This window comes from Mesoplodon mirus (genome assembly GCF_964341445.2).
Source record: "Mesoplodon mirus genome assembly, chromosome: 5".
Taxonomy (NCBI): domain Eukaryota; kingdom Metazoa; phylum Chordata; class Mammalia; order Artiodactyla; family Ziphiidae; genus Mesoplodon; species Mesoplodon mirus.
The window spans coordinates 167,538,235-167,610,323 of record NC_138980.1 but is presented as its reverse complement, the minus strand read 5'-3'; positions in this window follow the sequence as shown (position 1 = coordinate 167,610,323).

The window sequence follows — 72,089 nt, the reverse complement described above, 5'->3', positions numbered from 1 at the left end:
CATTTTAACAATATTAATTCTTCCAATCCAAGAACAGTGTATATCTTTCCATCTGTTCGTGTCATCTTCAGTTTTTTTCATCAGTGTCTTCTAGTTTTCAGAGTCAGGTCCTTTACCTCCTTCAGTAGGTTTATTTCTAATTATTTTATTCTTTTTGATGCAATGGTGAATGGAATTATTTCCTTAATTTCTTTTTCTGGTATTTCATTGTTAGTTTATAGAAATGCAACAGATTTCTGTGTATTAATTTTGTTTCCAGAAACACTACCAAAATCATTGATGAGTTCTAGTAGCTTTCTGGTAGCATCTTTAGGATTTTCTATGTATTAAATCATGTCATCTGCAAACAGTGACAGTTTTACTTCTTAATTTCCCATTTGGATCCCTTTTATTTCTTTTTCTTCTCTGATTGCTGTGGCCAGGACTTCCTAAACTATGTTGAATAAAAGTGGTGAGAACGGACATCCTTGTTTTGTTCCTGATCTTAGAGGAAATGCTTTCAGCTTTTCACCCTTGAGTATGATGTTAGGTGTGGGTTTGTCATATATGGCTTTTATTATGTTGAGGTATGTTCCCTCTATACCCACTTTGTGTGAATTTTTATCATAGATGGATGTTGAATTTTACCAAAAGTTTTTTTTCTACATCTATTGAGATGATCATATGGTTTTTATTCTTCAATTTGTTAATTGGTTTATCACATTGATTGATTTGCAGATATTGACAAATCTTTGCATCTCTGGGATAAATACCATTTGATCATGGTGTATGATCATTTTAATATATTGTTGTAGTTGGTTTGCTAATATTTTGTGGAGTATTTTTGCATTTATGTTCATCAGTGATGTTGCTCTGCATTAAAAAAAAAATTAAATTTGTATGGAAACACAAAAAACCTGAATAGCCAAAACAATATTAAGAAAGAAGTACTGAGCTGGAGGAATCATGCTCCCTGACTACAGGCTACACTACAAAGCTACAGTAATCAAAACAGTATGGTACTGGCACAAAAAGAGACATATAGATCAATGGAACAGGATAGAAAGCCCACAAATAAACCCATGCACTTAAGGTCACTTAATCTAAGACAAAGGAGGCAAGAATATACAATGGAGAAAAGACTGTCTCTTCAATAAGTGGTGCTGGAAAAACTGGTGAGCCACATGTAAAAGAATGAAATTAGAACATTCTCTAACACTGGGTGCAAAAATAAACTCAAAATGGATTAAAGACCTAAATGTAAGACTGGATACTATAAAACTTATAGAGGAAAACAGGCAGAACACTCTTTGATTACTTCCCAACAATATTTTTTTTGGATTCATCTCCCAGAGTAATGGAAATAAAAACAAAAATAAACAAATCAGACCTAATCAAACTTAAAAGCTTTTGCAAAGAAAAGGAAACCATAAACAAAACTCAAAGACAACCCATGGAATGGGAGAAAATATTTGCAAGTGATGCTACCAACAAGGGATTAGTTTCCAAAATATATAAACAGCTCAGACAGCTTACTATCAAAAAATCAAACAACCCAATCAAAAAGTGGGCAGGAGACTTAAATAGACATTTCTCCAAAGAGGACAAATAGATGGCCAACAGGCACATGAAAAGATTTTCAACATCACTAATTATTAGAGAAATGCAAATCAAAACTACAATGAGGTATCACCTCACATCAATCAGAATGGCCATCATTAAAAAGTCTACAAATAATAAATGCTGGAGAGGGTGTGGAGAAAAAGGAACCCCCCTACACTGTTGGTGGCATTGTAAATTGGTGCAGCCACTATGAAGAACTGTACAGAGGTTTCTTTAAAAACTAAAAATATAGTTACCATATGATCCTGTATTCCAACTCCTTGGCATATATCCAGGTAAAACCTCTAATTCAAAAAGATATATGCACCTCAATGTTCATGGCAGCATTATTTACAATAGCCAAGACATGGAAGCAACCTAAATATCTATCAACAGATGAGTGGATAAAGAAGATGTAGTAAATATATACAATGAAATATTACTCAGCCATAAAAAGAATGAAATAATGCCATTTGCAGCAACAAGGATGGACCTAGAGATTATCATATTAAGTTAAGTAAATCAGACAAATATCAGATGATATCACTTACAGGTTGAATCTTTAATAAAGTTATACAAATGAACCTATTTACAAAACAGAAATAGACTCACAGAGAAAGAAAAAAACTTATGGTTACCAAAGGGGATGGAGGGAGAGATAAATTAGGAGTTTGGGATTAACATATGTACAGCACTGTATAGAAAATAAACAACAAGGATCTACTGTGTAGCACAGGGAACTATAGTCAATATCTTTCAATAATCTATAATGGAAAATAATCTGAAAAAGAACATATATTAACTGAATCACTTTGCTGTACACATGTAACACAACATTGTAAATTAACTATACTTCAATTAAAAAATAAATAAAATAAAAAAGAAATTCACAACCAGAAATAGTCTGGTCTAACAGTAAAAGACAAAGAGGAGATGTTATAAGCTGGCAAAATGAAAAATCAGTATCTACAGAACAGCCTGCTAACTTCTCAATGGAATACAAAAGACCGTGTAATATTATCTTTGGATTGTTAAAAAAATACCCAGTATCAACCTAGAATTCTGTACCAGATAAATTATTTTTAAGACCATTAGCAAAATAAAAACATTTCTGGACAAAAGTAACAGAAAGAAGTAAGGTCTGAGAAGCAAAAGGGAATCGTGAGAAACAAGAAGCAACCATGTGGGTAAATCAAAACTGGTACTAAAAAAAATGTAGAAACAATAAATGACATGTTTTATTGGCATAATTCTAAACCTATATTTAACAGCAAATATACAAATAGTATTTTAGATAAGTTTGACCTCTCTTTTTCATTTGTTTCTAAACCTTTGTATTACAATTAAGGAAACACCTTATTATAGAAAAAAAGAAGTATTCTCTTCAACTGAAGCATTCTTTACAGTTTATACTAAAAGCCACATTTAAACTCAATAACAACCTATAAGAAAATCCTTAAAGGGTAGATAAGTCTTTAAACTGTATCCATTTTATTAACTGATAAATATAGCCTCAAAATAAAGACTCTTCAGTAAGGGGTTCAAAGGTATGTAGGTTAGACACAAGCAAACAAAAAACCTTTAGCTCTGCTATTTAAGATCTGAATGACACAATGATAGAAGGGGTCTGTCTCAACAAACTGATTCTAGATATCTTTTAAAGTCAAATTACTATCTCAAAATGGAAATAAAATCCTCATATTAGATACTAAAATAAGGGCTACATAGTTCTAACAGAAATGTTTTATTACTGTTCAGTTATACACAAATACTTGGTTATTTCTACAAAAATGATTTGTTCAACTATTAAGGTCAGAGTATCAAGGTTGCATTTTGTAGGCTACTAGCAAGGGTATGACACCATATCTTTCTGAGCCTAAATCTGTAGCTCAAAGACTAAGCCGAGAGACATTCTAACCAAGACTCAAAAGTGAACCAACCTGAACGATATGTGAATAGAGATAATATTTTTAATAAAATAGGAAGATGGTAGAGTTGACTAGAACTGACCACAAAACTTTCAACTTGATTTTTGTACTAGTCTGCAAGGTTATGTCTTTATAAATCTATCAAGCTCTTCTTATATAAAATGTTCCATATGAACATGGAATTATAACTTGCAAGTACTAAGTAAAATAATCTTGTTTGTTTTGTCCCCATCACTTCACAAATAATATTTAATTAAATTTGTTTTATAACTGAGGAAAGAAGGTAAAACCATGCCCTGTATGATGGAAATGGAATAAAGGGCCAAATGGAAGTAAAATTAGAATAAATAACTAAAGGGCTGAGATGTAAAAACAAAATTCTTTATAGCAGCACCCAACTTCCAGTAACAATTTTTGTTTGTTATCTATTGGTGTGTAACAGACTCATGCAAAATTTAGTTGCTAATAACAGGGGTTAGAAAACTATACCCTGAAGGCTAAATTAGGTGCAGCAACTGTTTTGGTTTAGCAGTGAGCCAAAAAAGGTGTCTGTATCCTTAAATGGTTATAAAACATTTTGTGATGTGAAAATCATATGAAATTAGAGGTCCTGTGTCTATTAATCAGGTTTTATTAGGACAGAGCCATGTTAATTTTTTACATATTGTCTATGGTTGCTTGTGTGTTACAGGAAGAATTGAGTAGCTGGGACAGAGAGTGTATGACCCACAAAGCCTAAAATATTTATTATCTGTCCTTTACAGAAAGTTTGCCTAAAACTGGTTTAAAAGAATATTAACTTATTAATTTTTGTGATCTGTGTGTTGACTGGGCTTAGTTCTGTGTGACACAGCTGAGGTCATCTACATGGTTACTAGATACTTGGCTGGTCCTAGAATATCCACAATAGTCTCTCAGACTCCACTGTTTCTCTATTTTCTCTCATAATTCAGTAGTATTCCTTAAGCATTTTTGAAGCATGAAGGCTGATTCCTAAAGGGGAACATTCCTAGAGAACACATTCCAATGTGTAAGTGCTTCTTATATATTTGTCTGCATATGCTAGCTAATTTCTCAGTGACCAAAACAGGAAAAATCGTCAAGTCCAGAGTCAACGTGGGAGATGACCCTAAAAAGACTGAATGCTGGGAAGTATGGTTTACTGAGGCAAGCAATGTCAGTCTCCAGTAATACTTAATTGCAATTTATTTGTGTTTTCATTATCCTTTCTTGTTACTTATAAATAGCAAGAATACTTAATGTATATTCAGTTTTTTAAATTCAATTTCAGGCTTTTCTTTTCTTTTTTTTTTTTTTAAGTCTGATTCAATGTTCTGTTGTTTCTACCATCTTTCACTTGTCTTATTTCATTGTGTGTTTTGTGATTTTTAACTGTGAGCTTATTTTCCACGGAACTTTTCCCACGGTGGGAATTCTTTTGGGCATGCAGAGTTCCCTCAGAGTGACTTGTATTTACTTTAGATTTCATTTAAAGCAAACAGGTCAACTGAACTCAGAATGTAGAACTACTAAAATTAGCTTATCATTATTAATTCCCCAGGAAGGGTTTTTCTTTCCACATAGCTCTTCATTTTGAGGCAGATATGTTTTCTTGACCTAGCATGGGGTGAGAGAAAGTGGCCTTATATTTAGTGTGCTCTTGTGACGAAGTTATAGTCATTTAAATTCACAACTGTATTCAGAAGTTCTACTAAAACGCTAACCACCTTGAGACAGTCCCATAAATATATAAAAAACAGAGCATAATTTATTCAGGTTGTGTTTTATAATGCCTTCAGGGCAAGTAGCTGGTTCCAATAAAATGCCATTTACCTCTCTTCTTTCTTGCTTTAAATCAGTTTTCCATCTCAGGATTTCTTGTTTTCTTGCCAGCTCATTGATGCTATAACAAAGCTGGTTTTCTCCTTTTGATTCTGTACAGTGTTTTAAGAATTTTTCAGCAGTAAGATAGTCATAGTATATAGTCCAGCCTTATGCTGGAGATAGAGGACAAGATTATTTCTTTTACAAATATTTCCAAACTAAATTTTAAGGGAAAAAAGATTAAGTATATATAAAAGAAGAAAGAACAAAATTTTTGTAGATCCTTTACATAGATTTGATCATTATGAAGATTTTATAATATTGATTCTTCCATTCACAGATTTTTTTGAGGTATTTTAAAGAAAATCCCTGGATTTATATCATTTTACCTCATTTATTTCTATAAGCATCTTTTAAAGCTATGGAGCTCTCCTTGCACCACTGAAATGTCCTTACCATAACTAACAATATTCAAATTAACTGCTTTGTATCATCTAATATCGTTTTCCTTTTCAAATTTCCCTCACTACCTAAAAAATGACTTTTTATAGCTTATTCAAATCAGAATCTATGTTCATATTTCTATATATTATGTCTCTTTTGTATCCTTTAATCTAGAAGTGTCTCCATTCTCTGTTTTTTTCCCCTTTTGTCATGTTGAAAATAGATTATTTTTTCTATAGAAAATCCAGTATATTTGTCCATGCATATTTTAAGCACTTCATTGCTGCTTTTGTCTTTCTCCAAATCTGTTTATTTAGAGGTCACCATGGACTACATTTTGCCAATCCAATGGCCATATCTGGATTTCCATCATGCTCAACCTCTCAGCAGCCAATGGGCATTTTTGCAGGGAGAGTGATCTGCAATTACTCCAGTAGAGGAAGTTAATATTGAATGAAGAGCATGAGGTGAGCATGAAGGCCAAAAGTTAGGCCACCAGGGAAGCCCAAGCATCACATTTAAAATAAAAATTAGGCTCCTTCTATTTTGCCAAGCCATGAAAAACCAGAAAAGCAGAGAAAAATAGTTTTACATATCTATCAAATTAAGATAAGTTTGTGACCAAGACAGTCTAAGACATTATCTGTTCAAGGTACGAAAGAATGGATTCTTGGCCTACGGATATATTTCAGTCCTATTGTGAAGAAGGAGGAGAAGAAAACAACATAAGTAACCTATTTAAGCCCAAGTGTTGCAACCACAAACTCATCAGTCTGACACTAGAAGTTATGATCATATGAACCCAACCGTCACCCTCCTGCTGCCTTCTGCTCTTCCTGATAAAGTGAAATGTCAAGGTCAGTTTCTTATTTTGGCTGCTATTATTGTTACTTCTCTTGCCAGTTAAGATTTACATCATAGGCTAATTGTCACCAAAGGGCCCATGAATCCTATTGTTATCCTTTAACTTGCATACCTTTCAAACTGGTTTATAAATGGTGAAAAGATAGGCTAGTGGCTCTCTCAGCCCTTTCCAGGTCTTACAGCTAAACTCTTTTTCCCATTCCCTCCTGGCATTCTTGAAGGGCTTTGTGACTACTTCTAGCCAATGGAACGTGAGTAGAAATTGTGTGGAACATGAGTAGAAATTGTGTATCACTTTCATCAAGGGGCAGTTTAAGAGAGGATGTGTCTTCATCACTGTGTGTCTCTGTCTCTGAATCTGTCTCTGACTCTTTTTCTCTCTCCCACTAGACAGTGCAGGGCTGACATCAAATCCTCTGATGAACATACAAGAGCCACAGACGGTATGGGTGGAGCTTAACCTGCATTCCTGAATGCCTCCTGGAAAGCTAATCCTCCCTGCCAACATCACTGGACTATGCTGGGATAGAATAACTGTCTAAACCACTGAGTTTTGAAGATTTATCTGCTAAACAATTAGAAATGTTACCCTACAGAATAAAAGCAATTTTCAAAATCATTTTTTCTGATAGTTTGTTGAATTTTTCTTGTATTTAACTGAAAATATTTAGCAGCATAAAATATGAATCAACTATTGCTTTCTGTTTTTCATTGACCAAGTTAATTATTTTCCTTGATTAGCCTTGTTTCTAAGGAGTGAGTGCATGAACAAAATGAAAATAATAAGCATTTATTTTCTGTAAACTTTTCAGAGATCAAATCAGTTTTCAAAGTTACTTTTCTTATTCTCCCATATGATTACAACAAAACTGTGAATTTACACCTTTTGAGCCAATAAATTCTGTACAAATTCTTCACCTTTAATTTAATGGAAGTAGGTAAAATACTGAGTTAAAAGTACTTGGAAGATAAATACAGTTTATGCTTTATATAAATTTTAAGACAGATGTGACCTATCTTGCTTCATGTTGCTATTTTAATTTTGTGATTAAAATGGTGACTTGAAAGTTCTTTAGTTTAGAAGGACACTATTTCTGCTAGGTAAAAATTAGCCTGTCTTATTTTTTGGCAACAAATTAACTTTTCAGTGTAAGAGGTGCTGGTAAGTTAATTTGCAAAATGTTTGTACTGCCCCAGAACAATATCAATTTATATTAAAAACCAACAGAAATATTATGTTTTCTCTGCTACCATAATAAAAATGATTTCAAGTAATTCCTTTTAAAATAAGCTTATTTTGGTATTCCATTTTTTTAAATTTTGGGTTTCTCCCCATTTCTTATTTTGATAAATAAACATACTTTGAAAATTAAAAAAGAACCTCATATGATGGATAATACTGGAGTTGTCAGAAGCATTAGTAACATGAGGTTTTTCTGTTATATGATTTTATTTGCTTAAAAATGTTAAAAATACAATATAATCTGTTTCAGAATTCTGTTAATATTGATACAATTTTCCTACAAAGTATAGGACGGGTGAAAATATAGTTGTCGTATTAATAGGTCTAAGGAAAAAATATATATGGTACATCTGCTATGACCTAAGCCCTATTATCTCAGTGTCCCAGTAACAGAGTACTGGGAAAGAGAGGAGAACAAGAGAATTTTGTTTGTGTCTTAGGGTTATTATCCAATTCTTTCCTATATAAATCCAATTTAGGATAAATTGTTAACTTGAAAATATGAGCAACTAACATTCCATGTAGACAGCTGTGAATTTCCATGGCTAGTGTTTCTCCCTCTCCTCACCAGCTATCATGGTCAATTTTGTGTGTCAACATGACTGGCCCATGGGGTGCCCAGATATTGCATCAGATATTTTTCTGGGTATGTCCCGGAAAGTGTTTTTGTATGAGATTAACTTTAGAATGGGGAGAGTGAGTAAAACAGATTGTTTTCCCCAATGTGGGTGTCTCTCTTCCAATCAACTGAAACAAAAAGAAAAATAAATAAAATAAAACTGACCCTCTCCCAAGCAGAAAGGAACATCTCTTGACTGGCTTCTCAGCTGGGGCATTGCTTTGCTTTTTTTTTTTTTTTAATTAAGACTGTATTATCATTATTTTTTTAACAGAAGTTTTAGGTTTAGAGAAAAATTGAGAAGAACACAGAGAGCTTTCCTATAAGCTCCTCTCCCCACATATGTTTAGTCTCCCATGTCATCAATATCTTCCAAGAGAATGGTACACTTTTTACCATTGATGAACTTACATTGACACATCATAATCATTCAAAGGGCATAGCTTATGTTACAGTTCACTCTTGGTGTTATACAATCAATGCATTTGGACAAATGTATAATGACATGTATCCATTATTATGGTATCATACAGAGTATTTTCACTGTCCTAAAGATCTTATCCACCTAATCATCCCTACTACCCCCAAAATACTGCCATCGCTGGCAACCCCTGATCTTTTTACTGTCTCCATAGTTTTGCCTTTTCCAGAAGGTCATATAGTTGGAAACATACAATGTGTAGCATTTTGGTTTGACTTCTTTCACTTGGAAATATGCATTTAAGGTTTCTGCATGTCTTTGCAAGGTTTGATAGTTCTACTTCAATAGTATGTTAGTTATTATGGATCTTTTGCCTCTCTGGATAAACTTTAGGATCACTTTGTTGCTATCCACAAAATGACTTGCTGGGATTTTGAGTAACACTGCATTGAATTTATTGACCAGTTGAGAAGAACTGACATCTTAACAATGTTGAATATTCCTGTCCATGAACATGGAATGTATCTCCATTTATTATTAGATTTTGTTCATCAGAGTTTTGTAGTTTTCTTCATGTAGATCTTGTACATATTTTTTAGATTTATACCTAGACATTTCATTTTACGGAGTGCCGATGTAAAAGATATTGTGTTTTTAATTTCAAATTCCACTTGGTCATTGTTGGTGTATGGAAAAACAACTGACTTTTGTATGTTAACTCTGTATACTGCTACCTTGCAATAATTTCATATAAGTTCCAGAAGCTTTTTGCCAATTACTTTGTATTTACTACTTAGATGGAAATGTCATCTAGGAACAAAGACAGTTTTATATTTTCCTTCTCAATCTATATACCTTTCTATATATTTTTCTTTTCTTTTTTATTACACTAATTAGAACTTTCAGAAGATATTAAAAAGGAGTGGTGAGAGGGGACACACCTGCCTTTTGCCTGATTTTAGTGGGAAAAATTAGTTTCTTATCAAGTGCAGTGTTAGCCGTAGGGCTTCTGTAAATATTCCTTATCAAGGTGATATAGTTCCCCTCTATTCCTAGTTTATTGAGAGCTTTCATCATGAATGGGTTTTGGCTTTTCTTAAATACGTTTTTTGCATCTATTTATATGGCCATGTGATTTTTTTTCTTTTTTATCCTTTTGATATGATGAATAACATTAATTTTCAAATGTTGAAGAAGCCTGGGAAAATCCCACATAGTCATGATATATTATATTGTTTTTATACATTGACAGATGTGAATTGTTAATATTTTGTTGAGAATTTTTTTGTGTATGTTAATAAGAGAGACTGATCTATAGTTTTCTTTCCTGGTAATGGCTTTGTCTGGTTTTGGTATTGGAGTAATGCTTGCCACCTAGAATGAGTTAAGAAGTATTCCTTCTGTTTCTATTTTCTGAAAGAGGTTGTAGATAACTGGCATAATTTATTTCTTAACTCTTTGGTAGAATTCACTAGTTAATCCATCTGGGCCTGGTACTTCCTGTTTTGGAAGTTTAGTATTGATTCCATTTTTTAAAACAGATATAGGTCCACTGAGATTGTCTGTTTCTTCTTGTGTGAATTTTGACAGATTGTATCTTTCAATGAATTGATTCATTTCATCCAGGTTATGAAATTTGGTAAGAAATACATTCAAATTTTGTCAGATGATTTTTTTCCTCTTTCCTTTTGAAGGATAATTTTGCAGCATAAAGAATTCTAGGTTGGTGGGTTTTTTGTTTTGTTTTGCTTTTCTCTCTCAAAACCTTAAAATATTTCACTCCTCTTCTTTTTTTGCATGGTTTGTGAAGAGAGAGCAAATCTAATTCTTATCTTTGTTCCTCTACTGGTAAGATATTTTTCTCCTCCAGGATTTTTTATTTCTTTATCTTTGATTTTCTGTATATGAATATATTTTGCCTAGGTGTAGTTTTGGGCATTTATCTTGGTTGATGTTCTCAAGGTTTCTTGAATCTATGGTTTGATGTCTGACACTAATTTGGAAAAATTCACAGTCATTATTGTTTAAAATATTTCTTCTGTTTTGTTCTCTCTTTATTTTCCTTCTGGTATTTCCATTATGCATACGTTACATCTTTTTTAGTTGTCCCAAGTCTTTGAACATTCTGTTCTGTTTTTTTTTTTTTTTTTTTTTCAGGATTTGCTCTCTTTGCTCTTTTGGTTTTTGAAGATTTTATTATATCCTCTATTTCAGAGAGTCTTTCCTTACCCATGTACAATCTACTAATAAACCTATCAAAGACATTCTGCACTTCTGTTACAGTATTTTTAATCTCTAACATTTCTTTTTTGGTTATTTCTTAGGATTTCCATGTCTCTGTTTACATTGCCCATCTGTTGTTGCATGTTTTCTGCTTTGTCCACAAGATCCTTTAGAATATTAATAATACTTGTTTTAAATTCTCGATATGATAATCCCAACATCCCAGGTTTGTATTGTTCTGACACTTGCTCTGACTCTTCAAATTGTGTTTTTATTTTTGCCTTTTGGAATACCTTGCAATTTTTTTCTTGATAGCAAGACGTGATTTACCCAGTAAAAAGATCTGCTGTAGATAGGCCTTTAGTAATGTGGTGTTGAGTGTGAAGAGAGGAGAGAATGTTTTATAGTGCTACAATAAGGCCTTTTAGTTAAAATTTGCCTCTATACTGTGAATTTCACAAGTGTTTCTCAGTATTTCTCACCCCCCTTAGGTGGATAGGATAACTAGAGCCAGCAGAAGTTGGATATTTTCCTTCCCCAGGTAAAGTAGGCTCTGATAATACCCCAGCAGATTTGACTCTGGTTAATTTGTTACCCCTGATGGCAGGTCTTACTAGGAAGTGCAGATTGTTCTGGCATATTTCAAAACTGTTCATTTCCTTCTCCTTCTGCTGGATGCACAAGGAAATCTTTCTTCAATAATTAGTGTAAATAGAGTTTCTCTCTCCTTATCTCTCTGTATATATATAGAAAGATATTTTATATATATATATATATATATATATATATATATATATATATTTATATATATATATATATATATATATATATATATATATATTTATATATATATATATATATATATTCCAGGATATTTGCTAGTTCTAAAAATGTTTTGCCAACAGAAATGTTATTACCTTATTTCAACATGTCTGATGTAACAGACTGAGAGATTAAATAACCTCTTCAAAATATATGACATCAACAATATATTATACCAAAAACCAGGAATATATCTAAAATGAAAGGAAAGCAAACCAGCAAACCTTTCTGAGAAGTTTGAAATTATTAGATAAGTTTGCAAAGTACTTAATTTCTTTCCTCATTCATTATAAATGTAGTACTTATAGCTTACAAATAGAAAAGCAGGAATTAACTATATTAAGTGCTATTGTAACAAGTTGTCTTAGATTTTGTTCTCCAGAAATCGACCTGAGACAATGACTCATGTAAAAGTTTACTTATATGGAAGAGTTGTCAGGAACTTAAAATTGACCAGGGAGATGGAAAGTGGGATTAGGAAGGGAGAAAACCAAGGAAGTCAAGCAAGTTCCCATCAAGACTTAGTCTGGCTCAATCTGATATAAGCAATTTGGAGAAAATGTTAATCATATCTTAATATTCTTCAATTGGGGAATATTTATTTCCCTGTGCAACTCATTCACTGGTTAAAGGCAAGGGTGGACAGGCAGAAGGGGCTCCGGTTTTCCCAGACTGAAGATCAAGAGGCTTGTAGCAGCCTGATGACAGCTCTTTAAAAAACAGAGGCAGGTGTTGGCTGTTGGGTGGGAAAGTCACCAGAAGTCAGCTGCTGACATACACAAACACGTGGAAATTAAGTATAAGGATGTAGGCAGAGCACTGACACAGCTGTTGCTCCAGCCAAGTGATTATTCAGTAATGCCTTTATATGAAGCACATGAGCTTATTCATGTCACTTCTCAGCCTCTTCACTTATGCTACCTTTCTCCTTCTCTGCTCGTGGATCACCGATCACTGAGGTCAGTTATCTGAGATGAAGGAGGGAATCTCTTCTGGTACATTTTAAATTCCACAAAGGTGCAAATCTCCTAAGGTAAGTGTAGGAGTTCTCCAGCCTTTGTGGCTCAAACTATATGAAATCAACAATATTCAAGTGTGCTACGCTCTTACATTGGTGACTCCCAAATGAATACCTTGGGTTATCCCTTCCCACATTGTCTCTGGGCTTGGTGAGGAAATTTGCTTTAGTCAATGGGCATCAGCATGTAAATGCACAGACACTTGATAATCATTTGCATATTTGGAGTTTGTCCTCTTAAAAGAATCCTTCTTGGTATCCTGCTGCAGGTTATAACAAATCACAGGACATTTTACTGGAGAGAAAGGGGCATATTGAGAGGCTTTGGAGGTTAAGACACTGTGTAAAGTAAGAGATCTCAAAGAGGAAAAACCACGTGTCTCAGCTGATTTCTCAACTGAATGCAACCATACACAAAACCTCAGCTAATAAGATGAGGAGTAGAATTGCCCAGATAATCATAAGAAATAACAAATCATTCTTACTGCCAGCTGCTAAATGTCAGTGTGTTTTGTTACACAGAAACATCTAATTAACACAGTTTTTGCTGTGTTAATAAATGGTAACTTCATATAATTCAAATTAAAAACACCAATAATAATAATAATCATACCAATTCCCATAGGCAGTACTACCAGTTATCTAGGCCTACTTTGGCTAATGCACCCTGTTATTGTCGTTCTGAGTTAATCCTTCAGTTAATTTATGCTGTGAGATAGGCTTTACTGCCTAATCACAGAGCTGAAGGAATTGAGCCTCAGAGAGGTCAAGTGGCCTGTCTAAGGCCATGTAGCAATTTGCAGTCATAATCTGAATCCACATTTGCCTGGATTCAGGATCTCCCTTTTCCGCTCTGCTGCACATTGCACTTTTACATAAGGGTCCTTCAACATGACAGCATAAATTGCCATCAGGACTGTCAATTTGCAAGAGCAAAGGTAATGGGCATGGGTTGTCTGCTCTGCAAATCTGTCATTGAAAATCCTTTACATCTAGGAAGGAAAAGAATAAACTAGTGAAAACGACCCTCGATTCCTTCCATACAAAAATGTTCTCCTCTTGAAGTTTAATAGTGAAACCAAGAAAACATTACATCTTGTGGTAATCTGAATAATTTCCATACTTATATTATTTCAACTTCAATTTTAATGATAAGGAAATACAAATTTAAAAACGTTCCTTATTAGAATGACAGTGTATCATGTTGCAGAGTTTAGGCTACAGAGTGAGAGTGCCTGAAGTAAATCCTGGTTATTTCTCTTACTAGCTCTGGGACCCTGAGCAAGTTATTTAACCCCTTTGAGTCCTCAGTTTCTTCCTCTGTTAAAACGATGATAGTGATACTATCTACCCCATTAATTCCATTAGTTGTGGGATTAAAACAATCACTATATAAGCAGTGTTAAGAATGGTGCCTAGGGCCTCCCTGGTGGCGCAGTGGTTGAGAGTCCGCCTGCCGATGCAGGGGATACGGGTTCCTGCCCCGGTCTGGGAGGATCCCATATGCCGCGGAGCGGCTGGGCCCGTGAGCCACGGCCGCTGGGCCTGCGCATCCGGAGCCTGTGCTCCGCAACGGGAGAGGCCACAACAGTGAGAGGCCCGCATACCGCAAAAAGAATAGAAAAAAAAAAAAAAAAAAAAAGAATGGTGCCTAGCCATAGGGCATACTCTGTGTTAGTTGTTATTACTGTTACTATTATTATTATTGTCATTATTTTCATTAATTTCCTTTTAGAACTCAAACTAACTTTACATTCATAGATACAAAACCACTCTTAAAAATTTTGTCGGAGGTTAGTTTCCAAACAACTATTTTGTACAATAAGTGTAACAGATTTGATGGACTAAAGAGCTTTTTCATTTAAAAAGGATAATTTTAATGTTCATTTAATTTTATTAATATAAATCAATGATGTATATTTTATGCATCTTTTATATTCTGAGTTCATCCTAGTCCTGGGCATAATGAGCAAATATATATATATATATATATATATATATATTTGGTCATCCCACGTGGTATGCAAGATTTTAGCTCCCCAACATCAAGGGATCAAACCCGTGCCCTCTGCAGTGGAAGAGCAGAGTCTTAACCACTGCACCACCAGAGAAGTCCCTTGGGCAAAAATATTTTTAAATAGAGAAGAAATAACACAACAAAAACAAAAAAAAAGTGAAAACAATAACAATAGAAACAAAAAGAAAAGACTACAGTTTTGATTTTGACATTGCACTATCTTCCATAATAAGGAGTCTTTCCTTATCTGTGTTTTCACAGACCCTTTGCTTTCCTTTAATATGGTATTTAGTGCATTTTACAGAGATTAATTTACATGTGGTTTTCTCCTTAACTTGACTCATTGTTCTTTGAATCCAGAGACTGCTTACTCAATATCATTAATTTTGTGCTGAGATGCGTGCTTGGCACTAAGTGTCAGTTCAGAAACAACTTGCTGGATGAATGAGCAAATAACCTATAAGCTGGATGATTCATTCCTCATTAAGCCTATGGTTCTTTTGGTTAATATTGATTTTATCTAATAAAACTTTCTCAAATTTTATGATATCAATGATTATTATAGGAGGTAATAAAAGACTAACTTACATGAAAGTATGCACACTAAATTCTAAGTATTTTCTTTCTTTGAATGACATCTGGAAAGAGTTTTCCTTAATTCCTTGGGAGCAAATGATGACAGACATCCAGGGCACTGTAATTATGAAATGTTCTCGAAGTTATTGACTCTCTAACACAGTTTTAACTTGAGGGAACACTCACCTAGCAATACAAGTCTTCAAAAACCATATGGACAATATTTTCCCAATTATATGTGGAAATTTTAATGAAGACATTTTAATGGATAGGCACTGAGACAAGGTAAAACAAAGTAACTGTCATGATTTTATTAATTTATTATCAGTAGTACTATTATTTTCTTTTTAATTGCAGTTTGGTTGTTGTATAATGTTGTGTTAGTTTCAGGTGTACAGCAAAGTGAATCAGTTATACATATAATTTATCTATTCTTTTTAGATTCTTTTTCCCATATAGGCCATTACAGAGTATTGAGTAGAGTTCCCTGTGCTCTATAGTAGGTTATTATTAGTTATCCATTTTATATATAGTACTGTGTATGTGTCAGTGCCAATCCCCCAATTTTTCCCTCCCTCCCCTTACCCCACTGGTAGCCATAAGTTTATTTTCTACATCTGTAATTCTATTTCTGTTTTGTAGATAAGTTCATTTGTAGCTTTTTTTCAGATTCCACATATTCTTGATCTAAGACACCTCCCTGATGTGATTGGTGAAGTCAAATACAGGTCTTATTCACTGTGTATTCCTCATATAATTTAGCTCTGTACATCTTCTCTCCTGCTTTATTTTTTTATTTCTTTTCAATGATCGAAACATAAAATTTCCTCTCTAATATAAGTTTAAGGCAGCTAAGACTGTCCGTCTGCCTCTGCGTATCAGAGATAATATGTTTATGTGATAATGAAAATGACCCTCAGTTTATGTGTTTGGCTTTCTGTAATTCTCTGAGCAACTCACACCTCAGAGTGATTTTGCTAGGATTGAATTGAGTTTAAATGTATAGAAAACATCTTGAGGACTTTTTTGCCCTAGTAAGTAGTTGGTCTAATGAAGATATATTAAATTGTCTCTTTCCCATTGTTGAAGGTAATTAAAAAAATAACTTCTCTTTAAAAATCTCAATATCAGAAAATCAATGAAATTTAAATTAGAAAAACGAATCTACTGTGGGTTCTAGTGGAGGAGACATGGCCTCAGGTCAGGAGCTGGTCCCCTTAACTAGCTGTGTGACCTTGTACACTTTAATTAGGCTTTGGGCTCTCAGCTGCCTTATAAGACACCTCCATTGCCTGAGAGCAAAGAACTGCATCTTACAACTGCAAGTTCACCTCCAGATTCAAATTCTAGTCATTTGAATTATACCAATGGGGTTAGTTAAAATAAGAATTATTCATAATTTACTCCATCACTGGTATATTTGCTATACTTCTCTCTCAGCTTGATTTCTCAAGAGATACTAAACAATTCTCAATAAATGTGAATTCTACACAACAATTTCTCCCTCTCAAAACCTTGGAGTTATTCTTGATTCCCCTCTTCATCTCCCACCCCATATCCAATTCAATAGGATATTCTGTCAACTTTGTCTTTAAAATATATTCTGAATCAGATCATCTCTTATCACCTGCACTGCCAACATCCTGTTCCACACTCCACTTTATTTGGCATCTAGTCTTATAGTAGTATCTTAAATGATCAGTTTACACCCACTATTGCCCCCTCCCAGTATATTCTCAACATAGCAATCGCAATGATTCTTTGGGAAACAAATTATATTTTGCCCCTCCTCTGCTCAATGCACTCCATTGCCTTCCCCTGTTCCTCAGAATAAAAGTCAAGGTCCATGCTTTGACTTCTAAATCCTGTGTGTCTTGGCATCCTCTAGCTCTGTGACCTTATCCCATAGCACTCTCACTTGTGCTCACTTGACTTCAGCCACACCAGGCTCCCTACTGGTCCTCAAACAGCCACAGTCTTATCTGAGGACCTTCACTCTTGCAGTCCTTTCTGTTGGTATCTTCAAAGCTCATTTTTCACCTTCTTAAGGTCTCTGCTCAAACATACTTAATCTGAGAAGATCCCTCTTACCACTTCATGTAAAATGTCCACCATTCTTTTATACTGAACACTGCTTTATTTTTTATTGCATGCACCACCTTACGTATTACACACACACACACACACACACACACACACACACACACACATTTTTTGTTTGTTTTCTGTCACAAACTCCCCCCTCTACTAGATTCTATATCCCTGCTAGCAATAAATTTATCTGTTTTGGTCTATATTATACTCAATGATTAAAACAGTGCTTGATGATCAGTTAATGGTGATAAATATGTTGCTGAAGAAAAAAAAATGAATAAAATGGTAAGGAGAGAAGAAAAGGAAAATGGGAAGGGAAACAAAAATGGAAATAGAAAGAGAACAGAAAGGAGTTAAGTAAGACACAGCTATTGAAAAGTTGTTTTAACAGATAGTGTTGGGAAATTCATATGCAAAAACATAAATTTGGCCCCCTACCATATATAAACATTAAATAAAAAACAGGTCAAATACATAAACATGAGTTAAAGCTATAAAAATCTTAAAAGAAAACAGGGTAAAAAAGTTTCTGGTGTTTCATTTGGCAATGCTTTCTTGGTTATAACACTAAAAACATAAGTAACACAAAAGAAAAGTTAGATTTCATAAAAGTTAAAATATTTTTGTGCTTCAAAATTTAAAATATACACTATTGGGCTTCCCTGGTGGCACAGTGGTTGAGAGTCCACCTGCCAATGCATGGGACACGGGTTCATGCACCGATCCGGGAGGATCCCACATGCCACGTAGCGGCTGGGCCCGTGAGCCATGGCCGTTGAGCCTGCGCGTCCAGAGCCTGTGCTCTGCAATGGGAGAGGCCGCAATGGTGAGAGGCCCACATACCACAAAGCAAACAAACAAACAAACAAACAAACAAAAACACTATCAACAGAGTGAAAATGTAACTCACAGAATGGGAAAAATATTAGCAAATCATACAATTAATAAGGGATTTATAACCAGGATATATGAAGAACTCTTTTAACTCAATAATAACAACCACAAAGAAAACCACACAAATCAATTAAAAAATGAAGAAAGAAATTGAATGGATAATTCTCTCAAGAAGATATAAAAATGGCAAATAAGCACATGAAATTATGTTCCATATCACTAAGCATTAGGGAAATGCAAATCAAAACCACAAAGCGATACTACATCATGTCCATAAGAATGGCTATATCATAAAGGAAAACAAAATAAAACAAAACCTAGAAAATCACAAGGTTGGTAAGGATGTGGACAAATTGGAATGCTTGTTCAGTGCTGGTGGGAGTAAAAATGGTGCAGCCACTATGGAAAACCATATGGCAATTCCCAAAAAAATTACCATATGATCCAGCACTTCCTCTTCTAAGTATCTAGGTATATATCCCAAAAAGTGAAGCCAGAAATTCAAAAAGATATTTGTACACCCATGTAGCATCATTATTAACAATATCCATAATGTAGAAGCAACCCAAGTGTATATCAATGGAAAGATGGATTAAAAAATGTGTTGAATACATAAAAGAGGATTTGACTCAGATTTTAAAAGGAAGGAAATTCTAACACATGCTACAAAATGGAGAAACCTTAAAACATTAGATAAGACAAATGGTGCTGAGGCACGATTTTCCCAAGATTACACACATAAGTTATGAAAGGCTGATTCCAACCTAGATGTACCTTGGCTACAAATTCCATGATCACTGATGCTTTCTTTGTCTGAAAAAAGCAAGGAAGTAAAGAAAGAAAAGAAAGTTCCTTTTTGTTGCTATCTAATGCATGCCAGGTCCTATGTGGTTTTAAAGTTACACAAGAAATATTATATTTTTCTTTAATTTTGAGCTGTTCTAAAATGCTATGTATTTTTTTACAATAAATTTGTAAAAATCAAGAGTCAGAGAAGTTGAAACTTGAGGGTATTGTACTTTTTATGTTAACATCAAAATAGCAACCATTAGCATAGTTTTATGAACATTTTATTTATAATAAAACACATATGATCTCAGATGTCAGAAGTTTTTCTTTAAAATGAAAAAAAAATATGTTTAATGAAAGTAATCAATATTCCAAAGCTTACTAAAAATGCAGATATATACTAGAGTTAGAATATAGAATTTTTATGTCCAAAAAATTGCCAACTGGATACAGAAAGCAGATATACCAAGGCTTAATGCTCTGTGAACCATTAAAATAAAAAAATCATTCATTGTTGAGAAATGTCACATATTGAAGTAACTAACAAATATTTATAATATTTAATTTTGTGTGTTGTACTTTGTCATCCTTATTATACTTTACTTTGTAATGATAACTTTTCCAATAAAATATAACATTTTATAAAAACTTCATTTAATTAAATAATATAATTATATTTGGCCAAATAGTATCCTTAATTTCTAGTGTGGTAATGATTTAAGAAATCCCAGTTTGAAGCCACAGAGAGCAAATGTGGCTCAGAAGACTGTAACGTGAGTCAAATTCAGACAGCCAAATAAATGTTAGAGGATAATTCACTTATTAGAAATTTCCTAATTCCACTGATTACTCCCAAGCCTTTATATTAATCAGTCCTACTCCAGAACTACACTTTCCCTAGCCACACTGGCACCATGCTTGACATGTTCAATTCCTTAATCATTTTTTCATCATCACTACCATTGTCATCGTCCTCAGCATCATAATTTTCAAAACAAACCACTCACTATGTGTCAGGAACTGTACTAAGTACTTCATATACTCCTATGAGAAGGAAATTATTCTTCCTTTTCTGCTGTCACAAAGAGCTTAAATGGCTTGTTTAAAATTAGGCAGGTGGTAAATAGTGAGAGTGACGTTGTCAATCCAATTCTCACTGACTTATTACAATGTTCTCATCAGAAGCTTCCATTCACTCATTCCTTGCTTATGGTGTCTGATCGAAGCACAGAACCAATTTACAACCTAGGCTATTGAAGCCATTTTTTTTCCTGCTTTTCTTATTTTGGGAAAAAAAAAAAGTGCCTTAACTTCTTTCTATGTTAAACACATCCCAGTGTCTAAATGACTGTACTCACAACTCAGAAAAGTTAATTTCTTGAAGTGAGTTCTTAGTCACCTTCATTTCACTTCCTTTGGGTCATTGGTGAACTTGACTTTTTCCTACATCTGCAGTTGCTTGCTTTTTACTGGTGTCTTTCTTAGTTCCTGAGGATGGTTAGTCTCTTGATTAATATCTCACTGTTGGCATTTCTTATTCAGCCAATTGCAAAGAATTTCCACCTATTCCACTAAAATAGCTTTAGAAGAATATCATAAAAATAATTTCCTTATTTTCAAGTCACATGGCCTATTTTTTTTTTTTTTTTTTTTTTTTTTTGCGGTGCGCGGGCCTCTCACTGTTGTGGCCTCTCCCGTTGCGGAGCACAGGCTCCGGACGCGCAGGCTCAGCGGCCATGGCTCACGGGCCCAGCCGCTCCGCGGCATGTGGGATCTTCCCGGACCGGGGCACGAACCCGTGTCCCCTGCATCGGCAGGCGGACTCTCAATCACTGCGCCACCAGGGAAGCCCACATGATCTATTTGTGATTTTCATTTCACTATTCTTGATCGCTGGAGCTTAATAATCAGTCTCCTCTTCTAAAAATATACTTCTTTACTTTCCTTAATACAATCACCTTCTAATTTTCCTGATATTTAATATCTTTTCCTTTTACACCAGAAGTATAAATGTTGGTGGACAATATGTCCTTCTATTCATTATCTACATGACCTACATGGGCATCCATTCTCATGGCTTTTAAAATCCTATATAATGGAAGACATTCAAATGATAAGAATAGTTAACCCTCCTGTGGAATTTAATATGAGGGAGATAGTAATATTATCCTCATGTTACAATTGAGAAGACCAAGGCACAGACAGGATACATTACTGACATAAAGTCATGAAGCTAGTAAGAGTTAGAACCAAGGAGCATTATAAGCAAAATAAAACAAAGAAACACACAAAGATTGTCTGGTTCTAAGCACAATGCCTGCCATATGATTTTGCTTTAAATTAGCCATTCTAAGACTGAGCTTCTCATATTGCCTCAGCAACTTTTACCTGAAATGCCAAGTTCAGTTATTAACTGTGCCAGTTATTTATTTGTTGTCTCTCAGGTCTCCATATGCTGTTCTCTATATTTTGATACTTATATATTCTATATATGCTCTCTCTATATTCAGCTCTCTATATACCACCCTGTCTGTACTGTTCTTGGTTTTTGGAGCCTGGCCTCTGCAGAATGATTTTCTCACATCCTTTACCCTCTGACTTCTTGTTAGGTTTGGCCAAATGGAAGCCATATAGGATTGGTGGAATGTGGCAGATGGGGAGAAGGATCTTATTTTAGATTCCCTACTGGCATCACTTCAACAGCAGCAAAGAATAGACTCAACCCCTAGGTTCTTCAAACACTCTGTGCCTTAGATTTGCTGAGTAAGGCAGACAAAGAAAGACAAATACCATATGATATTATTTATATGTGGAATCTAAAAAAATGATGCAAATGAACTTATTTACAAAACAAAAATAGACCCACAGACATAGAAATAAACTTATGGTTACCAAAGGAGAAAGGTGGGGAAGGGATAAACTGGGAGGTTGGGATTAACATATATACACTACTATATATAAAGTAGATAACAAACAGGGACCTACTGTGTAACACAGGGAACTATATTCAATATTTTGTAATAAACTATAAGGGAAAAGAATCTGAAAAAGAATATATCTACATATCTATAGATATAGATAATTGAATCACTTTGCTGTACACCTGAAACTAATGCAACATTGTAAATCAACCATACTTCAAAAAAAAAAAATGATTTGCTGAGTCCCCTTAGGTAGACAAGCAAGAGCTAGGAAGTGTCCTCCTCAGAAGTCTAAGTACAGAGTGCTGAGCTTTTTCCTAAAAGAATGAACAACAACCCTGTAGGACCTGTTCTTAAAATCCTAGATTCTGATTATTCAACCATCATGGTTAAAGTTGTTCCTTGCAGTTTTTATACTCGGTTACTTCAGTGTACTCCTTTTACTTTTACAGTCTACCAACCTCTATGTAACCAATGGTCTTTCTTAGTCACTCTTGGCTTGAAATATTTAGTATGTTCCTGTTTTCCTGAATAAACCCTGACTGATACCCCTAAAAGTGGTACAGCCTCAGAATTGACATTGATTCCTTCTACCCTCCTCACAATATCAACCAAATTCCATCAACTATACCTGGTTGGTATCTCTTCGGTCTGTCCCATCCCCTAACTTTCCCAGTTGCTGCATTAGTTCTCGTCATTTTAAATCAAACTTCTTGGGTGTATCAACCTTCCATGTGGAGATTTCCATAGGACTATCCTTGTATCACTCAAGAATATGCTTCATACTTGTCTCCATATTGCTAAATGAAAATAAAAATATTTAATAATGCCATAATTACCACTGACTCTTCCTGAGCTCCTAACAGCATAAATTAAAATCTTAATAGGGAATGTGAGGTCTTTCATCACCAGCTATATCCGGTATCTTTCCCTTCTGCTATACGCCTATATGTTCCAACCATGCTAGCATTCTCTCTAAAATTCTCTCCTATGTTTGGCAAGCATATATACTAATCCTTTGAGATCTAGCAGAAATGTTCCACCAAAAGAATAAGTTTCAGGATTCTCTCTGCTTCCACTGCACCATATGTCTACCTTTGTACTTATTGCTTTTACATTTTTCAACCCATATTTCATGAGTGTTTATGGCAAGGATAGCTCACATGTTGTTCCATTTTTATAAGCCTGAAATTTCACAGCATATTTTAAGTATTAAAATGTGTTCACTGAGTTAATGAGTTTTAACTATAATTTTATTAATTAATCATTAAAAAAATGAGAAAAAAATGTGATACACTACCTTGGTGTATGTACTCTGAAGCTCATCTAGTTTTGTTAAACACTATCTCAAAAATGAGTAATCGTTTATGCCTGGAAAATGTCAAAATGTTAACTTATCCAGTACCTTCCATTAGGTAACCCTCCTTCACTTTCAGCTGTACTTTTAGCCACACTACCTACATGCCTTTGCACCAATAGAATAAATTTTGTGCTTGTGTTATATTTCTCTCATCCTTATGTCTTTTCAGATAGTTATCTCTGTCTTAAATTAAACTGTGGGTTATGTTAGGTTAACCAACAGTTAGAATTATCAGATGATACTTCAAGCATGGAATACCACAGAAAAATCAAATTTACAAAAAAGACATAACAGCATTCATGTTTATATGTGTAAATCTGAAGTTGTTGTTGGCTCCACTGGCTAAAGAGAAAGAGATTCTGAACATCAGTTATAAGCATAACATAGAGTCATGAATGCTAGTGGGCTGAGGACAAGAAAGAGGCAGTGAGCAAGAAATATAAATGGAACATATTAACTATTATTCTGGTAAGATTTTCCATTTATTCTCTATTTATAAAATTTGAAATTTGAGGCAAAGTTAAACAAAACAAAAAAAAAAAAGAGTGATTTACTTCTTGACTATCTAGATGCAAGGCAAAATTTCGGTAACACTTAACACTTCCCTGAATGCTAGAAGTGATACAGGTGATCTGGGTTCCCAGGAGGAACTTTTTACCCTCCCTCATCACCCTTACTTGTGTTCTCATGAGACCAAAAGGCAATTTCAGATTTGCATTTCATCACCATAACTCTAAGCCAGTTTAATTTTTCCCTCGAGGTTTGCTATCCCTCGTCAAAATTGTCAGATTCAGTTTCAACTTTTTATTTTCATCAGGCTGCTTTCAAAGTCTGCACTTGGTCTCATTAATACACTAAATGGTTGTAATTTTTAAACTCTTATATTAAATGGAAAATATAGAGATCCAACATTATAACTGCAATCCTAAACGTCTAAAATACATAAATACACAAAAGCGTATAGATGCCTACATCTGAATAAGCAGCCAGTTTTACATGAATCTGATCATTATTATATCCTGAGAACTGTATTTCATGAATAGCACAGCATTCAGTGAACGAAAAAATTCAGTTACTTGAAATTATTTATTGTTTACTCTTATTATAAAAAAAATAGTATTTTAAGCTATAAATTTATGCACTATTGAAATGCATTTAATATTATTCATATCTATTTACATTTTATCTCTGTGATGTCTGTACCTGGATAATATGGATACTATTTGCCTTCTTCTCAATGATGAATTCCATTGCAGAGTAACTGATTACAGTATATGCTAACATTTTATTAACTATAAAGATCTCAGAAAACTATTTATAAGGTTAAACATTATAACCCCTGGGAGAAGAAGTTATTAAATGGGATCCGTGCAAGCAAAATAATTATATAAAATTATTGGGGCTTCCCTGGTGGAGCAGTTGTTGAGAGTCCACCTGCTGATGCAGGGGAAATGAGTTTGAGCCCTGGTCCGGGAAGATCCCACATGCCGCGGAGCGGCTGGGCCCGTGAGCCATGGCTGCTGAGCCTGAGCATCCGGAGCCTGTGCTCCGCAACGGGAGAGGCCACAACAGTAAGAGGCCCGTGTACCGAAAAAAAAAAAAATGAATGATGGCCAGATTCCCTGACTGTATAGACTCCTTGGAATATCTGTGGTTGAGTATATTGAAATATTTTAGCATATTTTAGTCAATTAATAAATATGTTAACTTTGAATTTGTTTTTCCCACAAAAGAATTTAAGAATGACAAAAGATATACTTTAAAATTCTAATGGTATATAACTATAAATATACATATATAGATACATATACATGTATCTATTCTAACTAATAATTTGACAACTTAAATAGGATATATTAGGACATATTTAACTCAAGGAGTTCATAATGCAGGTTTCATCCTATGATAATTAATTTATAATTTACCATGGGCCCTTTGTAAATATTGATTCACTCTTGCTTAGCCACTGAAAGGGAGGTTTACAGATTCCTAAACTGAAAAATACAGGAGACTGCAAACTTCCAAAAATTTAACAAAATCAAAAGCAGGCTGAAACCAGATGATTAGGAATGTGTTGAAATGGTATATAATACACGTTTGACCATTATGGGATAGCATGACAATTTGGCTTCCTTCCTAAAAGATATGGACATCTGTTCATCTTCTAAGTCAATAAGTAACAGATGACTGTACATCTGTTTGCATACAAAGTGAGAGACTGACGAGCAGGGTGTTGTCTCTAGGGTTTGCTTTGGTGTTTGTTTGGTTTTCATTATAATTTTCCTTTCTGACATTCAGCCCAACAACATTATTTTGATAGATCTCAGAATATATTTTCATAATAGGTCACAGTTACAGTGATCACTAATTTTCCAGACAATATTCTAAATTCCTTACCTATATTAGTTTCTTTAATAACCATAAGTAACTATTAGATAGAAACTCTCCTAATCTCTGTTTTAAAAACAAGAGACTGGGCTTCCCTGTTGGCGCAGTGGTTGAGAGTCCGCCTGCCGATGCAGGGGACACGGGTTCGTGCCCTGGTCCGGGAAGATCCCACACACTCCGGAGCAGCTGGGCCCGTGGGCCATGGCCACTGAGCCTGCATGTCTGGAGCCTGTGCTCCACAATGGGAGAGGCCACAGTAGTGAAAGGCCGCATACTGCAAAATAAAAAACCCAAAAAGCAAACAAACAAAAAAACAAGAGACTGAAGTACAGAGATGTAGAGATATTGCACAAGATTACACAGCTCATATGTGGGAAATTCCAGAAATTAAATACAGATAATCTGATTCTGGACTTTCTGTCCTCAGACACTACACTGCTCTGCCTCTCAATGAATACTAAATTTGTAGTCCTGGTAAAATTGAATCAATTGTTTCAACCTGGAGAAAAATAACTTCAACTGAAATCAGAGTTTTGCATACTCAATAATAGCAATATAACAATAAATAGGAATTCAGTGTTCTGCTTTTTACTTATCTCAATTCATACTAAATAGAATTTGAAAAGCAGACAATATTTCTACAAGAAATTTTTCAATTGGATTATGTATTGAGCATTTCATCAGAATGTAAATATAGGTAGTTTGAATCCTATATTCCTTCACGAACCATGGTTACTTGTTTACTTAATTCACAGGTACCTTATCCACAAATACTTCTGAATTGCAGCACTTTTATAGTCACCTGAAATTTTGCCACATGAACTTTATAAAGCCATAGAAGTGCTCTGAATCACAATGTTTTTTGTGTTTTAGTTGAGCAGTGTTAGTCTGGGGAAAGCATGGCTTAACCTCAGGAAGTGAAAATGATAGAGCACAAAATTCACCCCCCTTCACTTCTCTTGCATTGTATAGCCTTTTTATGTCTAGAATTCGTGGCAAGTGGATAAAATTTTCTAGATAATAAATCAAAATAAATCAAGAAATATAATTATCTTTCTAAATAGAAAATGACAAAGATTTTTCCATTGGTTTAATTTTTAAAGGTTATGCAAATATTCAACCTTCCCAAATACACTTGACATGAAAACTAATAGACTCATAAAGTTATAGCTGGAGGAAGCAGAAAGTTTCCTTGCACAAATACCACTCAAAGTGGCAATGATCATGATTTTGTCCTAGGACATCTAGCCAATCTTGCTATTTGCTGTTGCTGAGTCCTGGAATTTTGGCATGACATTTAGTTCTGGCAACTATTAAAGCCAAAAATCTGTATGATGGTTTAGAGAGTAAAATGTATTATAACACTTAAATGCAAGACTAGAAAAGCAGCATCGGAATTCTAGAACCAGGTAACTTATTTATAAGGTCTAAATGAACACTTTCTTTTTATAAACGTGCTGTCAAACACTTCATTAAATCAAATTTTCTTGCAGACATGCAGGCTTTCTTGAATGTAGGTAAGTAAGCACATGTCCTTTTGTCTTGTTTTCAGTTAATGATCAAGGAGAAGGAATCTATTCTATAAAAACATCAGATTTTAATGCATAGCACATTGAACATCAAGCTTCAAATCAGCAATCAGATGTAATTGCTGGCTCTTTCACTTACTAAATATAAATTGCAGAAAAAAATATGTGGCTTGAATAAAGTTACCAGTGACTGGATTTTAAAATTTCCCCAGGACTCTGCTCACATACCAAAAAGATATGACAATACTTGCTTTATGTGACATGTCATGTAATATTCAATAACTCAGGAAATATTAATTGAAAGTTCTTTGTAAACTCTAAATTCTATACAGATACAGTTGATTATTATTACTCATTTGTGGTATTTTCTATCAAAAAGGAAATCATGTCTTTACAAGGGCCTTATTAAACTATAAAAGCACTCTTTTTAATTTTTTTTCTCATGATTTGAAATGGAGTGTATTTATTATCGTTGTTTGCCTCTATCCTAATTGAATTAGCTTTTCAGGACTGCTGTAAAATACCACAAACTGCGTGGCTTAAAACAGAAATGTATTGTCTCACATTTCGGGGGCTAGAAGTCTGCAGTCACGGTGGCAGTAAAGGCATACTCCCCCTGAAGCCTGGAGGTGAGAATCCTTCCTTACCTCATCTAGCTTCAGACATTTGCCAGCATCCTTGGTTCTCCTTGGTTTGTAGATTCAACAACCAGACTCCACCTCCCTTGTCATGTGGCCATCTTCTCCATGTCTTCTCATGTGTCTCTCTCTTTACATGGTGTTTTTCTCTTATTTTAAGGACACTGGTCACGTTGGATTAGGGCCTACACTAATGACCTAATCTTATTTTGATCATATACATAAAGATCCTATTTTTAAATAAGGTCACATTGACAATTACAGGCAGTAAAATTTCAATATACCATTTCTTTTCTTTTTGGTGGACACAATTCAATCGTTTTAACAGTAGTGAAAACAGAACAGGTAAGTATATGCATATGGGGTAATACATATTTAATGTAGAAGTTTAAGGGTTTTTTTACAGTATTTATTTAGTACTCTACACATGCGTAAGACAATACATATCCTTTGATGCACAAAATATAAATAGCTACATATTGTCATACAGAGTGAAGTCAGAAAGAGAAAGACAAATATCATATAATATGGCTTATAAGTGGAATCTAGAAAAATGGTACAGATGAACTTATTTGCAAAGCAGAAATAGAGTCACAGATGTAGAAAACAAACTTATGGTTATGTAGGTGGGAAGGGGGGTGGGATGAAATGAGATATTGGGACTGACATATATATACTACTCTATATAAAATAGAGAACCTACTGTATAACACAGGGAACACTATCAGTGTTCTGTGGTTACCTAAATGGGAAGGAAATCTAAAAAAGAGTGGATATGTCTACATATAACTGATTCAATTTGCTGTACAGCAGAAACTAACACAACTTTGTAAAGCAACTATACTCCAATCAAAATTAAAAAAAAACTTAAACAAGTACTATAGGATAAAAATATATGGTGCATTAATGAAAGTACATTAATGAATGTACTGTATAAAATATAGTATATTAATGAGTTTCTTTTTCTGTTAGAGAGTAAATAATAGAATGGGTTAAGTAAGTAAGATATCCAAATCAGGTAGAACTTGATCTTGGCATTAAATTTGTGATAATTTAACTAGGAAGGGCAGACAGAAAAACACGGAGTGAAAGAGGAAATTTTAAGAAAATAAACAGAGTATTCCAGGGAAAATTAAGGTGCTGGCCTGACTCACAGAAATATTTAAAAATAAGCATTGGGAATACATTAAGGTAAGTTAGAGGCAATCCAATAAAATGGGAAAAAATTTGAACTTGATTCCACAAGCACTTGGAAGTCATTATAGAACTACTAGAGAACTATAGCATGAGGCAAAAACTCAGGGACAGAAAGTGCAACAAGGAGACTACTGCATTAATTTTGTTCTACATGTTTCTAATGACAGCATATGCTTGCCAACTGTGTGCTGAGGTTTTCTGGAATACCACAATAAGTTCACAGAGGGGAGCACCCCAGGATATTTTAAATTTCAAGAGAAACACAGGGACATCTGTAAGAAGTCCAATAATCTACTACTCTTAGGAGATTTAGACCTATTTCTTTAATGAACATAACTATTAGGTTTTTGGCCTAGAGCTGCTGTGGAAAAATTACTGAAACATTAATATAGCCATGAACCCAAACAGCTTAAAAATCTCTAGCTTATTAATTACATTAGTGAATGTATTTTCACTTCTTGATCTGCAGCTCTGTACAATTTTATACACTCCAAAATATCTTCCTTATCTTCTTCATTTAGATCATTCTTGATTATAATCCCACATTTTTTTTTATGTTGCTCTGACATAAAGCTAGTCAAACTACTTTTTTTTTCTGATGTTTTTGATTGTAAAGACTAGGGAAAGGACATCTTGCCCAAATGCAGTAATCTTTACTTTTCCTTTAACAAATTTACTCTCCTATTTTCAGGTCTTTTTGGCATTTTGCTAAAATCAGTTCCAATATTACTGTTGTTACTTTTATATTTTAACTTCTCCCATTAGCTCTCAATTTTCTAGTTTAATATACATACAGTCATCCCTCATTAGCCTTGGGGGAGTGGTTCCAGGACCTCCTGCAGATATTAAAATCCGAGGATGCTCAAGTCCCTTATATAGAATGGCATAGTACTTGCATATAAGCTATACACATCCTCGGTATACTTTAAGTCATCTCTAGATTACTTAAAATACTAATACGATGTAAATGCTATGTAAATAGTTTTAAAAACAATATAATTGTCATGTAAATGGTTGTTGGCATGTGGCAAGTTCAAGTTTTGCTTTTTGAAAATTTCTGGTATTTTTTAATATTTGTAATCCATGGTTGATTGAATCTACACATGCAGAACCCACAGACATAGAGTGCCAACTATATTACATATTGCTATCTCATCCATTTGATTCCTGGTTCAACTCGAACATACATACCTATGTTAATAATGAAAGCACATATGATAAATAGAAGTTTGTTTATGCTCTAAAAAGTGCATCTTTACAACACATTTTGTTTGTTTGTTTGTTTTTGTTTGTTTTTGTTTTTGTGGTACACGGGCCTCACACTGTTGTGGCCTCTCCCGTTGCAGAACACAGGCTCTGGATGTGCGGGCTGAGCGGCCATGGCTCACGGGCTCAGCCGCTCCACGGCATGTGAGATCTTCTCGGTCCGGGGCACGAACCCGTGTCCCCTGCATCGGCAGGAGGACTCTCAACCACTGCGCCACCAGGGAAGCCCTTTACAACACATTTTATGGATTAGATATACATAAAATCTTTAAAGTTTCCATTGATTCCAAGATCAGTGGGAGTCTGTCTAAATCAGTTTACATACATAAAAGTAGGAAGCTGAGGATAAATAATCACTACTTCAGAACTCAGGATAGATTTCAAAACGTGATTCTTTGTTCATTACAATATATAGAAATATGTCCCTATTATTTCCCTTCTTTCCATTAGTAATGTAACTACCCAAATGTAGGTTCCTAAAATGATTGTCCATAGCATTTTAAAATAGCTTCCTTTTTGAGCTTCCTGTCTCTCCCAACAAATATTCCCAGTGCTTGCCATTAGAAACCTTCCCCTCCTGTCATCAGAGAAGACAACAATAACAGAATTATCAATAGTAATAAAAGCCAAACAACAGCAAATATCAACAGTCTTCCCCCAACATACCTAGTAGCATTTTCCACACTTCTATCATATATGGAGCTCAAACTAAAATAAAGTTGAAATATTTATCCTTCCCAATGTATGCCAACTTCAGTTCAGTTGTACTTTCATTTACAATGTTCTCAGTTTCTGGAATGCCACTCTTATATTTGCCAATGCTCAGTCCTGCCCTAGATTCTGTGACTTTGGAGGAATCTAAAGTCTGGCCTTAAGCTAGGGCAGTATTTCTCATTAGAGGATGAGGAGTCCCAGAAGCTAAGGAGATGCATTGAATAGGGATATCATACACCTAGACCACATAGATGCTGATAGGACAAGAGAAAGGATAAAGATACTCAAGGCCAGTTGAATTTGCTAAAGAGAAGATCACTGAACTCTTGGTTTAAACAAAAATTCTAATTACACTTTACAAAAGAAAATGACTAGATAAGAAATATCTTTACAATGTCCACATAAACTTATTTAATCCTTACAGTATCTCTGTGCTATACGTTTGATCATTATCCTCATTGTACAGAAGAAAATGGAAACACAAAGTTTTATAAAAACTTGCTGAAGCTATACATGGATGGTCATCCAGGAAGCATGGCTCCCTAGCAAAAACTCCTAAGTCATACAGTCACTAGAAATAAGACTTAGCACACTAGAAAAATAGACCTGTTTCCTTATTTGGCAGGAGCATAAAGTAGCAGCACAAATGTATGGGACAAAAATTCACAGGAAAAAAAGAGTACAAAATATTACATCTTCTAGAACTGAGATTTAACTTACCTATTTTGGCTTCCAAGAATTATGACAGTCTTTTTTTCAATAGTGTGCCTGCTAACTATACAATTAGGAGAATGATTTGATAAACAAATAACTCAGCTTCCATGCTTATTCCTTTAATGGAGGGACTCCAAAGTAACTAGAATTGTACAATTTTCTGACACCTCTTTCAGCAGTTTGATTTCCTTATAGCCATTTATTTCCATGTTAACTTTTTATTTAATCTCACAACTAAAATATACTCTACAAAAGTAACTGAAATATCACATAGAAGCTTTCCACATTTGCCAAAATAATACTAATAGTATTTCCCCTAGATTTATTCTGACTACTTAAGTAATTCATTTTCAAAAAGTAACTTTTAATCAAACTCCTTTGATGGCCATTGACTCAAGTCTATATATTACATAACATCAGAAGACTTTCTCTTGTGATTTCTGGATGAGAAAGTTTGAGTTAACCAAATTTTTCTTTGAATGATAAAAATTACTTTTCCAGGGAAGGATTTTCTACTCCTTTTATATTAAGTCGTTATAAAACAATGCACATTTTCTGTATCTGCTTCTTTTTTTGAAATTGCAGAAGCTCCACTGTCACAGGAGATAAACTGAGGTATCTTTTAACCAGGCCCTTCTGACTTTCAGATTCTCTAAAATCTAGTTCTGATTTTGAACATATAAAATTATTTTGGCAGATAGTCGCCTCACTTTTGTTTCTAGAAATATAGGTCAAGTATTTAATCATCAAACAACCATAGGTATTTAACAGGCTCATAATTTTCATGATAATAGAAAACTCCAGGGTTATTTCGTAGTGGAGCAGGTTATATTACTCCTAGTTCAAGTAATTGTGAATGCTATTATATCCAGAATATTTGAATTCTTGTTGGGGAGGGGATCAATATGTCTGAACACCCATATTGTTTGTATATTTTTGGATTTTAAACCAAATTCATTTATATATATATATATATATATATATATATATATATATATATATATATATATATATATATATATATATATATATTGGAGTATAATTGCTTCACAATGCTGGGTTAATTTCTGTTGTACAAAAAAAGTGAATCAGCTATATGTATACATATATCCCCATACACCCTCCCTCTTGTGTCTCCCTCGCACCGTCCCTATCCCACCCTTCTAGGTCGTTGCAAAGCACCAAGCTGATCCCCCTGTGCTAGGCTGCTGCTTCCCACTAGCTATCTATTTTACATTTGGTAGTGTATATATGTCAGGGCTTCTCTCACTTCGCCCCAGCTTAGCCCTCCCAACCCCCGTGTCCTCAATTCCATTCTCTATGTCTGCATCTTTATTCCTGCCCTGCCACTAGGTTCTTCAGTACCATTTTTTTTTTTTAGATTCCATATATATGCGTTAGCATAAGGTATTTGTTTTTCTCTTTCTGACTTATTTCACTATAGAACTACCATATGACCCAGCAATCCCACTACTGGGCATATGACCTGAGAAAACCATAATTCAAAAAGAGTCATGTACCACAATGTTCATTGCAGCACTATTTACAATAGCCAGGACATGGAAGCAACCTAAATATATTGTCAATAGTTACACGAGTTTGCATCACTAAGCTCGGATTTTAGCTAGGCAGAATTTTGGATTTCTTTTCCCCCTTTTGTTTCAAGATTTTATTTATTACAAAATCAATTTGTACTGGATAAATCATCATTAACATTGATTTGCTATTTTCTGCTACATATATTCCATTCACATGTCTTTTGGTTACAACTTTGCTGACATAATGAAATGTATGATGTTTAATTAAAGAACTAATAGTGTTCCTCTTTTTACTGACTTGATGAATGCTTCAAATTATGATATAAAATCTTGCTAAAAAATTTCCATTGTCAGTTTATTTTTTTCTAATATGCAAGTTTGTTTTGAAGTGATTTTACAGAATTTACTGAGAAAATAACAAATGTTTTTGAATATTCTGTTGTGTCACAAATATTTCCTCTAACATATAAACACATTCATATATGTCCTCCCTTTGATTGTATTCCCTCTCACTCTCCTCCTTGATCTCTGCCTTTTGCCCCACAATGTCCTTCTAGCTACTTAACATGAAAAGTAAAGCCTTTGTAAGAAGAAGCCCTTTATGCTCAGAAGAAATCTTCTTCTACTGGGATAGCTCCTTTTCTCACTTCCTTCAGGTCCTTGTCCAAATGTCACCTCATCAGTGAAATATTCCCTGAAATTACTATTAAAATATATGCCAATAATTCACTGTCTACCTCCTTACCTTATGTTATTTTTCCTTTACAACTTTGATCACCTCCTCTGACATATTGTTATCCAGAAATAGAAAACAGGATCCACTAAAGAACAATACTGACTTTGTACTGTTCATTGCTGTATTCCCATGCCTAGGAAAAATGCCTGGAATGCAGTAGACTTGATAAATATTGGTTAAGTAAATAGATACATAGGTGATCAATCTGCTTTCTGTATCAGGAAAATAGTATGTAAATGAGATGATTTATATAATATCAGCAATAATCTGTTAATATCATCACTACAACCAACCCCCTCACTATACTCTACCCCAAACACACACATGGATACACAGTGAGTACCTGCTGAGCTGCAGAAACTCACAGTTTTACTGGAGGACCTAACAGTGGAGAATACAAAATATTGGAGAGGGCTTGGCGTGCGTTTTCCTGGGAACATGAAGTATAGTATAGGAAACTCAGCTCAGTGCTCTCTGAATACGTAGATGGGTGGGATGGGGGGAATGGGAGAGAGGTCCAAGAGGGAGAGGATATATGTATACATATAGCTGACTCACTTCGTTGTACAGCAGAAACTAACACAACGTTGTCAAGCTATTATACTCCAATGGAAAAGAAAAAAAGAATGGTGAGCAGATAGAAACTTGGAGATGAGTGCTTGCACTTTTCATGGGGAATTATGAAGGCAGTAGGGGTTCATTGGAGTTGCCTGTGATGTGAAGGGCAGAGAAGCAGTGGTATAGGACAGTGTTCATGTAGTGTGGGAAGAATGAGTGAAGTTCCTATGAGAAAAATGGGATGCCTCCAGAAGATGGCATGACCTGAACCGCCTTGAAGGGAATTTACTCAATAGGGCCAGAGGGTCTGTAAAATGGCAATTAGATGTGAAATGGACAGTTTTACATTGGAGTGGAGGGGACTTGGAGATATCTGAAAGTAAGTTGTTATTGCCATAGAGAAATATTCTAATTGTAAATAAATGGAAGGCTATGGGATCTGTACACGGTCCTATCGAGGGAAAGGTCACTGATATGACAGAACACGTGTGCAAGGAAGTGATGGGAGAAAATAAAGTCATTGAGATCTTCTGGATTTGAACAACTTCAATAAATTCTTTTTATATGTATGTTACATACCTTGAATCAAAAAACATTTGAGTCTGAAATTTCTTTTTAAAAAGGCAAGACAAGCAAATATCAAAGAAAAGAGCAAGATCCACTTATACACACACACAAACACACTGGCCTTTGGAAAGCGAAAATCTGATACTTAAAAGATTTTTAGATTTATTCACATCACTGAATGAACTATTTTAAGTGAAAGTGTATAAAACAGCATTTGGAATTAGCTGTCACTATCATGAATAAGAACCAAATTATATTTGACAATCAAAGTTTCAGCTGCATAGTGATCTTGGGTGATTATTATAATTAAAAGCATATGAACAATATGTTAACTTCACTAATACAGTGTTTGTTCAAATGAATAACTTCTATATTGATGTGACATATCATAGATACACTGCAGTTAGAACATTTAGTCCTTGATAAGGTTGATGGAAGACTTTTCAACAGTGAAGTAATAATTTTAAGGAAAATTCTCAGTTTAAAAACAGAAAAAACTAAAGATCTAAAGTAGACCTTCTAAAATAACTTCTTAGAAAATAAACAGACCTTTTCTTTTTGCTTAAATCAGACTCTGTATTAAACTAAGAAATAAATATCAGACATATAGTTATTTATAGCTCCTTAAATAACTATAACAAATCATAAGTTGTTATAAAGTGGGAGAATTATTTATTACCATAATCTAAAAATATACTCACACTACTGTATATATCTATATTATTATGGTAGTGTCAGTAGAAGAGACATATTTTATACATGAGTTTTACTGAGCTATAGTTATGGGGTTAGTTAAATATTTTTTTCAAATATATTAAGAATACATGTTGAGTTGTATTTAGTAAGTTTAATTATTAGAAAATGATCTCTGTGACTATTCATCACTACTTATATTTAAAATTTTTTCATCTATTTTATAATTATTTTTTAGTAGATTCTACTTCCATGAATGGAAATGAAAAACTAGAAACATTACATGATTTATACTGTTAGATGTTAGTCCTAAGGCAGTTGTTTCAATAAGAAAACAACATAGTGAATCTCTATATCTTTATTTTTTAACCACTCATTTAATTTCCATATTCAATGCACAGAAAGTTAAATTTACCAAACACATATGCATGTTTATTTTTTGATACTAAATTAATCTAGAAATGTTATCTCTAAAACATCTAATATGTAAAGGCACTGTAATAAATGCTTTGGATAATACAAAATTATTGATTCTGAAATGATTCCCCAATAAACTTACAATATCAGTGGAGAGACAAGTTATCCATTTACCAAATTAAGAAAAAACAATATAAATTATGCTGTATGAAAATATGTGAAGTTCCAAAAGTAAGGCAGTGATATTATATTTGTGAATACACTTATGAAGAGATAGTACAAACATTTCCAAAGTAGTAAAATATTTTTTTTTTCCTTAAGACCTCCTTGGAAGGTGTACCTTCTTTAAGTGCCACTCATCCCCGGAGATGCATCTGGTCATCATTATTTACTGTCTTGTCAAATCATTTATACTATCTCTCTTCTGAATATTCAAAGTTCCTCATCACTAACCATTTGATGGTTTCCCTGGAACTCTCTATGTCAAAAAATAAACACATAAAATAAATATTTTCTTCCTCTGCACCCTCTCTAGCCACCAACATTTATCTCGTCTTACCTCCTCAAAGAGCATTTTACATTTATATATGCAGCTCTACCTCCAGATTTACTATTTAACTACTCTGGCTCCTGGCCTCAGAAACCACTGAAACTATTCTGTCTAAATTTACTACCTACTTAATGAACCTGACACTTTAACACTTGATGCCTTTATATTCTCTCCCACCCTGATCCACTCTCTTTAATGTTTGCTGATGCCTCCACTCTCAGCCATTCTCCTGATTTTAACTGAACTACATTCACCACATTTCTCCATACACATATATAAACACACTCTTCTTCACTAACTTCCTCCAAGAACTTCAAACTATTCTATTCAAATCACTGGCTAAACGTAAGCAATTGTCAAGGTCTCACTTATTCCAATCCCCCCAGTGCAACTGTTCTCTTACTCATTTATTTTTCTCATCACTAATCTCTTGACCCAGCTACTTTCTCCACATATACCAGATCCTCCCATTTTCACCTCTTTTTTCATCCAAATCAATCCCTTAATTGGTGAGATCCAAGCCCACTTTTGACAATAGAATCAACATACTGGTTTTCCTTTGTCCTTCCTCTCCCTTGCATGACTCTTGGTGTCATCACAGATCTATTTACATCTATGCCTCTTACATGTAAGCTTTATATGATAATTTATAAAAATCACTCAAATTCAGAGAGGATCCACTTGCAAATTTATGTTTTCTCGCATCAACTTGGCTCTCAAAACTATGCTGAAAATTCTATTTCCCTAGACAGCTTACCTACCAATTGTTCTCAGTATTTATCTCAGTGTTCTTCTACTCTCCACAATGTCCTAATCCACCCTGTACTCACACATGACCAGCACATGACATAGCTCCTACTTCATACAGACAAGTCATTTGTTTGCAAGAATCAATCCTCACCCATTTCACACAAATTTGTGTCTATCCTCATCTTTGTTTCCCCCACCCCCTATTCTCTCTAAAATTGGTTATTCTACTAGATTAAAAATCATTTTTATTCACATCTCAGAAATCTAAACGAGCATTTTTTTCCCTTTCCTGTAAGTTCAGCTTCTCCTCCACTAGCCTCTTCGTCTCAGTGTTTAAACACATTCAGATCTCTTCCATCGAATGTAGCAAGCAAACAGGGTGTTCTGAGTCCTATTTCCCTCCACAATTTTTTTCTTTCTCTGCCACAGGAATCGCTCCTTGCATTTTATTCCCAGTTGGTTCCTCAACCCATTGCAGTCTGACTAAATATCCTTACCATTCAGTTGGCATTGCTTTTCTAAGACCATCAAAACAATTTCTTTATGCTAAATCCAGTGTGTATCAAGACATGTCCTAGCTTTCTGCAATGTTTGAGAGTACTGACCTAATTTTGTTATTGGAAATAATCCGTCTTTTGCTCAATATCAAAATTTGTGCTTTGCTTCATTTTTTTTTGTACCTTTGGTGATTTCTTATTGACTTCTTGAATTCACCTTTTTACTAACCCTGTCTCCTGCACCTGCCATGTCACACGACCTGTCTGCTTCTCCCAGAACATTTCTTTTGGCTAGAAATTTTTGTTTTCAAAGTAGAAGAAAAGTAGTGGGGGGGGGGGCCCATGGTGAATTTAATGGCTTTGGCTGCTTTCAAAATCCTCTTCTTGAAAGAAGAGTGGATACCAGTCTTTCTCACTAGCTGTATAGTCACAGTTTTTCATGTAAGACATGTACTTAAGGTAGCTTAAATTAGGTCAGTTCATATTTATGTAGGGTTCCAAGCCTAGACTGATAAACTGTCTGATTGTTAGTTGATCAATATTATTTTTTACCTCAAATATAGATGTCTTTTATATTTCTTTCTTTTTTTTTTTTGCCATATGAGAATGTCCATGGAATGGGAATACGGCAGAGAATAAACCTGGGACATATTAACAAGGCTGTGAAGACACTGAAACTCTAACTTTATGTCTCAGCTTATAAAATCAGATTGTTAAGAAGTTAGACTAGAATTTAGAATCGCATGGGGTTTGCAGAACAACAAGAAAAAGGTTCTTATTATTGCATTGTGGACTTCACATCAACCTCATCTAGGCAATTTAGTGTTCTATCTCATTGAATATTCTCAGTCATCACTAAGCCCCCAAACCCTAATAATTGTATGCTGATTATGACTGGCACCATGAAAAGATCTTCTTTCCAGGCTCTTCCATTTAAGACCATGGGTTATTTCAGCTAGAAGACAAGTCTGGGAAGTCTATAATGTTTGCTCTATTTTGATACTTTTCAATATCATTAACAAAATAAATCTGTATTTTTGTCACGTAGGTTTTTTTAGAATTATTCTTTATCATTAAAATAATTATTTTCTACTTCTATATCTATGTCTTATTTCCTATCAATAATACACAAAACTGATATACCAACAGTTACATTTATAGCATTTTCATTTTTAATTCACTAAAATTTTTTATATTTTCTTATTTTCTCTCCAACTGTGTTTTCTTTGGACAATATATTTTTTTTCTGTCTTAGTTATGTATATTTTTGTGTGGTTGTATTTCTGGGCAAGTGGCCTAGTTGTTATAAATTTTGTTTTTTTCCTCACATATTGTCCCAGATTCTGTTTTGAGAGAAGCCTTATAAATTAATAATATGATTACAGTGTTACTTCCATTATTTATTTTCTGTAGAATTTAGCACATTAAGGTATATTATTTGCAGTAGTTAGCCCTGAATAAGGACACAGTTTGATTAGTTTCCAGGAACTGGAGTTATTAGCATCTATTTTTTTTTCTTTAGTATATCAGTCATATCCCTAATATCTTTTAGGAATATGAAATAAAACTGGTAACTTTTTCTAAATTTATTAGGGATTAAAGTTCTTTATGATCCAGGTGGCATGATGCTCCATTCATTAGAAATAATACTTCATTTTCACTTCTCTTCTAATAATTGTATGTGCATAATAGAAAGTTCTTTGTGGAACAGTGTGGGACACAGATAGATCCAAGACACTAAGAATCAGGGCCTCTGAGATACAGTTCCTCATCATTCACTAAGGTGTTGAAAAACTTAGAGGAATAGAACAGTTGACTCTGGGCTATAAAACATTGGTAATAATTTAAAACACATTCTCAAAATCAAATGTCTCCGATTCTTTTAACACTCAGTCCAAAAATGATTTGTTTTGATATCTCTACTTCTGGGATGAGAAAAGCTGGAATTCCTAACATTGGAATTTATTGTCTAAACCATCTAGTTGGTAACAAAAATAAACTCTAGTTTTCCAATACTTACAACCATCTTATTAAACCCAGTAATATACTTAGTTATTACTAGATCTTTCTTGATATGCTCACATATCATATCAATGAATATACCTTCATTTCATATATGTATGGGATATTTATTATTATTTTATTGGTGAGATTATGTTTTAACCATTTGATACTTGATCCTTTAGATTTATTCAATTTAATAAAGTGAGTTTGATCATTTCAGGTGTCCTGGGAATTAACTGCCTTATTTTCTATTACACATATTTGACCTGGAATCTAACAAAGCAAAGGTTATCAAAATTCATCTCATTTCTCTTAACAAATAGTGGAAACAATAATTAGTCTTAGCAGTCTAAAGCTTTCTTGAGACATTATCCTGATGATACAAATGTGATAAAAAATGTACCCAGAGAAGGAAAAAATACAGATGTTAAAACACTGTCACTCATGTGAAATGATTGTTCAACACACTGGGCAAGAGATCTGTGGATCAACAAGTGATCTGGGTTCGTGCTCAGATGAGTTCTTGACATTGGTAGTCATGATAGTGAATTCCATTCATCTACGGCTACTGCAGTCATGTGTTGAACGCTCCTTTATGTAAAAAATCTCACCTGTATACAAAACTTAAAATCAAAATTGTATAACAACTGGGCAATTTTAAAATAGAATAACCTAAAAAAAAAATATGAAAATTGAACTTTAGGGGGGTTAGGCCCCCTAGTGGTAACTGAGTGATCAAAATACAGTGAAATTGATAAATGGTGAAAAAGTCAGTTCATGTTACTTTAGAAAACATTTGATAATGTCATCAATTTATAAATTTTGAAATAAGGCCTAGAGAAATTATATAGTCTGCAAAGATTAAAATGCTGCATGATAGCAGAAAGAGTTTTTCTGATTTCCAGATAATGCTTGAGAATAAATAAAAATATTTTGGCTTATTTGTTTATTTCAAATTAAGACAAGACATTTTTCAACATCACGATTTAATATTTTATGACTATAATTAAAAAATAAAATTATAGTCATAGCAGTAACTTTTTAAGCCACATTGATAGATTTCTGTTTTTAAAACTGAACGGGTGCTATTATGTAAATGGAAAAATAATAATATATTAGCTTTATAAAAATAAACATTTAAACTCTTCTAAAAGTTTGTTTTGCCAAACATAAACACAAGAAATTTGCTGTCCTTAAGACTAAATAGCAAACCAAACAAGGCAATTCTAAAATGATTTTATTTAAATACTTGAAGGGGCTTTCATCTCTCATTTCTTTTTTTTTTCTTTTTAATAAAGAAGGCTCTATTGGTGTCCTTCACATGCAGACCGGGACTAGGAGAAGAAGGCATTTTGAGGATTAAATCTGATTATTTTTCTTACTGTCATAAATGATCTATATGTTTCATTACTTTACGAACTTAAATCCTCAGGCAATGGGTTCTTAAAAAGAGTTTAAGTCAAACTTACATATTTGGAATACACATAACTATGTTACAAATGTATCTATGATATGTTGAAATAATAAAGAAGCAAAATCAGTGTCTCATTAACTTTAAATTACAGTTATTTGGTTTTGTCAAAACGCCATTAAAGTTATATTTTGTTAGTTTAGAATATGCACCCAAAATTATTTTGAGGTTGTCTATGCTTTCAATGATTTCAACAGTTCTGGACTCACTGCTGTTTTTACCATCAAGAATCAATTTTTTCCCTTTATAAGTCACCATGCCAAATACGAGGTACAGTTGACACTTGCACACTGAAGGGGTTGGGCCACTGACCTTCCACTCAGTCAAAAATCTGCTTATAACTTTATATTCCAGCCCTCTGAATGCACAGCTTCACACCTGTGGGTTCAAACAACTGCCTGTGGATTGTGTAGTACTGTAGTACAGTATTATTGAAAAAAATCTGCATATAAGTATTGCTTCATCTGAAGCAAAAATACATCTATAAACTATGAACAATCATCATACATAATGATGAAAGACAAAAGTTTTCCTTTAAACCCAAGATAAGGAAATATACAAGGATATCTATTCTCATCAATTCATTCAGTATTGTACAGGAGGTTCTTGCCAGTGAAATGAAGGAAGGAAAAGAATAAGGGGCAACCAAATTAGAAAGGAAGAGTATAAGGTATTTCTTTACAGATAAAATGAACATCTATGTGGAAAACCTGATTGAAACTATAAAAAGTTAATATACTTAGATTAAGATTGTAAGGTAGTAAGATTAAGATAGTAAGTTGCAAGTTATAAAATCAAAGAAAATCAATATGTGTACTATCAACAAAGAATGAGAAAATTAAATTAAAACATATTGTCAATCATGACAAAACAAAAAATATGAAGCACTTAAGGTAGGTCTGACAAAATATATGAAATACCTGAAAAGCAAAACTATAAAACAAAGACAAGGATAATAAAAGTAGACCTAAATAAAATGAAAGAAATACCATTCAAGGGTCAGAAGATGTAATACTTTCAAGATGTCCATTCTCCACAGATTCATTCACAGTATCAACATCATTCCACTTGAAATTCCAGTAAACTTTTTCATTGAAACTGACAAATTATAAGGAAAATTCACATGGAAATGAAAAAGAAAAAGACCTAGAATAGCCTAATCAATAAAAAAAGAGCAAAGTCAGAAAACTGTCTGATTTGATGACTTATCGTAAACCTACAGTCAAAAAGATAATGTAGTTCTGGCATAAAAATATACAAATAGATCAATGGCATATCATAGAGATCCTAGAAATAAGTCCAATCATATATAGGCAACGGATTTTTGAAAAGGGGGACAATATAATTATTAGAAACAGGTTAGTCCTTGCAACAAATGATACTAGAAAAAAAATGTGCCTACACCTTGCACTATATACCAAAATCAACTCAAAGTGGATGAAAACCTAAATAGAAAAAAAAAAATACCCTAAATCTCTTTGAATAAAACATAAGATAAAAAGTTTGTGACTTTGGATGACACAAAGTTGTATAAGATATGACATTAAAAGTATATAATCTATATCCATATCTACCTATTTACCAACTTATATGAAATATATGATAAGAGAATAAAAAGACAAACAACAAAAATATTAGTTATTTGCAAAACATTTTTACTGTAAATAATTTGTATTCAGAACATGTACAAAAATCTCAGACTCCATGATAAGGGAATAGGCTAATAAAAACTAGGAAAACATTTAAACAAAAATTTCATCATGAAGATATGTGAATGGATTTAATAAACCATGCCTGTGTAGTGAAGCCACCATTAAAATCCAAAAGGAGTGGTTTCAGAGAGCTTCCAGGTTGGTGAAGAAGAATGCCTACACGTGCCACCATGCTGAATTCCAAACTTCAAGAGGACAGAAGTTTCTTTGTTCTTGACCTCACCGTATGAAACTCTTCATCTGGCTGTTGGTTTCTGTGCTTTAATATCCTTGGTAATAAAACACTCATTTGCCATGTAGCTGACAGTGTCTTGGTGCTACAGGCTTGTGTCAGGCCAGAGCCTCTGAGGTGGGAGAGCCGAGTTCAAGACATTAGTCCAACAGAGACCTCCCAACCCAACATAATACCAATCGGGGAGAGCTCTCCCAGAGATCTCCATCTCAAAACTAAGACCTAGATCCACACAACAGCCAGCAAGCTCCAGTGCTGGACACCCCATACGAAACAACTAGAAAGACAGGAACACAAACCTACCCATTATCAGAGAGGCTGCCTAAAATCATAATAAGGTCACAGACACCCCAAAACCCACCACTGGACGCAGCCCTGCCTACCAGAAAGATAAGATCCAGCCCCACCTACCAGAACACAGGCACCAGTCGCCTCCATAAGGAAGCCTACACAAACACTGAATCAACCTCACCCACTGGGGGCAGACACCAAAAACAATAGGAACTACGAACTTGCAGGCTCTGAAAAGAAGACCCCAAACAAAGGAAGTTAAGCAAAATGGGAAGACAGAGAAATACACAGCAGATGAAGGAGCAAGGTAAAAACCTACCAGACCTAACAAATGAGGAGGGAACAAGCAGTCTACCTGAAAAAGAATTCAGAATAATGATAGTAAAGATATCCACCATCTTGGAAATAGAATGGAGGAAATACATGAAACGTTTAACAAGGACCTAGAGGAACTACAGAGCAAACAAACAATGATGAACAACACAATAAATGAAATTAAAAATTCTCTGGAAGGAAACAATAGTAGAATAACTGAGGCAGAAGAAGGGATAAGTGACCTGGAAGATAAAAGAGTGGCAATAACTACTGCAGAGCAGAATAAAGAAAAAAGAATGAAAAGAAATGAGGACACTCTCAGAGACTTCTGGGACAACATTAAACAAACCAACATTTGAATTATAGAGGCTCCAAAAGAAGAAGAGAAAAAGAAAGGGACTGAGAAAATATTTGAAAAGATTGTAGTTGAAAAGTTCCCTAACATGGGAAAGGAAATACTCAATCAATTCCAGGAAGCACAGAGAGTCTCATACAGGATAAATCCAAGGATAAACATGCCAAGTCACATATTAATCAAACTATCAAAAATTAAATGCAAAGTAAAAATATTAAAAGCAGCGAGGGAAAAGCAACAAATAACATACAAGAGAATCCTCACAAGGTTAATAGATGATCTTACTGTAGAAACTCCACAAGCCAGAAGGGGGTGGCAGAATATATTTAAAGTGATGAAAGGGAAAACTTACAACCAAGATTACTTTACCCAGAAAGGATCTCATTCAGATTTGATGGAGAAATTAAAACATTTACAGACAAGAAAAAGTTAAAAGAATTCAGCACCACCAAACCAGCTTTATAACATATGTTAAAGGAACTTCTCTAGGCAGGAAACACAAGACAAGGAAAAGATCTACAAAAAGAAACCAAAAACAATTTTTTAAAGATGGTAATAGGAACATACATATCAGTAATTACCCAAAATGTAAATGGATTAAATGCTCCAACAAAAAGACATAGACTGGCTGATTGGATACAAAAACAAGACCCATATATATGCTGTCTACAAGAGACCCACATCAGACCTAGGGAAAAATACAGACTGAAAGTGAGGGGGTGGGATGAAAAAAGTATTCCATGCAAATGGAAATCAAAAGAAAGCTGGAGTAGCAATTCACGTATCAGACAAAATAGACATTAAAATAAAGACTATTATAAGTGACCAAGAAGGACACTACATAATAATCAAGTAATCAATCCAAGAAGAAGATATAACAATTGTAAATATTTATGCACCCAACATAGAAGCACCTCAATACATAAGACAAATGCTAACAGCCATAAAAGGGGAAACTGACAGGAACACAATCATAGTAGGGGACTTTAAGACCACACTTTCACCAATGGACAGATCATCCAAAATGAAAATAAATAAGGAAACAAGCTTAAGTGACACATTAAACAAGATGGACTTAACTGATATTTATAGGACATTCCATCCAGAATACACTTTCTTCTCTAGTGCTCATGGAAGATCCTCCAGGATAGATCGTACCTTGGGTCACAAGTCAAGCCTAGGTAAATTTAAGAAAATTGAAATCATATCAAGTATCTTTTCCGACTATAACACTATTAGACTAGATATCAATTACAGGGAAAAAACTGTAAAATAGAAACATGGAGGCTAAACAATACACTACTAAATAACCAAGAGATCATTGAAGAAATCAAAGAGGAAATCAAAAAATACCTAGAAACAAATGACAATGAAAACACAATGACACAAAACCTATGAGATGCAGCAAAAGCAGTTCTAAGAGGGAAGTTTATAGAGATACAATCCTACCACAAGAAACAAGAAACATCTCAAATAAACAACCTAACCTTATACTTAAAGCAATTAGAGAAAGAAAAACAAACAAACAAACAAAAAAAACAAAAGTTAGCAAAAGGAAAGAAATCATAAATATCAGATCAGAAATACATGAAAAAGAAAGGAAGAACACAATAGCAAAGATCAATAAAACTAAACACTGGTTCTTTCAGAAGATAAACAAAATTGATAAATCTTTAGCCAGACTCATCCAGAAAAAAAGGGAGAAGACTCAAATCAATGGAATTAGAAATGAAAAAGGAGAAATAACAACTGACATTGCAGAAATACAAAGAATCATGAGGGATTCCTACAAGAAACTATATGTCAATAAAATGGACACCATGGAAGAAATGGACAAATTCTTAGAAAAACACAACCTTCTGAGACTGAACCAGGAAGAAATAGAAAATATAAAGAGACCAGTCATAAGCACTGAATTTGAAACTGTGATTAAAAATTTTCCAAAAAACAAAAGCCCAATATCAGATGATTTCACAGGCAAATTCTATCAAACATTTAGGAAAGAGATAACACCTATCCTTCTCAAGCTCTTCCAAAATATAGCAGAGGAAGGAACACTCACAAACTCATTCTATGAGTCCACCATCACCCGGATGCCAAAACCAAAGATATCACAAACAAACAAAACTACAGACCAATATCACTGATGAACATAGATGCAAAAATCCTCAACAAAATACTGGCAAATCCATTCAGCCAGAAAACAGAATCCACCAGCACATTAAAGGGATCATACACCATGATCAAGTGAGGTTTATCACAGGAATGCAGGATTCTACAACATATGCAAATTAATCAATGCAATACACCATATTAAAAAATTGCAGGATAAAACCATATGATCATCTCAATAGATGCAGAAAAAGCTTTCAACAAAATTCAACACCGATTTATGATAAAAACTCTCCAGAAAGTAGGCATAGAGGGAAGTTCCCTCAACATAAAAAGGCCATATATGACAAACCCACAGCCAACATCATTCTCAGTGGTGAAAAACTGAAACCATTTTCTCTAAAATCAGGAACAGGACATGGATGTCCACTCTCACCACCATTACTCAACATAGTTTTAGAAGTTTTAGCCACAGCAATCAGAGAAGAAAAAGAAATAAAGAGAATTCAAATTGGAAAAGAAGAAGTAATGCTGTCACTGTTTGCAGATGACATGATACTATACATAGAGAATCATAAAGATGCTACCAGAAATCTGCTAGAGCTAATAAATGAATTTGGTAAAGTAGCAGGATACAAAATTAATGCACAGAAATCTCTTGCATTTCTATATACTAATGATGAAAAATCTGAAAGTGAATTTAAGAAAACACTCCCATTTACCATTGCAACAAAAATAATAAAATACCTAGGAATAAACCTACCTAAGGAGACAAAATACCTGTATTCAGAAAACTATAAAACACTGATGAAAAAAAATTAAAGATGATACAAATAGATGGAGAGATATACCATGTTCTTGGATTGGAAGAATCAATATTTTGAAAATGACTATACTACCCAAAGCAATCTACAGATTCAATGCAATCCCTATCACACTATCAAAGGCATTTTTTTTACAGAACTAGAATAAAAAATTTCACAAAGTGTATGGAAACACAAAAGACCCCAAATAGCCAAAGCAATCTTGAGAAGGAAAAAGAGTTGGAGGAATCAGTCTTCCTGACTTTAGACTATACTACAAAGCTACAGTAATCAAGACAGTATGATACTGACACTAAAAGAGAAATATAGATCTCTGAAACAGGATATATAGCCCAGAGATAAACTCATGCACATACAGTTACCTTATCTTTGGTAAAGGAAGCAAGAGTATATAGTGGAGAAAAGACAGCTTCTTCAATAAATGGAGCTGGGAAAACTGGACAACTACTTACAAAATAATGAAATTAGAACACTCTCTAACACCATACACAAAAGTAAACTCAAAATGGATTAAAGACCTAAATGTAAGGCCACACACCATCAAACTCTTAGAGGAAAATATATGCAGAACACACTATGACATAAATCACAGCAAGATCTTTTTTGACCCACCTCCTAGAGAAATAGAAATAAAAACAAAAATAAACAAATGGGACCTAATGAAACTTAAAAGCTTTTGCACAGCAAAGGAAACCATAAACAAGACAAAAAGGCAACCCTCAGAATGGGAGAAAATATTTGCAAATGTATCAACTAACAAAGATTAATCTCCAAAATATACAAGCAGCTCATGCAGCTCAATATCAAAAAAAACAAACAACCCAATCCAAGAATGGGCAGAAGACCTAAGTAGACATTTCTCCAAAGAACGTATACAGATTGCCAACAAAAACATGAAAGGGTGTTCAACATCACTAATCTTTAGAGAAATGCCAATTAAAACCACAATGAGGCATCACCTCACACCAGTCAGAATGGCCATCACCATAAAAATCTACAAACAATAAATGCTGGAGAGAGTGTGTAGAAAAGGAATCCTCTTGCACTCTTGGTGGGAATATAAATTGTTACAGCCAGGGTGGAGAACAATATGGAGGTCCCTTAAAAATCTAAAAAAAAATAGAACTACCATATGACCCAGCAATCTCATTACTGGGCATATACCCTGAGAAAATCATAATTCAAAAAGAGACATATACCACAATGTTCATTGCAACCTAGGTGTCCAGAGATTAATGCATAAAGAAGATGTGGCACACATAAACACAATGGAATATTACTCAGCCATAAAAAGAAACAAAATTGTGTTATTTGTAGTGAGGTGGATGGACTGAGAGACTGTCATACAGAGTGAAGTAAGTCAGAAAGAGGAAAACAAATACCATATGCTAACACCTATATATGGAATCTAAAAAAAAAATGGTTCTGATGAACATAGGGTCAGGACAGGAATAAAGATGCAGATGCAGGGAATGGAGTTGAGGACACAGGGATGGGGAAGGGTAAGCTGTGATGAATTGAGAGAGTAGCACTGACATATATACACTACCAAATGTAAAATAGATAGCTAGTGGGAAGCAGCTGCATAGCACAGGGAGATCAGCTTGGTACTTTGTGACCACCTAGAGGGGTGGGATAGGAAGGGTGGGAGGGAGACACAGGCGGGAGGGGATATAGGGATATACGTATACTTATAGCTGATTAACCTTGTTATACAGCAGAAACTAACACAATGTTTAAAACAATTATACTCCAATAAAGATGTTATTAAAAAAGTAGAAAATATGTGGAAACAAATAAGCACACAAAAATATGATCAACAACTTTATTCATTAGGGAAATGCAAAGTAAAACAACACAATATTTTTCCACCCTATTAAAATAGCTAAAACCAAAAAGATCCATCATACCAAGCATAGACAAGAAGAAACTTAAACTCTCAAACACTGGTGGTGGGAATGTAAAATTGTACAATCACTTTGCAATACTAAACATACATTTATCATATAATATAGCCATTCCACCCCTTGGCATTCACTCAAGAGAAAATAAAATATATTTTCGTACAAACAGTATGAATGATGTTCCTATCTACTTCATTTGCCTTAGCCAATGTTTGGAGACAAACCATATGTCTCTCAACAGATGAGTGGCAATATAAAACTGGTATATCCATAGATGGAATACTACTTGGCAATAAAAAAATTAGACTGTTTATAAATTCTCCAATATGGATAAATCTAAAGATAATTATGCTTAATGAAATAAGTTAGACAAAAACAGTACATATTATATCATTCTATTTTGAAAAGTTCTAGAACATATAATCTATAATACCAGATAAAAAGATGGAAAGGCAGAGGTTCTATAAAAAGGTGGTTACCAAAAGGAAAGAGGAAATTTTTCCAAATACTGGTAACGTCAGCTGCCTTGATTATGTTGATAACTTCACAGTATTTATTTATTTCAAATCATATCAAATTTTATAGTCTAAACAGTTGTAAATTTTAATGCCATTTGTACCTGGATAATGTAGTTAAAATTATTTATAAGTGAGAATATGAATATATTTAAAAATCCTTCAAATATATCTTCCCATCATCCTAGCTTATGTTATTGTATAAGAGTCTCCCTAGATCTGGGTCTTAAGAAATTGATATCTGGTTAAAATGATGTTCACATGTTATTAAACATGTGTTAAGGAAATAAAAATAGAGAATATGGACTTCATGAAAGGAGAATTTATGATGTTAATTAGGCTTAATTAAAGGGGCAAAATATATGTATTAGAAGAGCAAACATCGTTCGTGTATTTTAAATATAAATATGAATATAAAAAGAGAAAAAAAAAGACAGCAGTATCATAATTACTAATACCAAAGAAAAAACAAAATAATTGTATGTATCCAAATGTAGATTCAATTTGTTATAAGACAATGCATTATGCTTTTATTTTACCATGAAAAAGAAAAAAGCAGCAGTTAACTTAAAATGTATAAGTTGGCAATGAGAGAAATGCCTCAACATGATTTTGGATTCACTTTATGTGTAAGAATCAATTGAGTCAGTATATATGGAAGTTCCTTACATGCTGAAAATAGTGCCTGTGGACAAATTTATTTTCTGTATTACTTTGAAGAATGCTTCACACATAGGTGTTTAAAAATGGTTATTGAGGGCTTCCCTGGTGGCACAGTAGTTGAGAGTCCGCCTGCCGATGCAGGGGACACGGGTTCATGACCCGGTCCGGGAAGATCCCACATGCCATGGAGTGGCTGGGACCGTGAGCCGTGGCCGCTGAGCCTGCACGTACAGAGCCTGTGCTCCGCAACGGGAGAGGCCACAATAGTGAGAGGCCCGCATACTGCAAAAAAAAAAAAAAAAAAAAAAAAAAAAGTTATTGACTAGACTTGATAGGTCACTAACTCTATAAATGAATCTGAAATTTCGGATAATTTTCTACCATTTTAAACTGATTGCTTGAAGATTTGCTAAGAAGGTAGTGATCTTTGAATTTACAGGTTCAGATGCAATTTAAAATGTGTAAGTTCTAAAGCAAAATACTTACAATAGTCTCTAATTATACTCTTCTACTTGGACCCATTTTAACATCTGTAAAGCTACATTAAATCCATGATGTCTTCCATTCCTGGAGGCTCCATCCAGTGAGGGCTAATGATGTGTAATCTAATAAGGGCTCAGTTAATGAATTATTTTCAAATTCTGATTTCTATTTTGTGCTGCTTGTTTGCAAAAGAAAGATCTATTCCATACCACCTTAAGGATAGAAAACTATTTCTGTAGAAGTTTAAAGACATAGAAAACACAAAGTTTAGAGAGAGGAATTACAGAAAGATTTACATAGTTAATCAAACAAAGATTAGAAATCATTATGTTTTTTCTCCTTTTTCCCTTTATGTAAATAAATTACCAATAAAATTAGAACACTTTCTGAATATTTTATTTATACTTTTTTTTTAATCTGAAGAAAATGTTATTATATATGCATTCTAGCTTTGGGTGATAGATGATGACAAAAATGTTAAAGAGATATCTCTACTGAGATATTTATATGTGTAAGGGATTGCTTTATTAACTGCTCAAAACAAACTTTGTTGTTTTCTCATTTGTTTTTGAAGATGATAACATTCAGGTGTAATTTTCTCAATCATAATATCTAACAAGTATCAGAACTGAGATTTGAACCCAGGTCTCAGGTTTCGCTGCCCCTGGATTCCATGTTTAAGTGTAAATTCATTGCATTATGTCTGTCCAAAAAGTGTAATGCCTGACCATGGTGTAAATGTGTGAAGTGTGCTGAGAGAGGTTTTAGGGACAAAGACTTACAGGTGCTTTTATGGCAAAAATGAGGTCCTATGTCCAAAAAATAATAATTCCTAACTCCCCAGAGGCAAGTTTACATATTTATTAAAATATATAAATCGTGCTTTTTTAGAAGCACTGTTTAAACTCTCAATAAATACTTGTTATCAAAATCTGATATCTAAAGCAGAAATAGAGACACAGGTGTAGAGAACAAACTTATGGATACCAACAGGGGGATGAATTGGGAGATTGGGATTTACACATATAAACTACTATGTATAAAATAGATAACTAATGAGAACCTACTATATAGCACAAGGAACTCTACTCATTGCTCTGTGGTGACCTAAATGGGAAGGAAATCTAAAGAAAGAGGGGATATATGTATACATATAATTGATTCACGTTGCTGTACAGCAGAAACACAACATTGTAAAGCAACTATGCTCCAATAAAAATTAAGAAAAAAATGTGATATTTGAAAGATCAGTTAGGAAGAAGTTGAGGAAATGAAAGAGACAGATTTAGTCAAGGATACATTCCATATGCTAGAACTTTGTCTCAATTCAATCCCTAATTGCAAAGTTAACAAATAAATCTAATTCCTGTTTGGACCAATTCCCAGCATTAAAACTATATTAACGAATATTGGTGGACAATCACATTGTATCCATAATCTGGATTTGACAATTATGAACATTTTGGCATATATGTTTTACCTCCATATTTTGATGAACTCGTTCATCACAAATCCGATATATGAAAAAAGTCCTTCTAAATAGTTTAGCATGAGGTTTTAAAAAATAAATATATTTTCTTACAAAATGGTAAGTATGATACCATTATCATAGTTAATAAATTGACAAGTTATTCTGTATCATCTAGCATCCTGATTAGAAATATCTCTGTCTCCAGCTGTATTTTTACATTTTTGTTGTTCTAAACAGAATTCTGAGTCCAAAAATTAAACTTGATTGAGATATTCTTTTCATCTTTTAAGAAAATACAATTTAACATTAAGCAAGTAACAATAAATCAGAACTCTTAAATGAAATACATATATATCATTACAATAAACTCAGTAATTATGTTTATCACTGTAACCTGAACCAGTGAAACTTTATATCAGAAAGGCCCCAGTTCAAGGATTGGGTCCTGGAAACCACAAATCCACTCCCACTCTTAATTATCAAATAATGATCCTAAGGTCCAAAAAGGGTACATTAATTACTCAAGATCACACAGCTAACAAGTTTCAAAAAGACGAGCTGCCAATAAAGCTTGGATCTCTGGACTCTCAGCTGAAGATATTTTATGTTATTCAGGTGAAAATGTGATTTTCAGTGATTGAAATATTGAGCATTATATAATATTTAGGTATATTACTTGTAATATAAATATTTCAAAAAAGACATTTTCAACATATGAGTGATAAAAATGATAAAATACAATTTACCATAATTTACAAATAACATGAAGGGTGCTGGATCTTGTGTTTGAGATTTCATTTTGCATGATCTAACCTAATGTAATAAATAAGTTGTCAGAATCAGACTGTCAATCAAAGCAATGACACATAGTCATGCATCAAATATTTTTCCATTCAAAAAAGTATCTCTGATATGATTATGAGTTCTGCTAGGGGACTATCAGACTTGTCATTTTCTATCAGTATCCTGGACCCATATGCTCAGATTGGACTAGCTTCATGATTTCAAGAGTGGAAAACAACAGTAAAAAATAGTCAAATAAATTGCCTACTTACACAGTAATTGGAAAATTTAAATTTTTGTTAGGTTTAAAAAGATCCAAGAAATTGATTTAAGCATGAGGAAAGAACAGAGTTTCATATTTTGAACTGGCTAAAAATAAAAAAATATATAGTTTACTTATGATACAGATATGCAAATGTTATATTTCTTGGTACTTTATGATTTTCAAAACTTCTGAAATTAGGAAAATTCATTGCATTTCTTGGAATTGTTATGATTTTTACATAATGTACTATGTTATTATCACATAAATTTTGTTACTTCTAAGGTCCATTACCCACATCCAACTTTTAAAATAATGTATCAATAGGATAAATGAAAAACCTAGATAATTTCCCCAATCAAGGCCAAAAAAAAAAAGATATCTCAACATTTTTCCTTGATTTACTCAGCCTTTAAGCAACAGAAATATCTGTGTAAAGCGTCAGTTTGACAGGGAGCATCAAAACTTAAAAATCTTATGCTTTGGCTTCGTATCTCAGAGGGTGATTTACTGGTGCCCAAAAGTTACATGAAATCAGAATAAATGGCCATTTGTTGGGAGATATGTCTTCAGCTCTGCACAATGGCTTTTCTTGTCCTTGCAATGCAGGCTTAATAAATAAAATCTGCACACACACATTAAAACCAGTCCAAACTTTATTTTACCTTCTTACAAAACAATCGGTATGCACCATTTTTTGCAATAATGTTGAAATAGATGGCATTATGTTGTAGTATATTCTAGTTTAAAACAAGTGAAGCTATATCAAAAGAGGTTCTAAAATATTTTTATATCCCCATAAATATGCCTGGATTTGAATCTCAAAACAAATGTGACCAAAACCAATTTATTTTTCTGAGGTAAAATAGAAATCACAGCAATGAGAAGGTAAAAAGAATAGAAGCCAAGCAGGCCAGTTGTGATATAAGAGAAAATTCTAAAATTATCGCCAGAAAACCTAAGGATGAATGCCCACTTGATCTAGATTGAGTTGTTTAATAATTTTACTCTAAAGAAATGGGGATATTAATACCTACCTCATCAGATCATCAAGAACACTTAGTGAGATAATAACCTACACTGCAGCACCCTGCACAGTGCCTGACAGTGTAGTTATGCAAAAACACTCATGAAATTGAATAAAGTGACTTGAGATGTGTCACCGGCCCCTGTTTAAACACACCACACCACACATGAAAAACAACTCACATAGAAAGCACAATAAAAACCTACACAGGCTGCTGTAGAACAGAAATCCTCAGTATTTGAGTCCTTCCTTAGCTCTGAGTCTTAATATCAATATGGAATCAAATTTCAGAAGGGACTAATAGACCACTAATATATCAATGACTAATGATATTACTATTTTTGATTCACAGATGACAAGACCTTAAGAAAAAAAAAAAAGGACACAGTAACATCTAGATGTTTCAATTGTTGTATTTTTAAGGAATGATGGGGTAGCTGATGGTGAGCTGGAGAATGACCATCAACATTTGGGAAAGAGGAAGCAGCGGTATATGGAATTATGAAAAATATCCACAGATTCGTAAAAGTGGTGCTAAATACAAAGTGTGTCGAGCCAAACAACAGTTGCTTACTACACAATTTGGCCTTGAGTTAATTCCATAAACTCAAATTAAACACCTGGCAGTTAAGTCAGAAGATGTGTATAAAGGTCATATTATGTTTTTATAAATCTGCCTGATAAAAATCCCCTCTCAGATTTTGCAAACTTTATTCAGGTGACTATTCATTTTTTGTGTATATCAGTTATTATATACCGTTAATAGGACCACTTACACATGCATCTGTGTTTTCCAAATGATCCATATTGTAGTATGATTTTTTCCTATCCCTTTGTTATTGTTTTTTTATTTACTTAAAACCCAGATCTATTGAGAATTTGATGAAAGTTATGCAAACTCTGAGCAAAAAAAAAAAATCCATAAAGAAACATTTGCACATGTTTTGAAGGGATTTTGAAGTAGGAGTTCTAGTATATTACTTAAAGGAAAGCAGGAAGTGAAAATGTGAGTCCACAATTAGAAAGAAACCAATAATTCTAAATACCAGAGTACCTCAAACATGGTACATATCTGATTAAATATGACTATATACATTCCCAATGGTTAAGAGCAAAGGATTGGTGCCAGAAGGACCCACAATCAATCCAGGTTTAGCTTCCTCATCAATAAAATGGAGACAATAAAATTGTATTATTCTAAATAATAAATGAAATTGTGAATCCCAGTCACTTAGTAACTGTCTTGGGCTGGGCATCCAATAATTTATTTGTGTAAAGTGAAAATATCCAGCATTTGGTTTTTTTTTTTCTTTAATTAAGGAAACATCACACGATAAGTTCACCAGCTACTCTACACTCAGCCCTTCTTGAGCTCAGCTTAGCCCTCTGACATCTTTCTGGCTTTCTCCCCATCCTCTCATCCACTTGAGCCATGTCAATCACAATTCATTTCTTCACAGTTAATGCCTTCAAAACCATCCAGCCTAACAATTTGCTAATCTAATAAACTAGTTCAGGCTAATGAGTAGAGTCAAGATGTTCCTCCCTCATCTCTCATCAAACCTCTAATCTCTGATACTCCTTTGTGTAGTTTAGGAGCTATACTCTATTAAACTAGTTCTTCACCACTTTTGTCCCTTAGTTCAATTTAATTAATATTTACTAATCTATTTTATGCCAAGTAGTATGCTTTACCCAGAGGGGAGGGAATGCAGAAAGATAGACTATAAATGCAAGTAAGTTAAAGATACTTTCCTCAATAGAGTTAGTTAACTATTGTTGTGAAGATAAACTTGGTAAGATAGAATTGGCATTCTGTAAGAAGTAAGACAAAGTCACATGTTTAAGGGGAAAAGGAAAATTCTGGTAGTTTAAGTATCCACATTCAGGCATTATGTCTTAACAGTAAGTAGAGACTGGTAGATAATAACAAAGGGGAAAATGTAATAAAAATGAAAAGTGATAGAATGTTTAGAAACAAGGAAGTGTTTGAGAATAACTGTAATTAACTCAGAGAGGACACTATACTTCAAAAGATTCATTCATTTTTTTTCAAATAGATAATTCATTCACTTACTTTGTTATCTTCCAAGAAAATGTCATTCTTTATTCATCAATATATACTAAATACTTTTTCTTTGATTTATGTAAATTGAAGTGTGTGATCACTGAATTAAACAATATTTCTTATAAGTTTATTTTTTTACGAAGAAGATTTTGGTGAGATTTAAATATTGAAGAGACGGATTTAATGCAGACTGGTTGAAAGTTATTTCTTCAGTGAGACGTGTCAAATAGATGAAACTTGACTAAATGAAAACGGATAAATGTTTGACTTAGAGCAGCATGGAAAGTGCTGTTCATCAACAAATGTGAAAGAAATTCGAAAGTACATAATCATGTTCTTCCTTATGAACTGTCAGCTTGATTCTATCCTTCAGAGGATAGAAGGTGCTCATGAATCTGCCATGGCTACATGACAAGACAAAAACTTTCAACCTAGGGAAATAAGCACACACTCTCCTTGCCATGGACTCTAACATCTAAACAAGTGGCAGCAGAAACAATGAAAACGTTGAGGGCACCTTTTCTCTTTAGCACAGTGGTCCGTGATGTTCCTTTTCAGAATTACTTCTTTTTACAGAGTACATACATCTTAACAACTGCAACTAGAAACCAGAGTTTTTACCAGTTTAAACTGAACGCAGACAAGCATCAATCCCAGGTGACATTTTGTACGTAGAGGCCCCATACTGATTGTTTGGCATCATGTGATGATAAGTTTTACTCCTCTGTACTTAAGAATAAACATGTGAGCAAATGTTGAACTTAATATAATCATATTTTATTTTGTAATTGATATTTAAAAATAATTGTCTAAAGTCCTATAAAAATCATGTCATTTCTATTTTATCCACAGTTCTTCTCTAAAACAGTAATCATACCTATATCATAGCATAGCTTTGAGGAGTAAATGGGTTTATAAGCACTGATCTCTGGGAGCATTCAATATTAGTATTCATCATCTGTAAGATTTGTAAGATGCAGTCATATTAATGACTACAGAACTATACAGCCTGTTACATGTTGTCATCAGAAAGGTATGCAATTTTCTTGGTTTCTTTAAGTAATCATATAAGGAATACTTAAAAGAAAGTACATGGAAACAAACAAACAGAAAAGCCTGAAACTACTTTCGGGTAAGTGTAACAGATAGATAGATAACATAAACTGTATGAAGTAGTATTTATAGAAATTTATAGAACAGAAGTATGTTAGTACTCACATTTTTGAGATGAGAAAAGCAAAGGGTAAATATTAAATAACTTAAGTAAACATGCATTATGCTATTTCCCCATAATTGTAAAAGAATATATTAATCCATTGAAAATGGCATGAGGTAAATTATGAGTGACAATATTTATAAATTGTGTACTCACATTAACTTCATTTAAATATATAAAACTTGTGTGTTTGATTATCTACCAAAGTTGATATATATTTTTTTAAATTATGAAACAGCTACTAACTATTTTATAACCTAGAATGAAGTTTTCAGTTCTACTCCATTAAATATTTAACAGGTTTATTTTGAATTCTGTTGTTTTTTAATTTAATTGATTTGTCTATTAAAAACAATTTAATCACAAATTTAAAGTGGACATATGCCTTTCTGAAAATTGTTTTTCTAAGAAAATTTTGACACAAGGTTTCCTGTGATATTATAGAAGAGAAGTAAAGTATGAATATTCTTCTCAAATGTAAGCCCTTTATGTCGGACACTGCTGGTTGTAAACCGGAGATTAAAAAAAAAATGTACATTGAGAGGAAAACTACAAACCAATGTAGTGGCAAAAATTTCTTTTCTCAAGGATATTAATCTCACGCCTGTCTTAATTTATTAAATACTGATATTGTCTTGATATTTACATCCTCAAATATTATATTTTACAATAAAGTTAAAGAAACTTATGAGTCAAAGTTTAAGTGAGATTTAGCTTAAAATCAATATAAATATATGGTTAGACTTTAATTCACAGAAACAAGCAGTGTAAAATCTCTTTTTTAACCTTTATTTTACTTTTCTCCTTTTTCTAGTAAGTTGCATTAATTTTGAACTTGACAAGTACACTTATACTTAAACTCACTTGGTAAACAGTGTCATATTCTTCCTTTTTATATTGCATAGACCCCTTTCTAAATTTGACCTAAAGCCATGAAAACTTGGACTAACATTAAAAGTCTAATTAAGCTTTACCTTATAAGATAATAAAATGTGTGATGCCCTACATGCTCTAATATAACCTTTTCAGAAGGTGTGCAATGAATCTTAGCTCTCACATGCAGAACAAATGATTTAGCATAAATATAATTCTGTTTACAATTACCTACAATCTTTAGGATGGCACTGTAAGATATAAATATAAGAAATAATGTAATAATACATTTTACATTAATATTTCAATTTTCAAAGCTATTTATGTTTAATTCACATCCTGCGGCATGAAAATAGAGGTAAATTTTTTCACACACACACATACACAAACACACACACACACAAACCTACTGTGCTTTTCCTGTAATGAGGAAGTATACTCATGATGATAAGTAAAGTCTTGTTTATTTGTAAAAACGTATTGATAATTTCTTACAAAGATAATTAACCTATGTATGCCACAAACCTTTTATAACACAATTTCTTTTTTTTTTAACTCCTGTATGTTCCTGCATCCAAAAATGCATTTTCAAACAAAATTCATCTGCGAAACAAATAAGTTTTGAACCTATGTGATAAGAAAACTCACCCTTTCTAAGGGTTTCCAACATGGTTTACTTTGTCGTGTCCTGAGTGGGGCACTCAGGACAGACACAGATGATATGGATGAGGAAGGAGGGGCATATATTTGAAAACTGTATTACTTTATATCTTTGTTTGAAATGAATGGAACATAATGGTTTAGATTTTATGCTTGTTTTTACATTTAATATATTATCACAAAACATATCCATACTTAGAGGTCTGTTTCTAAAATAATAACAAGCATGTTACATGAAACAACAGAATTTGACTTTGAAAATATTGAATGTTTTGAAATATCAACATTTTAAATCCTTTCTGTTGCTATAAATGAGCAGGACTTAATAAGATTTTTGCATACTTACCTAAAAAGTCAGGCAATTATACAGAATATGTGTGGTGAAACATACTTTATACAAAATAAATTAAAACAGTACTTTTGATCTCATGGCTGTATTCTGATATTTCATCTTTTCACAAGAAATTCAGATGTTCAAGAAGATGTTTCTTATAATGTAAGGCAATTTTGTATCAGATCTCATTAGTCACTAACCAAAATGTTAGAGGGTGCACTATTATTTTTATCTACTATTTATTAAATTTTTCAATATCTATACCGTTATACTTATTATTCAAGTATAAGTATCATTGTTTTAATAAACCCTATCTATAAAACATTTATACAGATAAATGATGATTAATAGCCAGAAACTGTTACATCTCTAGACTCTGATGTTTAAAGATGTTATAAAACATAAGTCCAATGCCCATTAGGAAAGAGATCAACATCTAACAACAAGTTCAAATGATTGATAAAACATACATAATCAGATTTCTCTATGTATTCCAAGCACACATATGTACAAAATTATAACTTAGAAATAGTTTTAAAATCTGTTTTACATGTCAGTCTCCTTCTTGAGCTTTCACTTAAAAACATTAGAAAAACTTTAAAAAGTCAGCCTAACGTCAATGTACCTTGGCTGGTTCTATGGCATTTGAAAAGTGTGCCCGTGAGAAAGAGTTCCAAAACTTATTAAAGAAAATAATGGAAGAGATTATATTTTTTAATGAGTGATCTTAAAATACAGAAGAAAATTGCTCTGCCAAACCTCTAAGTATCTCAGAATAGCTATAAAGTTATTTAAGAGAAGCTATATGACAACGTTTTTACATTTCTACAACATTTTTTATATAACAGATATTACATAGAAAATGTTACCTTGTAATTCACTTTATGAATGTTTGGTGATATATTTTCTTATGTATGACTGTGATTGGGTCTTGAAGAGGAAAAAAAAAGGAAAAAATATATGAAAAACTTTTTGATGTCTGTATCATATATAATATGCATAGCTATAAAAGGTAATAGTTTATTACAAAATTCTCCATACCACTCAAGAATCCAACTCATGAGAACATAATGGAGGATGAATAGCAAATACAGTTTTTGAAGAGGCAAAATATTGAGGGACTTGAACTGCCAGAATTTTGTTTTTTAGAGCATAGCCATATGTCCCAGGAGCACTGTTAAGAGAAAGAGGTTTGAAGTAGTTTGGAGATCATGATTATCTATTTGTCTACCTATTATCTATCCATCTATTGAAAGCAAAAAGTCTCAGATTCCTTTAGAATACACACTACTCAGAAGCTTCAGGCTCCCTAGGCTTCCAATATGTGTGTTCGTTCATGGTTGTATTTCAGAACTCTGACCTCTTCAATACAGCCTTCCCTAAAACAAGAGGAAAAGTAAAACCCGAAGTGAATGATTTCTAAGTTTGATTTTAGGAACTGGTGATGATACAGCATTCAGGCGCCCTGTTACTGGGAACTAGAATCACTCACTAATAGTGCATGATGCATGCACCCCTGCAACTCTTGTGTGCATGATTTGAGTTGAGGGGCGTCAGGGGTTTACAAGGAGTAATTTTGAAGTTTTGGGTTATTTGAATGTTCTACCAGAGTGTAGCTCATATGTGAGCATGTGGGGACTTATGTGTAGCTTACATTTTCTGCAAAGGTTATCATAGGCCTGTAGGAAATGAGACAAATAGCATATGGATGGTCATTTCATCTCTGCTTCATTGCTGGAAATAAGGCACTCTCTTACATGTGTATGGCCTGATGCACAGAACTGATGCTAATTGTGAAAAAATTCTCTAATTTAACTTTTTAATATCTGGCAAAAGAAAGTTAGTTTATAATTATTCTTAGCTTAGTGAAAACAGCTCAGTCAACCAGGAGATGTCACCAATGAATAACTCCGCCTTCTGTGTTGCAAACATTTACTCAAACTTAAGGGAACAATTCAGCCAAATACCTTCTGGAAAGGATTTACAATAATGTCCCCTTATTAAGAAACATATATTTTAGTTTCCTATGAAATTACACCTATCTTGCCTCTACTTCAGCTATTTCTGTGTGCCTAATATTTTAAAGTTCAACAATTATTTTAGAGACAATTTCAACAAATACTAATTTGCACTTCTGAGCTCTTAAAGTAATTAAAAAAAGTACACTTCTAACTAGAGAAGGAATATTTTAGAAAATATATATGGGGCTACAATAGTGGTGCAGTGGTTGAGAGTCCTCCTGCCAATGCAGGGCACATGGGTTCGTGCCCCAGTCCGGGAAGATCCCACATGCCGCAGAGCGGCTGGGCCCGTGAGCCATGGCCACTGAGCCTGTGCGTCCGGAGCCTGTGCTCCACAACAGGAGAGGCCACAACAGTGAGAGGCTCACGTACATCAAAATATATATATATATATATATATATATATATATATATATATATATAGTCACATCAAAATGTATTCTCACTTACTGTATAGGTCACTGTTTCAAAGGCATTCATATTATATTGTATTCTACTTGATTTCATATCTCTTTCAAAATTACAGGCTTATTATATATTCACAGAAACTAAAGTCTTTCCATGTTGTCCAAAAATAACAAAAAAAGAGACATGCCGGCATAATATAGTAATACTATAATCCTTTGATTTAATTTAATTTTATTTTATTAAGATATTATTGTTTTAGAGCAGTTTAAGGTTCATAGCAATGTTGAAGGGACGATACAGAGATTTCCAATATATCCTCTGCCACAACATGCATAGCCTCTCTCATTATCACCATTCCCTATGAGAGTGGTATAGTTATTACTATTTATAAACTTACACTGACAAATCATAATCACCCAAAGTCCACAGTTCACATATGGTTCACTCATAGAACTGTACGTTCTATGGGTTTGTAGAAATGTATGACATATATTCATTATTAGGGTATCATGTAGAGTATTTTCACTCCCCTTGAAATCCTCTGTGCTTTAACTATGCATTCCCCCCTTCCCAATTCCTGGAAAATGTTGAACTTTTTATAGTTTTCATAGTTTTCCCTTTTCCAGAAATCACGCAGTATATAGCCTTTCCAGATTGGCTTCTAGCAATAATATGTATTTGTTTCTCCATATCTTTTCATGACTTGATAACTCACATTTTTTAGTGATGAATAATATGCCATTTTCTGGATGTACCAGTTTATTTATCCTCATCCACTGTAGGAATCTTGGTTGCTTCCAAGTTTTGGTAATTATGAATAAAGCTGCTATGAATAAAGAGTGCAGGCTTTTGTGTGGATATGATTTCCACTCTTTGAGGTAAATATCCAGGACTGTAATTTTGAATTGCATAGTAAGAATATGTTTAGTTTTGTAAGAAGTCACCAAACTGCCTTACAAAGTGACTATACCATTTTGCATTCCCACCAGCAATAAATGAGAATTCTTATTGTTCCACATCCTCACTGTCATTTGCTGTTGTCACTGTTCTGGAGTTTGGCATTTATAATAGGTGTGTTGCAGTATCTCATTTTTTAAATTTGCATTTCTCTCATTACATATGATGTGGAACATCTTTTCATATATATATATATTTTTCCTGCTGTACGTGGGCCTCTCACTGTTGTGGCCTCTCCCATTGTGGAGCACAGGCTCCAGACATGCAGGCTAAGCGGCTATGGCTCACGGGCCCAGCCACTCCGCAGCATGTGGGATCTTCCGTGTCCCCTGCATCATCAGGCGGACTCTCAACTACTGCGCCACCAGGGAAGCCCTCTTTTCATATATTTATCTGCTATCTGTATAACTTCTTTGGTGAAATATCTATCAAGGTCTTTGGTCCATTTTAAAAATCAGATTGGTTTATTATTTTTGGGTTTTAAGGGTTGTTTGTATATTTAGGATAAGAATCTTTTATCAGACGAGTCTTTTGCAAATGTTTTCTTCTAGTCCATGGTTGGTCTTCTGACTCTATTTAGTTTTTTGTTTATTTTTGTCTTCTGATTCTAATTATATTGTCATTTTCAAAGCAGAAGTTTTTAATTTTAATGAAGCCCAGTGTGTCAATTATTTATTTCACGATTTGTGCCTTTGGTGTTGTATCTAAAAATTCATCACTATACTCAAGGTCATCTTGGTTTCTCCTATATTATTTTCTAAAACTTTCATACTTTTGCATTTTACATGAAGTTCTGTGCTTCATTTTGAGTTAATTTTTGTGGAAGATATAAGGTCTATGCCTAGGTTCTTTTTTTCTTTGCATGTGGATATCCATTTGTTCAAGCACTATTCGTTGAATAAACTATGTTTGTTCCATTGTATTGTCCTTACTCCTTTGTTAAGATCAGTTGACTATATATATGGGGGCCAGTCTATATCCTGTTTTTATTATTTTCTATTGATTTACTCAACTGGTCTTTCACAACACTGCATTGTCTTGATTACCGTAGATGTATAGTAAGTCAGTTAGTGTCAGTCCTCCAGCTTTGTTTTTCTCCTTGAATCATGTGTTGGTTATTCTGGGTCTTTTGCATTCCATATAAACTTTATTTTATTTATTTATTTATTTATCTATCTATCTATTTATTTATTTATTTAAAACATACGTTTATTTATTTATTTTTGGCTGCATTGGGTCTTGGTTGCTGTGCACGGGCTTTCTCTAATTGCAGTGAGCAGGGGCTACTCTTCATTGCAGTGAACAGGTTTCTCATTGCAGTGGCTTCTCTTGTTGCCAAGCATGGGCTCTAGGCATGTGGGCTTCAGTGCTTGTCACACACAGGATCAGTAGTTTTTACTCATGGACTCTAGAGTGCAGGCTCAGTAGTTGTGGCACATGGGCTTAGTTGCTCCACAGCATGTGGGATGTACCTGGACCAGGGCTTGAAGCCATGTCCCCTGCATTGGCAGGTGGATTCTTAACCAGTGTGCCACCAGGGAAGTTCCCGTTCCATATAAACTTTAGAATCACTTTGGTGATATCCAGAAAATACTTGGCTGGGCTTTTGGTAAGAATTACTTGAATTTATAGATCAAGTTGGGAAGAACTGAAATCTTGACAATATTGTCTTCCTAATCATGAATATGGAATCTCTCCATGTATTTAGTTCTTCTTTGATTTTGTTCATCAGCGTTCTGTAGTTTTCTTCATTTAGATCCTGTACATATTTTATTGGATTTGTCTCTATTTCATTTTCTGAGTGCATATATAAATGCTATTGTATATTTGATTTCAAATTCCACTTGGTCCATTGCTGATAATACACTTTTGTGTATTAACCTTGTATCATGGAACCTTGTTATAATCAATTATTAGTTCTAGAAGATTCTTGGTCAGTCCTTTTGCATTTTCTGTATGGACAATCATATCATCTGGAAACAAAGACAGTTTTATTTCTTCTTTCCCAATATTCATACCTTTTTATTTCCTTTTTTTTTAATTTCATTACCTAAAACTTTTATTAGATTTTTAAAAGGAATGGTGAGGGGGGACATCCTTCACTTCTACCTGATCATAGCAGGAAATCTTCAAGTTTCTCACAATTAAATATGATGACAGAACTATTTGATTGTGCTTTTTAAGAACCATACCAACCTAAAGACAAATTCAAGTGTTATATTACTTTTGTTTTTGTTTTTTTCAAGAATCAGAATTTATCTGTACGAATATCAGTGAGAAAATAATGTTTTTAAAGATCTCTGTTGAAATAAGCTTCTCTCCCAAGGTCACATCCTCCTCCCAGGAAAGCTAATATTCAATAACAGACTGTCATTGAGATATAAAGACTTGGTCCCCTTATCCCAAGTAGATAAAGCACTAAAGGGTCATCCATCAACAGAATTCCTCATATACTCTGTTGAGTCCTCTTTTGCAGTTACCTCAGAACTTAACTTCTTCTGCTTATTTCCATTTTCTTCCTTCTCTTTCCTTACACATATTTTCATGTAAATACTACCAGCCAATTAATCTCCATCTCCTAGTCTTCTTCATAGGTAAGTCAACCTGCAATATAGCCTATATACTATGCAACTTTACTGCACATGTGGTGGGAAGGGAATAGGTCTGAAGTCAGATCATTTGCTTAAAAACCCAAGTTATACATGTACTAGCTGGATCACTGTCAGCAAGTTACTTACCTTTTCTGTTTTGGTAATCTCTGATTCTTTAACCTAGAGGCCACCTTGGATGGGCCTAAAATAATATACTTCATGAACCTGGAAAATTATGAATATGAGTAGAATTATGTAACACCAGGTTATCAGTCAATCAATTTGGAAATATTCACAAGAATGATTTTAAATTAAGGCAAATATTTACCTACAGAAAGATTCATTAGAGAATCTCTTATGATAAAGAGAACATTTAAAATAATATAAAATATTAAAAATTAAACTACAGTTGTATGTAGCCAATGAAATTATATGTGAAGATTTTAAGGACATGGGGAAGCATTCATGACATAATAGTGAGCAGGAACATATGAATATGACATAGTTAATGCTTGGAAATATATAATATTTATAGAAGGAGGAAAACACTCCCAAAATGTCAGATGTAAATGGATGAAACCTCACAGAAAAGAGCAATGAGAGATAATATTGGATTGGCAAAGTGACTCTTGAACACCTGACAAAGAGGTCTGTCTTTATTCTAAGACTAGGGTACTAGCTTAAGAGTATTCTTTCAAAATATACATTCCATTATTTATTTTTCTAGATTAAAATATGCTTATAGCTTCTTAGTGCCTAATTATATATAAGAATAACCTATGGAAATTTTATAAATTGTATGTCTGGCTCTGCCCAAATATTTTACTTCAGGATTAAAAGATATTGATGCATTGAATGATTAGAGATTTATAAATAGCATTGGAAAAGTAGCACATGGTATGTATATGAAGAAAGAGGTAGCAGAAAGAGGTATAAAGACCCATTACTATATGTATCATTATCATTGTAGACATAAGAATAAACAGTTATGTTTATTGGGGTGATAGCAATAGAAATGATGAAGAAAAGATGAATGAGAACAAGGGACAAGGGAGCCTGAAAATTGAAAAGCTGTGATAATTCCACAAAACAAAACAACTTGAGTGGTGTGTGTGTGTGTGTGTGTGTGTGTGTGTGTTTGTGTGTGGAAAGAAAGAGAGAGAGACAGAGACAGTGATTTCAAGATAAAAATATTTTCATGTAGACATATAGAGAGGACTAGAACATTGATAGATATGTTATCTATCACCTGTAGATATAGGTGTAAATATAGAAGTAAATCAAAATCAAATATTACAGCCATAGAAATAGATGAAAACCTGGGATAGAACAGAACACAATGTTTTCTTCAATGAAATTCCATATTAAAAGGAGACAGAAAAGAGAATCAGAGAATAAAATAGGGCACATTTATCTCCAGGAAAAAATAAAAAATAAAAACTTGAGGGCCAAGGTAAGCAGTTGATTGTAGAATTCAAGTAAGTCTGCTGCTATCCCAGATTTTGGCTTATAAGACCCTATTCCTTATCAAAATATGACAAGTCTAAACATTAAAAACAACTTAGTTCTATACACATTTGGTTCACTCAAGTAGCCATTCAAATACTTATGGCTAAACTCTTACATACCAGGCACGGTAATATGATCTGGATATACAAGGAAGAGACTCTAGTATGCACCCTCAAGGAGATCATAGTGAAATGGTGATAAAGCAGCAATGCAAAGTTCAATGTATGAAATGTTAAGGAAGGCTTCATGGATTGTGTTCCACTATTCTGGCAACTTATCAGATTGGCCACTGGGTGAGAGGTTTTCATAACAAGAAAACATAAATACAAAAGAAATAATTTTCAACCAGATTTTTTAATGGAGGAGGAACAGAGAGAAATGAAACTATTTCTTTACCAAATATTCACTCATTTAATTTGCTCTTTCTATACCATATTGGTTTCAGCAGTATTCCAATAACTGAATTTAAATGTAGACTGGGCAAGCCTATCATGTGAAAAGTTGTAGGTATTTGTAATGTTAAAACTCCACATAAACTTTGATACTTTAATGCTCTATTTAACTTCTAAAGAATAATTCAAATATTATATTGAATTTGCAATAATCTATTAAGTAATTCATGAACAAATTAATTGTGGCATTCACAGTCATTGTACATTTTATTTTTTTTCAATACAATATCCAGTTCCTATGATGTAAATATTTGTGATTACCATTATCATTATCATACTTATGCCCAATATAATAACTGTTAAACTGAAATAGAGTCTTAAAATACCTGAATAGCCATGAAATAACTTTTGGCTGGTTTGGGGTAAAAACAATCTCAGAGAAAGTTGGAATTAGTCACCAAAGTGAATTCCAAGTATTTTGACCCTGAAATTCATAGCATTTGAGCTAGTGAAACCCTAAGTCAAGAACACAGTTAAGCTATGCGTAGACTTCTGACCCATGGAAACTTTCAGATAATTTAGTACACAGCATAGAAATGCATAACAATTTTGATATTTGGAATTGAGGTGCTGGTACAACAATAACAACAAAAATTATTTTAAAATGTGTGAGTAGCTTTGAAACCAGGAAGTTGCTGGAGACTGGACAAATTTTAAGAAGCATGAGAGGGAAAGCCTACATTCTCTTCAACAGATTGTTAGTTTGAAATCTGGATTTGGAAGATCCTGCCAGGGAGGGTCCAGAAGGAAGTGAGGAACCTGTTACTGAAAATTACTCAAGGGAAAACCTCTGTTATATAGTGACAAAAGATTTACAAAACTGTGTCCTGCAGTTATGTGGGAATTTGAATTTATAAATGACAGACTTGGACCTCTAGCTAAATGCCAAAAGTGCTGCCTAGGTTCTTCTTGCTGATTATAATAACATGCAAAAGGAGAGAGATAAATTTAGGGAAGAATTGCTAAACAAAAAGAAGCAGAACTAGATGACTTTAAAGTTATTGGCTCTCCAGATGGCAAAAGATGCTAAAAGTCATAAGTAAATGCTGGAAATCTAGCATAGAGAAAAGACTGAGTGTGGAACTGTACAACCTTTAGTTAAAACCTTAGAAAGATCAAAATGTTGGAGGATTTAGTCACACTTAGTGTTTTTCAAGTGATTAGGGATGTGCCTACAGATTTTTCTCAACCAAAAGCTCAAGGGGTGAAGCCAAAAGTCACAAAAGCTTTTTTGTAGGCTTTAATACCCAACGAAGAAAAACCCATTTCAGAATCATTATGGACCAGTTATTCATGTTTATTTTCCCTTTTTTTTTTTTTTTGAATCAGAAAGTTTGTAACTTTTGTTCTGTGCCTGACCTGTCATTGTAAGTCAGGAGTGTTGTGAGCTGATAACTTGTCCCTTTGGTTTTTCAGGTCCACAAATGGAGAAGAATCTGCCTCAGGAGATCTACTTCATGGACTACATCCAGACCTATCATCTGCACCTGGCCTGATTTAGATTTTGGACTCTGAGCTGGAATTGTAATGAAATAAAGCCCTGAGAACACTGGAAGGGGGTAAATATAATTTACATTTCAGACGGTCTTAATTAGTTGGGGGTCAGAGATGGGCAGATTCCCGCCCCCTGGTGTACTGATCGTGTATAATCCCCTCTACTTTAATGTGGGCAAGAACTAAGAATGTGATGGAATAGTCAAACCATGATTATATTACGATATATAAAACTCTATATAGCAGGCTGATTCTCCTGCTGGTTTTGCAGAAATAAGTTGCCATGTTTGACTAAGACTTGAGGAATAACTTCAGAATCTGAGAGAGACATCTGGCAGACAGCCAGCAAGAAGATGGATTGTGCAGAACTAATTTCTTCCAAAAAAGAATGAGCTTAGAAGAAGATCCTGAGCCTCAGGTGGGCCTGTAGTCCCAGTTAACTCATTGTTCACCCTTGTGAGAACCAGATAACCCAGGCCTGGATCCCTGAGTCACAGCAACTATGAAATAACAAATAGATATTTTAACCTAAGCTTGTAGTAATTTGTTCATGGCCACAGAAAACTAATGAAACTACCTTCAAAGTGGTATTAGGAATCAGTGAATTTTTGATTCAACTTCTTTGAATTATATAGTTAAATGTAATGCATTTGTTTTAGCAATGTCCGAAAATGTTTTCCTTCAGTATTATCCTTTTGTAAAAGTAAATAATTATCAGTAGAACATTTAAATTTTTTTCAGATATTTTAAAATGCGTTTATATGTTAAAAATATGAAAAAAATCAAAAAAACCCAAAATGAGTTGAAAGAGAATTTTGAATATAAAAATAAGGGCATTTTACTTATGAAATACTTTTATAGTCTATATGCATTAATCATTATAATCTATCACTTTACAGCTTGGAATGTAGAAAATGACTCTATTAAATAACAAAGGTTTGCTAAAGAAAAATTATCACATAATGTGAGGTTTGGCTTTGTACTTTTAACATAATGATAAAACAGAACATTTTAACTGAATCACATTAGAAAGACATCAACAGTACAACTCCTCTACATAATATAATTAGGAGTGCAATGAATAAATAATCCTTTGTTCCTTGATACAAGGTGCCGCTCATTCATTAGTAGAAGGGTCATTTGTAAGCCAATTTTTGTTATTACCCTGAAACGACATTGTTGTTAAATTGTGATAAAGGGGAAACCATAAAATGGGAAAGAATTTTAACGGTCATTATCTTCATTAGCTAATGAGATGTGCTAATTATATTCTTAGATGATAATGATTTAGTAGCCTTGGCATAAAGGGCTCACAGAGCAATAACTAGGCAAGTCTCCTTCAATGTTTGTTCACAATGTTGAAAGAGACATAATAACTGAGAGCAATAATTATGTTATGTATACTATTATTCATTAAAAATGTCTATCTATGTTATGTCTGATTTATGTTGTTTTTCCATGTGATACATTTGCATAAATTCTCAGGTACTGAAAATGTGACATAGAAATTTTATAAAGGCTTCACTTCTTGAAGTGTGGTCCCCAGACCCCTGGAGACCGCTGAGACCCTATCAGGAGATGTGTGAGGTTGAAACTATTTTAACAGTACCTCAATGTTATATTTACTATTTTTACTGTGTTGACAGGGCCACTGACCAAAAAAAAAAAAAAAAAAAAAAAAAAAAAGAAAGAAAGAAAAAATCATAAGCAAAATTGCTTATTTCTTAGCATAAATCAAGGAAGTGTCTCCCTACTGTACTAAGAATTATTATAATCTTCAGCACTCTATACTTGCAGCAAAAAGAGACAGACAGAGAGAGAAAAAGAGAGAGAGAGAAAGAAATTACTGAACACCACTCCATAGAAGAGGAAATAACTACTCCATAAAAACATAATACGTGGTAATCCTCACTAGTAAATAAAAAGCTCAACTTGACACTCAATACAAACAAAAACCAGTGATATCAAAATTTAGCAAAAATGTAGATAATGGCCTAACTATATGTTACTGACAGTTGTAGAAAATCTCTATTCATACCTTGGGGGAAAAAATGGTATTCAAAAATTTGCTCTAAGCATTTACTCAGAGAGACTCATACAAGTCCACTAAGACAGGGAAAAGGATGGGAGGGAGTTGTGTGGAAATCATCCTTATATCCATAACACAGAATGTATTACAACTGTAATGATCTCAGGGGAAAAAACAGTAAAGAAAATATACATCAATTTACTGATGAAAATTTTAGAAACAAAAAAATGTGGATTTCAAATATATTTTGTAAACTTGTAGAGAAAGAAAAGGAATTACTGACACAAAATTCAGCTACCTGATTGTTCAAGGGAAGAGGGAGGGAAATGAGATCAGTGAGGAGACTGTGGAAGTTCAGCTGGTCAGTGGATGAAGAAATTGTCATTTTATTATTATTTTTTTATTCATTATGCTTTTTAAAAGTATTCATTTGTTGATATTATATATTTTATTTAAAAGTTAAAAAAGGAAGTGATTGAATTATCTATTTCATTATGGATATGTATGTTCTGCATGAATAATATCTAATAATGCTAGACATGATATACTGTCAGTTCTCTTGCTATGGGTAGACGATGCCACAGTAATGATAACAAGGTACCATGGAGTGCAGTGGTCTACTGTTCTTCATCTCCAGAGTTGCATGTTCTTCCCTTTTCAGAG